The sequence below is a fragment of the Tuber melanosporum genome, assembly GCF_000151645.1.
Source record: "Tuber melanosporum whole genome shotgun sequence assembly, scaffold_84, strain Mel28".
Lineage (NCBI taxonomy): Eukaryota > Fungi > Ascomycota > Pezizomycetes > Pezizales > Tuberaceae > Tuber > Tuber melanosporum.
This window is the reverse complement of record NW_003299133.1, coordinates 408561-479154: the sequence shown is the minus strand read 5'-3', so window position 1 is coordinate 479154 and position 70594 is coordinate 408561. Positions and strand designations below refer to the sequence as shown.

At 46.4% G+C, this 70594-nt stretch overlaps 8 protein-coding genes; 3 read left to right on the top strand and 5 right to left on the bottom strand.

Moving 5' to 3' along the window:
• Positions 1 to 19654: 19654 nt before the first annotated feature.
• GSTUM_00011449001 (uncharacterized protein) lies at positions 19655 to 21414 on the bottom strand. XM_002841931.2 has 5 exons: positions 21070 to 21414; positions 20825 to 21014; positions 20732 to 20772; positions 20440 to 20656; positions 19655 to 20390 (listed from the first exon to the last, which is right to left on the bottom strand). The coding sequence occupies exons 1-5, from the start codon at positions 21348 to 21350 to the stop codon at positions 19917 to 19919; spliced, it is 1203 nt and encodes a 400-aa protein (XP_002841977.1). The 5' UTR covers positions 21351 to 21414; the 3' UTR covers positions 19655 to 19916.
• A 297-nt stretch (positions 21415 to 21711) lies between these two features.
• GSTUM_00011448001 (uncharacterized protein) lies at positions 21712 to 24961 on the top strand (the record flags this gene model as incomplete). XM_002841930.2 has 8 exons in its annotated part: positions 21712 to 22737; positions 22798 to 22984; positions 23046 to 23263; positions 23371 to 23594; positions 23649 to 23757; positions 23822 to 24000; positions 24064 to 24684; positions 24746 to 24961. Exons 1-8 carry the CDS (start codon positions 22452 to 22454, stop codon positions 24959 to 24961), a joined length of 2040 nt encoding a protein of 679 aa, XP_002841976.1. The 5' UTR covers positions 21712 to 22451.
• A 3434-nt stretch (positions 24962 to 28395) lies between these two features.
• GSTUM_00011447001 (uncharacterized protein) lies at positions 28396 to 29859 on the bottom strand. XM_002841929.2 has 2 exons: positions 29483 to 29859; positions 28396 to 29411 (listed from the first exon to the last, which is right to left on the bottom strand). The coding sequence occupies exons 1-2, from the start codon at positions 29552 to 29554 to the stop codon at positions 28557 to 28559; spliced, it is 927 nt and encodes a 308-aa protein (XP_002841975.1). The 5' UTR covers positions 29555 to 29859; the 3' UTR covers positions 28396 to 28556.
• Positions 29860 to 32020: 2161 nt separating this feature from the next.
• On the bottom strand, positions 32021 to 33901 carry GSTUM_00011446001 (uncharacterized protein; the record flags this gene model as incomplete). XM_002841928.2 has 7 exons in its annotated part: positions 32021 to 32733; positions 32786 to 33031; positions 33129 to 33184; positions 33237 to 33258; positions 33317 to 33380; positions 33506 to 33671; positions 33727 to 33901. 7 exons carry the CDS (start codon positions 33899 to 33901, stop codon positions 32308 to 32310), a joined length of 1155 nt encoding a protein of 384 aa, XP_002841974.1. The 3' UTR covers positions 32021 to 32307.
• A 4083-nt stretch (positions 33902 to 37984) lies between these two features.
• On the top strand, positions 37985 to 39701 carry GSTUM_00011444001 (uncharacterized protein). XM_002841927.2 has 1 exon: positions 37985 to 39701. The coding sequence occupies exon 1, from the start codon at positions 38662 to 38664 to the stop codon at positions 39349 to 39351; it is 690 nt and encodes a 229-aa protein (XP_002841973.1). The 5' UTR covers positions 37985 to 38661; the 3' UTR covers positions 39352 to 39701.
• Positions 39702 to 39707: 6 nt separating this feature from the next.
• On the top strand, positions 39708 to 41810 carry GSTUM_00011443001 (uncharacterized protein). XM_002841926.2 has 1 exon: positions 39708 to 41810. The coding sequence occupies exon 1, from the start codon at positions 40815 to 40817 to the stop codon at positions 41733 to 41735; it is 921 nt and encodes a 306-aa protein (XP_002841972.1). The 5' UTR covers positions 39708 to 40814; the 3' UTR covers positions 41736 to 41810.
• A 4091-nt stretch (positions 41811 to 45901) lies between these two features.
• Positions 45902 to 47068, bottom strand: GSTUM_00011441001 (uncharacterized protein). XM_002841925.2 has 4 exons: positions 46929 to 47068; positions 46775 to 46870; positions 46616 to 46707; positions 45902 to 46546 (listed from the first exon to the last, which is right to left on the bottom strand). Exons 1-4 carry the CDS (start codon positions 46954 to 46956, stop codon positions 46214 to 46216), a joined length of 549 nt encoding a protein of 182 aa, XP_002841971.1. The 5' UTR covers positions 46957 to 47068; the 3' UTR covers positions 45902 to 46213.
• Positions 47069 to 50428: 3360 nt separating this feature from the next.
• On the bottom strand, positions 50429 to 51125 carry GSTUM_00011440001 (uncharacterized protein; the record flags this gene model as incomplete). XM_002841924.2 has 1 exon in its annotated part: positions 50429 to 51125. The coding sequence occupies exon 1, from the start codon at positions 50669 to 50671 to the stop codon at positions 50429 to 50431; it is 243 nt and encodes an 80-aa protein (XP_002841970.1). The 5' UTR covers positions 50672 to 51125.
• Between the last annotated feature and the right edge of the window lie 19469 nt (positions 51126 to 70594).

The following is a 70594-nucleotide window of genomic DNA, read 5'->3' as shown; positions in this document are numbered from 1 at the left end:
ATCTACCTTGTCAGCTGCCCTGGTCTCTGAACGCGATACAGTTCGCGGTTTGGTCACAATTCTGGTGGCTAAAGCCCCTGCAGTTATCCCCTCTTCGCCTGTCCCCTCGGTCACTTCAGTTACTACAGTGGTCTCGGTTGAGGGGGGTGGGCTAGACCCTGAGAATTCTCAGTGTCCAGCCAAGGAGCTCCCTCGGTAGAATGTTGCACCACCGGTTATCCCAGCCCCTGCTGCATCTTCGGTTATGGATGGTGGTATTGGTGGACTGGTTTCTGATTCATCAAATCCAGTTGAGGCACTGGCTCCTGGTGTAGGTAAGGTGGATCCTGGTGTGGTGGCACCCATTGCGGTGGTATCACCCCCTTCGGCGGAGAAGGTGCCTGAGTCCTCTGTGGCTGAGCCCATGGCTGGTCGGGGTAATGCCTTTGGTGGTGTCCCCCCTGTGGCGGTGGGTAGTAATGAGTATGGCCCATCCACTCCTGTTGCTAGACCTGCGCCCAGAGGTGGGAAGAGGAAGAGAAACAAGAAGCGCCAGGTCAAACAAGACCAGGCCTCACCTGTGCCGCTTGTCCCCGACTGGGAAGGGTCATCGCCTTCGCCAGTACGCTACCCCGAACCGGCTACTACAGCGTCTGCAGCTGGTTCGCTGCCTGCGGAGCGAGCTGCGGAGTTGGCGGAAGAGTTGAATACCTGAGCATGTTCGGTCAAGTGCCGACAGCTTGGGGACTATATCGTCCTGGCTGCTTCCGTCGAAGTTTTTAGGCTACGCAGCCAGTGTGGTGCCCCCCTGATTCTCTACGATGATTCTTACCACCTTGGCCAGGGAGCTCTCACCCTGTAAGTCAGCTTTCCCTCGGGTCTACACGCTTAGGTATTGGGTGTTTTCTTTGTTTGGGAATCGGGATGGGTGCCGTGGGGGTCGGTAGAGTGTCCTGGGATCATTGAGTGGGGGTACTCGGGTGGGTTTCTACTGTGGAGGAGGATATTGTGAGGTCACATTTAGATGACAGTAGTGGATTTTTGTATTTTGTACAGGTAGCTTGACTGGTGGGTAGGCTGGGCTGAGGAGGATTTTTCTTTACCATTGATGACTTTGTATTTAGTGTTCATATTAGGGCATGGCAGGGGCATGTTTGAGGTACAGGGTTGGAGGTAGTCTGTAGTTAGTGGTATCTGGGATGTGACAACCTGGGGGCCTGCCCCTGGAGCTCGTTGTATGTCAGTGTTAGCGGTATGAGTTTAAATAAAATTAGATTGAATTCTAAGTACTTTTCCTAGTTATTACTTTAACAAATATAAAACACCTTTATGATCTTTATCTTTATTGCAACGTTATTGTTACGCCAAGGAGAGCTCTTCATGAAGAAGAGTTAGAGAAAGCTTATGATAGGCATTCCCGATAGAAGACAAAGGTCTTGTACTATCGGTAATGTAGGCAGAGGTATAGTGCTATCTTAAGACTAAGAAAAGAAACAGAAGAAGAGAAGTATTGTTCCCTGTTGCCAAGAACTAACTATCCAAAGAGGGATCGTTACAGCTATGGATATGGATTAAGGAAACACCAGTGGAGAGGAATACAAATAACAAGGAGCTTAGAAGAGAAAATGAAGAGAAAGAGTAGCGAATTTCTCAACAAAGGCTAAATACCACAATTCCAGGTACTGAAAAACATGGATAGCTGGAGGCACTAAACTGGAACATTACCTATCTCAACGCAAATCAACCATGCTCCTGATGAGCCATGACGTATACCACAATGCCCATACTGGTAATTTGATGAAGAGATAAGAGGTAGAAGTACTGGTAGAGACTTGGATTGGTTTTTATATCGAAAGCAGATTCCTCATGAATATTTTTATCCTTTTGTTCAACATATTCAAGCTGAAACTGGCCGGCACTATTGAGTAGTGGAGGACAATGCAGGCAATCACACTCTGGCAGCAAGGATGGATGGGAAGGAAGTGGCTGCTCAAGGCATATATTGAATTCCCAAGGAGCCTCCAAACTCACCAGACTTAAATGAGATCGAACCTTGTTGGAATTATATAAAAGATAGAATGATGGAGTATAACTTTACTGGTACTAGTGAAAGGACAAAACAAGAGGTGGGAAATACTCTTAAATATGAGTGGGATCATATGCCTCGGGAGTTAGTTGATTGCTTTTGTATGAATTTTCATTTAGATCTCTTACAGGTTCAGGCATGGAGAGGAGATAATAAGTTTAATGCATAATTTGGCCAGGCAGCTTGCACCACGTAGAGTAGTGAACTGTTATACACATATCATTCTCCAAATAGTTAGTACCTTTTACCCATTGCACACTATTAAGAAAACATACCTCTTTTGTAGAAAGGAACCCACGCCCATATCCATCCACTAGGACAAATGGGGTGCCAAATCTTGGCTGAGACTCACGAGTAGGTTACGGCGAAAACAGTTGCCATTGCGTCTTGCCTTTGCCATGACAATCAATAAGGCTCAGGGGCAGAGTCTAAGCCATATTGGTATTTCCCTTCAGCAAGAATGCTTTGCACATGGCCAATTGTATGTAGCATTATCACGAGTCACTAATCCTGCAAACCTAGGTATTCTACTCCATAACAATATTCGTGGTGAGCACAATCTCACCCCGAATCCTGTTTTCTACCCAGCTCTTCCCCACGTTCAGTAGTCTTTTTTTCTTTTTATTTGTTGATTTTTTTTGCTTTTGACTCTTTAATAAATATTTCAATTGATTTTCAATGAGAGGCCTTTGAATCCTGAAGTGAAGTTAAGCGCCATTTAAAGATAGTCCTAAATGTTCTACTTTATTGCATTGCAAAAAGCCAGCCTCCGACTCCCGAAGCGTAGCGAAGGGCCATTCGGAGCGCCCGCTGGTAAGTTATAATTTATATGAAGTAAAGCTCATATTATCATACTAGTTATATTATCTATACTAGTATTCAAGTAACGCAACTATGATAAGAAATCTCTCCAGTTTGCCCCCCTCCACATCCACTATTGCTCCGATGCAAGTATGCCATAGGTTCAATTGTGAAGATCGAGATGCCACTTGCCAGTATCATCGTTGGACACTAAAATTATTGTAAAATAGTTAGGGCTTAGGACTCCTAATCTGCCCTATGGTTGTAAATTACCTATGTAAATTATAAACTATATTCTGTAAATTACCGTAAAGTATAATAATTTACGTAAATTTCACAACCCTACACGGTACAATTGCTGACGACTGGTCTTCACTCCTAACCTGGTTTTCACCGATAGAGCCCAAGCTACGGTATCAAGACCCCCGAGAGTACCTATCGACAATTGGGGGAATTGCTTATGCAAACTGAAGCATTGAGAAGCTGGCATGGTTAGCTTGGTGAAGGTGGAGGTGATAAGAGTCCCGTTTGCTATGGAGATCCGGATTGCAGAAAGACATTTGGGAAAGTAGAGTCGGTACGGTACGGTAGTCTAATGTACTAGTACATTTTACAAGGCAACTGAGCGGAGCAACCCGAGCAGAACCATCACCACTACACCTCCACATACCAGCATAGCCAAGTCTTTGCACCAACTTCGAGTTCGAAAAAAAGCTCCCAGGAGACATACAGTTCCAAGTTTCTGCACTCGACAAGAGAATCAAAGCAGAGCTTCCTTCCCTAAAATCCAGGATTCTCCTGGAGCCAGCTCATATGAGGTGGAGACGAGACCGTCCAGAAAGGGTTGCGCCCCCGAGGGTGGAACAGAAGAGAGGAAGAACAGGTGTTCGGGTAATTATTAATCTCCTAAAAGATTCTAAAATTCAAGATTTTGGGTAGATAGCTTCAATTATCTGTAGGAATTATCCTGATAGATTTGTAAAGTTCCTGTCAAATGAGCCACATATAGTACACCCCCTCCCCCACCACCTTCTCTCGCCCAAAGAAAATCTCCTAACCCTCCTCTTCCCCAAAAACCCACCATTGCTATTGCGCTCAGCCTCACACTTCATACAATGAGCCTTATACCCCTCACAAATCCTCTCCCTCTCCTTATACCTCTTATTCCCTGTTGAGGGAGCCTTCCTATAGCAAGTATCCAACTGTGTCCAGCAATTAGCCAAACTACCATAAGAACTCAAATAATTGAACCTCAAAAATGGAGGTTAAATTAAGGTCAGTATAATCAGTATAAACAGAAATTGTGTAAATTCAGAAATCCCGCCAGATTAGTAGCATTTGAGGATTATCAAACAACACTCTGGTCTAAAGAAAGAGAATGTTGGACCATAGTGTAGTGTGATGATCTGTAAAGGCTTCTGCTTTTGGAACGATTTCTGGATTTACGCAATTTCTGTTTTTCCTCACCTTAATTTAACCTTCTTTTTTGAGGTTTAATTATTCGAGTTCTTATAGTATTGCAACACCTCGCCTCACGCCCACAGGATGTGAGCACTAGTTTGCGTTCGAGACTGGGCAGGACTTTGGTGGGTTTACAGAGCCTTGGCGAGGGTCACCGCCAGCAGATGTGGGGCACGTAATTCTCTAGGCAGGAGATGTGGTATGGGAGTGAGAGTGGCTGGGCCCACATGTCACAGAGCATGTCTGGGTGGTTAGGGGTTATGTGCGGGGATGGAAATGATTCGTGGGCAGGCGTCCCCTCCTCGGTAAAATAAACATGCAATTGGCCACAGGTGGTAATGCACCATTAGGCGCCGCTGACATTTTGCTTTGGAGTATATTAGCTTTATCCTCTAATTCATTGATGGCAATATATGCTGACGGCATGGTAGAGGGCGAGCATTTCACCACGGACCAAGTGCTCACTGCTACATGCTGTTAACTCTCTACAATTTCCATTATTCGCTCATGATCGGGAAGAGTTGACATATGTAGCGAGATCTTGTGGCACTCTTCTTCTCATAATTCCTCTATTCCTCCTCAATTGCTCAGCGTAAAGCAAAACATTCTCGTAACCCTCAAACCAAATCTTGAACTACACATCTCCTTCAAAGGTATTATCAAAAAAATTAATCCTCTTCAAGTTATTATAGTTCCGAAGTATACCTGTCTAATATAGTATACCAGGTAAGGGACTCATTTTTACTACATTCTTCCTTTATACTCCATTAGACATTCTCACAGGAGTCAGATAGAGGAGGTAACAGAAATTATTATTGTTAATCTATGAACAACTTGAATAAACACCTACTGCCAACTCTCCTGACATCTATCCTGCCCAAGCCCTACTTCAAGTTAACTAAAATACCTTAGCAAGACCAATTAGAATAAACAATGATAAATGCATCTCCTTACCTCAAATGCAACCTGTGCTGCCTTCTCAGAGTTCTGCGGGACGGTATCCATCACTCCTGAGGTTGGCTTCGACTATCCTGCACAGGCTGCTGAGCCCCAATGGGAGGATAGTAGAGGGGTGATTTGGAGGACATCGCCCTCTGAACAACTCTACAATAGTAAGAGTTGGATCCGGTTCAGGGTGTTTGGGTATTGGAAAGATATCCTAAAGTATTTTAGTAAATGACTGATCTGAAATGGGAGCAGTAAGTAATAAGCATACTCTGACAGCTATTTTGACTCTAGTATTGGGTGCAACATGGGATACCTGTAAGGTCACACACACTTGATTCCCTATCACTGGGGGAAAGAGTTTGACTAAAATTACCACCATAACCTTCCCCCCAGACCCCTCATGCCATTGGCACCGATCTCTTACCAGGCCAGCTTCAGTACTGGCCCAACCAGCCTCCAGAACAACCGAGGGGAAATCCCGACGCATCCCACCCGCATCTAATGGGACAAAAGCGAAGTCCGGTTCCTTGATACCACTGGCGTAACCTCCCACAAAATTTGTTACACCTGTATTTAGCAGTTAGTGCTCTCCTTTGAGACAGTGATGTTATCGTAGTCCACAGCAAACTATGAACACACTGATGTAAGAATGCCAATAGAATTCTCTCAAGATAGGGATTATTTGTATGGGCATTCTCGATATAAAGTGGGCTTGCTTTGGTATAGGATAGTGTATATACTTACTGGGTGATCCGGGCATAATTATAGAATGGGCAGCCGTAGTATTTATAAGTCCGCCCACACACCATTTGCTATATTGTTCCACAAGCCACGCATGTGCTGCCTCATGTAGATAACTGGGCATCACTACTCTGAGATAGAGATCCGGCGGTGAGAAGTGAATACTAATTTAGATCAGCAATTGGTCAAATTTTGTACAAAGGGGTATTACCGAAACCGATGTTCTTCTAAGTGGTTAGCGGGATGGAGTAGGCCTTTGATCACCTCCTGACAGTCCGCAGATGGAAGATGAAAAAACTCGAGTACTTCAGGTTTCCCGCACTTAATTGCGTCGCGGACTTTGTAAAAGACTTCTTTGGCCATAGTTTCAATTATGGGAAGAGAGGTGTCGAATGAGAAAGAGGAGTGACAATGTTTGTCCAAGGAAAACACGTAAGCTGGTATGGTTTGCTTGTGTTGTGAGGTGGGCCTGTGGGAGGTTTTATGCTTGAGTTCTCAGTAGTTTTACACCACGATTTCGGAGTGAGGTGTTCACTTTGTTCTGATGTGTAGGGCAACAGCAATACCGTAAAAACTTGTGAAATTGGCTATCTCCTAGCTATGACGAAAATCCCTACAAATGGCGACATCAGCACAGTATAGGTTTAGCTTGCAAGGTTAACAAGATCTAGCTAATCCAAATGGGTCAGGCCATACCATGTCGGGAAATTACTTATCCTTCTTAAGGGATGCTGACTTGGACTCCAGAGATTAGGAGTTGCCGGAAATAGGCAATTTCAGGAGTTTTTACGAGTACGGTACTGTGGTAGTCACAGAAGTCTTAGTGTTAACTTCTTCAATTTTAGTGTACCCTAACCAATATGAAAAAAGACAGAGGTAACACTAGAAAATCCAAACCAGTTTAGATGTTACTAATTAAAGCGTAGCTGGCAGGCTAGACTCTCCTGTTTTAGGGGTGTCTCCCTTTTCTATGAGTATTCTCAAGCTCACTGGCTCGGCAAGTGCTGATTAAATACAATAGATAGCTCCGAAAAAGAAAAAAAAGTAAACCAAGACTTGCAACCTTATTCGCGAGTTATTTCGCGACCTTTTAGGAAAACTGCTCAAGTACTGTAAAGTACAATATGGAGTGGTTGGAGTGGTGGTGGGTGCAGAACCAGTGCTTGTATGATCGCAGGTGAGGAGTATCCAGAGACAAGGGGTCGGGAGTTTGTATGGGGGCTCGGATATGCACAGGCTTTTTTCATAATCATGATTAATACCATAATATTTATTTCTCAAATAACTTATGATAACTGCTTTCGCCTTTGCACCTGCAGGTATATTATCTGGAATACGGCTATTTTCCCAACCACCTTACTAAAAAAAAAAAAAAAAAAAAAGCCAGTCTCATTTTCCCATATTTTATGCCGGAAACAAGTAACAACAATTTTTATGATTTCGATAAAAAAAATCTTTATCATACTTCAATGACTTTGTAGCACTGATGGGAACCCCCTGTGTGCGCTGTACAGTACTATACTCGAGCATGATACCGTATCATATCTGTCAGCATTTGTGTCCAATCTTTCATCGACCTACCGGTATCTCCATGGGCCGCACCCGTTATCTTACCACTCTTTCCGTGCATTGCTCAGGTCGCACGTGAGTCGCGATACGAGTACGATAACTGGGTTTTAGAGCTTGACTGAAAGTGGCTTGTCCAATAATCCGCGACACCGCGTTTCCGCTCGCATTATTACCAATGCTGATAATCCAACCCGCTCCCTGTTAAGGGGGTGATTGAGGAACCTGCCATCATCGCTAGTCACTCGCGTAGCCGACTGGTTGGCAGCCGGCTCTAGTTATCATAGCTGGGATTGTCGGTGAGAATGTCACCGTCTTGCATGAGTTTCACAGTGCCTTCGATGTGCGTTTTGCGCGACGTGGTAGAAAGCTGGGATCCTAACCTTCCGGATACGGCACGGCGAGCCCCCGAGCCGCCCGGGGGGATGGGGGCCGATGATGCAGAAGGGAGAAAAATTCCCATCGGTATCATAAGCAAAAAGGAGACTCGGGTTTGATAGGCGCTGAATCGGGCTCCATTGCTCGTACTGTGATCTCCAGCGCCCTGTGAGTCTGGGGCTCTGGAGTCTAGTTTGTATTTTCTGCATAATGGTCCCTTCCGTCGCATACTCCTTACTGCATCTGGGGGGAGCAACCCTGCTATTTTTGTGCTTGGTCGGCAGTTGCGAGATAAGAGACCTAATTCGAGGGATCTTATCTTCCGCCATGTGGGGATGGGAACATGAAAGGCGATGCCGTCCACGTTCGGGTTGCCGGGACCATAAATTAATCGCTGATCTGATGATCCGGGCAGACTTGACGTATAAGGGACCCAGGTTTTTCTCCCCGGGGCAGTTCCCGGTGATGGCTTCCCGGCTGGCAGAGATCAGAGAGCCTAGGAGTAACAAAGCGCCTCTTTGGCTTAGCGGTTTAGAGTGATCGGTGCCATTTCACCTTATGGTATGATATCCTGTGAACGTGCGATACCTAGAGGAATGTACTATTTAACCGATAGATAGGGTTTATGCTTTGGGAAATATTATCTTGGGCTCTTAGTATCCCAAGAGATTCCTATACCGGACTTTCTACCTTTGTAATTCCTGGAGAATGAGTGTTCTCCATGGTTCAGCTAGTACCCGGTGGATTTGGATATTTTTTTTCTTCCGATATCGGGTGCATTAGCGTTTCCAACATGAGCTAGGACTGTGCTCTACTTTGTAGCATATGTGACTATGTTTTGGAACTAAACTCAATACAATCTATGCAATCTGGATCTCTTTGATTCTTAGGAGAATACTAATTACGAGGCGTTTTGATTACTCTCCCTCCTTTCTTCACATTCCAAACTGGCATAAAATATAGAGTGAGAAGTTGTCATTATGGGAAGAAGTGTTGGTAGTGTCTGCATATTTGTTTGTATGGAATTTGTTTTTGCGTTTCTTCGTAGGTAAACTTTGCCGTTTAATTGGATATCCTTTGCCAACTATTATCTCCACGTTCCTTGAGCTGGTCGCAGGGTTAATTTAGGCTGTTGGAGAATACTGTGGGGTCATTGGTTGGTTTTATGGTTGGTCACAGGCTTCTAAAATCTCCTAGAATCACAGACTATCACTCCCAATACCGTAGTTAAGGAGGGGGAGTTACTAGTGTTCCAGATATCTTCTTCTTTGGCCAGGGTGAGCAAAGCGGTGCCCCCTACTAGACTATGATACTTATTCTCGCTTTCGAGCAAACCCCTTTTAAGCTTTAGGAAATAAGTTGTTTTCCAAAATATTGAGGTATTTCTTTTTTCGTTGGTCCATACCAAATGGGCCCTCAATACAGAAAACACCATGAAAAATAGCCTGCAAGGGTGGAAATACCGCTGTACTCGTGACGTGCAGGACAGGGCATTGATATGATCCTCGTTGTGAAAGGAGGTATCCAACTTAACTCTTGTTTTAACGTCAACCGACACACTTGCAAACGTGCCATAAATAATAAAAACCTTAGAGAAATACCAAAAGAAAAAAGCCAAAATATCCCAAGCAGTCCTAGGTAGTATCTACATTAGATCTATATAACTTAGTCAGCGGTTTCATATGGTACCCTCTCACCATTGCTTATAATTCGTCAGAGCCTATTGACCCCATAAATCCACCAAAAGTCCTCGACGGGTGTCCGTGGCTCGTTTTATGTCCACGCCTATCCTGACCAATCCTCGCAGTCCTCTACTATTCTCTGTGATCCTAATACTGGAACTGCGAAACGATTCATACAGTCGTCTAGCGAATAGCCTTTGCCAAAACCTGTCATACTCAACCCGCACGACGGGAAGGACTGTTAACTGTGGTCCTGTTCGGACCAGTATTCCCGGCAGTCGTGCGGTGGAGTAACTGGACCCCCAGAGGGCTGGAAACATTCAGGTAAAGTTCCGGAAATCACAAAGGTCTGAATGGTATTGAAGATTCTGGATGGATGTTACTTGGTCGGAGTAGATTGAGGAGGGTTTAGGAGTCTGATAGAGAGTTCTGAAGTTTGATGGATCGATATGGAGGTTTAGAGATTGACAGAGTGGATTCTCCGGATATGTCTTTCCTTCGATATCACGGGAGTGTACGGAGGAAAGGTGAGCATGTGTGGAGGGATTGAGATGGGTGTGGTGATAGATGGAAGGATCAGGATACATTGTTTATGTTTTACTTATACAGCTGTCTTCACCGTTAGTTTAGAGAAGAGACTAACGCAGTTATCTCTTTACCCCACCTCTCGCTCTCGTCCGCGTACCGCTACAATTTCCCACACAAGTTATCCGCCCAGTCTTCTATCCACCGCTGCACGGTCGGTCCACCACTGTTATCCACACTAAGAGGCACTAGGAATCTCTGTAATTGCCGCCAAGACAGCCCGTCACATTCCATGACTCGGTGGATTCCCCACAACCCACATCAAACTGATCGGAGACTGGTTGTTTTAAACGGCGATGATTCGAGCAACAGATCGGGAGGGGTTGGATTTTTGAGCAGTGGGGAAGTTCGATCATTCTAACTCCCACCTAGCTAGCTGACCAGTAGAGGGAGGAGCATATATGGATCGCAGCAAGGGCATCCTCCTATCTTTCCATTGATCACCACACGCATCCACATTCGTCCATGCAAGTTTCTCTTTCCACTGAGTGCTCCCATGCTAACAAAAAAAAGCCAAGCTTCATAAAGACTGCCACTGTTCGTAACCTCCGCTCCGCTCAATCCCTTTGACTCTCCCGTACTGCGTCCGACGGGTACACGATTTCCTCCCAGGAATCCAAACTGCATCTCGGAAACCTTTATTCGAACAAATGAGATAATACTCTGAGAGCATGTTGAGAAGCAACTATGGTTTCCAACAGGTTGTTGGTATTGCGAACTTCTAGTTGTCTAGATGGAAGCACCACAAATTCCTGCAGAATGCTTTCAGCACAAACTGATCTCTAGTCCGGGTTTCCCTATAATTAGATATTGTTTCCCGCACTTAGCGAGTTGATTAAGCTCGACTATAGTCTACCGATTTCCCACATAATCTTCTGCCAGCTTATCTATTAAGTTCTGCCTGTTGTATTGTACTCTGGTCTGAAATCAGCCTCGGCATGTCGAATGGGAGATGAGAGGAAGCCTCAAGATATGAGAACATATGGGGGGCAAGGGAAAGCACCGGGGGGGGGGGGCAAGGGGGGTAGTGATAGTGAAATTATGCCCACGGAACATTCTCTAGTGAATGTAACTGCTTAGTCTTTATAAAGATGAGCGAAGCACCGGCAGACTAAGGCAGCATCAGAAGAACGAATGTTTCACCCAAACGCTTATCCGGCATATCCTGGCTCAATATACCCGCCTTATAACACCACTAGCAAGGCCAGTGAGCCACCACTGATGACATTATAATAGCAACCGCAAACACATTTGCTGAGCCTAACCGGGTCAGGTCGCTCTGTCAAACCTTGCCGGGATAAAGAGATCATGAACCCTGTTCACGTACTACTCCAGTTGGCTCACCAAGTTGTGGTATTGGTTGTAGTGTCCTGCCAATCAGCATATCCTTGTGGTCTAAGCATTGTTCACTTTGTTAAAGACTATTGGCGGTCACATCGTTGCAAAAAAATCTCATTCGGATCATTAAGAGTTAACTTGTAACAGAAACACCACAAACGACATACAACCAACTCCACTGAATCCTAACATCCCGATACAGATACTATCCCCTTACCAAAATGAGTGTTAATAAGGGAGAACCTCATAGAAAATGCCAAAACCACAGTGGCCTGAAACCGGTAAACACATTGAAATAACGACGAACCTTCATCTAATAAGCTGCAACAGACGCTCAATCTATTCAATAGTTACTAAGAATCTAAGATAACTGAGTATTGTCCAAAGTTCTCGATATAAAATACTTACCAGTGGCTAGAGTGCCTCTTCTGGACAAGGGAGATATAGCCAGGCTAGGCGATGCGTGTGAGTCCGGTGGGTCCTGGATGCAAAACTTCCTGGAGGTTAATCACAGTGCGAAATGAGGGGAGGATAGTAAACTACAGCTACTCACAGGCTACAAGAACGGTTAACATATATGCAGTGCTAGAAACGGTTAGTAGTATGTTGCTCACTTCCTATGTTGCCCAAATGGGTATGGTGGTTGAATCGTATTAGTGGAAGAAGTAGGATGAGTGAACAAGATATTTACTAACGAGCTGTGGGGCGACAGTGAGTAAGTATTGATTAAACATCCAGGGGGGTAGAGGTTTGCATACAAACTGTAAGGCGCAAACATTAGGTGGATAGCGTTCTGAAGAGGTAGGACGTGGGGGTTCGCAATGCTTACGTCCTGTGAAGGAATGCAAAGATGAAGTCAGTGTAGAATCAGTAGTATTGACGAGCACTTGAGGAAATAAGGATAACATACGGCCTACAAGGAGGGGAAGGAACATATTAGCTCAACGCAAGCAAGAAATGAGAGGAAATGCAAGTCCTCCTACCAGCTTCAGCATTCAGCGATCCATAGGTCAGCAGTGTTGCTCATCCCGGAGCCGTGCTCGATCCTGCACACTTACTTCCTATGAAATACCGTGAGTTGGAAGCCAGCAATTGCCTCGTTCCAGAGCCGTGGTTGATCCAGAAATAACTTACTTTCTACAGCACTGGGTAAGCGAACTCTCTCACACAAGAATTGTGGTTGATCCTGTTCACTTACTTCCTACAACACTCAGCGAGCCAGAGATCAGCAATTGCCTCATCCGAGAACCGCGGTTGATCCTGTTCACTTACGAGCTACAACACTCAGCGAGCCAGAGATCAGCAATTTCCTCATCCGAGAACCGCGGTTGATCCTGTTCACTTACATCCTACAACACTCAGCGAGCCAGAGATCAGCAATCTTTCCGGTACCAGAACCGCGGTTGATCCTGTTCACTTACTCGCTACAACACTCAGCGAGCCAGAGATCAGCAATTGCCTCATCCGAGAACCGCGGTTGATCCTGTTCACTTACGAGCTACAACACTCAGCGAGCCAGAGATCAGCAATTGCCTCATCCGAGAACCGCAGTTGATCCTGTTCACTTACTTCCTACAACACTCAGCGAGCCAGAGATCAGCAATTTCCTCATCCCAGAACCGCGGTTGAGCTTGTTCACTTACTCGCTACAACACCCAGCGAACGAGAGATCAGCAATTGCCTCGTCCCAGAATCTTGGCTGATATTATTCACTTACTTGCTACAACAGCCGGCGAGCCAGAGGTCAGCAATTGCCTCGTCCTAGAGCCGAAGATGATTTTGCCTACTTTTTCCTATAACACACAGTGAGCAGAGGTCAGTAACTGCCTCGCCACAGGCTCGTGGTTAATCCAGCTCACTAACAAACTGCAAAACTCAGCGAGCCAGAGGTCAGCACTTTCTCTCGTCCCAGAACCATGGCCGATCTTGTTCACTCACTTTCTACAACACACAGCGAGTCAGAGGTCAGTAATTGCCTCGTCCCAAATAGTGATTGATCCTGTCCACTCACAACCTACACCATACGACGGACTTGTGTCAGCAACCACCGTAGGCCAGGAGCTTTCTTAACCAATTTACGTACAAGCTACCGTGTCCCACAAATCGGCTGTTAACCTTGACTCGCGCCATCCGAGCTGTCAACAATGCCACCTACCTCCTTCACCTCCCCTAAGTTTAGCAATCCTTATTCTGTTATCCACTGGTATTGGGCTGGGCCACTTACACTCTGCGCCCATGGTTAATCCAATGTTAGTTGTGATTGTTTCCCAACGTCTATAGTACAGTTCACTCACTCTCTATAGTTCCAGACCTCCGGTGTCAGCAATATGACCCTGTGGAGACGTTATGAAAGACATCTACTCGCCTCCTAAAACGCAAGCGTACTCTCAATCAGCTTCAGCTCCTTCTAATAACCAAAAATTCACATACCGCCTGTAGCACAAGGCAAATCCATTGTCAGTTATACACCAGTCAGTTCATGCCACAAGGTATCTTCACATGTAAGAGGTTACACTCCTTCCCACATAGATAGACATTGCCGCCACTCTCCACTAGTATCCTGATTATATCCTTGTCTCTTCGGAGAACAGCTACATTCAATGCGGTGCCATATTGTTCGGACCGCGCATTGATATCTTCCCCTTCCTCCAATAGTCGGTGAACTACAGTCCGCTGCCCAAGCCACGATGCAATCATCAAATGCGTAAGGTCATGGGGGAATTCATAAGACTCGCAATTATTTCTCCAGTAAATATTAAGCCATGTCGCAAATCTTTTGGATCCGCCTTTGCAAATTAGTCTCGCAAACTCGAATAACTTCATCCGCTGATCTAGTGAATCCCCGAAGTGGCCTGCCCAGTGGGTAGCTGCGTAATCGAGAAGGGCATATTTCTCCTTATAACTCGCCAATTCCCCCCTCCGCAGGTATTCCTTAGGATCTATCACAAACGGGTCGTTTTCAAAATCCCCCAGCGACAGATAGGATATACAAATGTCAGCCAATATATAGTTAGAATCCTCGAAAGACAGGGAATACCACCAGTTTCCCTGATCCAATGAAGGTCGCTTCATCAAAAACTCCCTCGCGGTCTGATGGACGAGGTAGACCTTCGAACCAATAATCCGCACAAAAAGCCCGCACAAGTTTTTCACTGTCTTTTCAAATGTAGGGTAAAGATCGCATGAGAGGTCTCCCATTGACTTGTGGTCCCGCCCGATAGTAAGCGCGATGTTCATCTCGACAATCGTAAGAGGCCTGGTAGCGGCTACCACAATGCCCAGAACTTTGCGGGCCCTATCGTAGTCTGTGCTCTTGGAAAGAATCTTGGTGTATAATTCATCAAGATTAGCAGGTGCAGTAGAGACAATGTCAACCAATGCCCGCCGGGAGCCGACCACGCTATCCCTTAAGATCTCAAGAATGAGAGAAACCCAAAGGAACGTCCGGTCAGCGGATGATTGGAGATCACGCAAATAGCCCAGTCCTCCGGGATTTTCCCAGACTAACTCGAGTTCCTTGACCCCATCATCTATGACTCGGTTAACGTCAGTAGTGATAGAACTGACTTCGTCCTCGCCTTTCAGCCGGATAGTCGTTGCCCGTGAGTCAAGTTCTCTCTCGATTCTGTGGTATGGGCGACCCGTAACAAAGAATTTCAAAGGCACATCGGAAGTTCGTGATTCAGGAAGCCGGGTTACATAACGAATAAGCGGGGCTATGGTCACTTCTTCGCACTCGTCCAGGGCGTCAACTACGCAAATCACATCGCCGCATCCACCCTCAGATACCGCCTTGACCAAAATCTCCCACAAGGTGTCCACCTCCTCCGCAAACCTCTTGCCCTTGACCGTAAACGCTTCCTTGGCATATATCCAGAGTGACTCCCTCTGCACAAAAAGCTGATGCAGTATGGCGCAAAGAGCAAATGTTGCGCTCCTCTGTTCCTTGCTGTCGTCCTTGAAAAAGAAATAGCAAACGATGGCGTCCGTTCGGCTTTTCAAATGCGTTACAAGGAATGAAGCGATGACCGATTTTCCGCAGCCTGGGTCTGCCGATAACCAGAGGAGGCCCGAAGTTTCCTTCCCCAACCAGTCCTTATACCTTGGATGTTCGGTAACCCAAGAGCATGTTCCCTCGACCGGTTCCCGAACGCGGCGCCAGTGTGCCTTGTACTCAGACGTGTATAAGTGTTGCAAAATTTCTCGATAGCTCGTTTCCCCGTGGCTGCAATAATTATTGTAGGTGGTGTTATTAGAATCAGTATTTCCGCTGTGATCGCCTTGAATATTGCTGTTGGACGTAGAGCTAGAGCCGTGGCTAATAATTAGAAACACCATATGTGCAAGCGACACCCCCAGAGCATACCCTTGCTGTGGTGCTCCGGAAGGGGAATTTGACGGTACATTGCCCATCTTATCGATTGATGCTTGAATTGCGGGAAAGCGTGTTATATCGATAGGGGAATTCGGCGTGTTCTCTAATATCCGCAAAGGTAATTCTCGACTAGGTGAGGAAGAATGAAAAGAAATAGAAAGGTTGGGGAGCGTGGTGACTAAATTACCCTTCTCTAGAGATGGTATCTATCATACATAAAATTGTCGGTTTAAAATTCCACTGTTCGATTAACCCCGCACGACCCAGCTGACCCGGCAAAACCCAATCTACTCGAGTATTGAGGTGCATGAGGACTGAAGAAAAACTTTGTGTAGCGATAATCGTGCCCCCGCTAGACTACCCCACAAAGAATTCTTCATGGGAAGAAGGAAACAAAAATAGTATCTTATTCACCAGCTGTAAATTATTGTTTTCAACCTTGAAAGCAATATCGCGGTCCACCGCATGAAGTGAATTATTGTCTCCTGCATTCGGAGAAACATTGGCCGTGACGATTTGAAGTAAATTGTCTTTTCCACCCCACTCATGTTGCCCGATGGAAGTGTGCCGCTTTTTGTGTTTCTCTACCTAAGAAAAAGCAAAAGAAGACACAACGCCAATCCGGCGGCATGAATAAATTTAGGATGTCAGCGCATGGAAAAGCAACTTGCTGTAACAACCATACCGTACATAGTCATACAGCGCCCGAACCAAACCCCTACAATAAAGGCAAAAAATGATTAAGGCCCCGCTCGGCACATGTCAACCCCCCAGACATTATGAGAAATACTTGAGTATGTAGGAAAACTGAAAAGAACCAGTAATCATGACCCGATTACCCACGATAGCTGACCGGAATCGAATGGAGTAAACTCGTCAAAGTATCGAAAAAATAGATTGGGTACAGCTTCGGGAATTTTGCTGATGTATACCGCCAGTGCGATCTATCCTCAGGAGTAAGCAAGAGTAGACGAAGCAGTTCCATGTGGGACCGACCGAACGGGCCGAGAAGGTTCCCCGGCCTATCTAGATTGCCTCGACACCAATGAAAGCAGGAAGAATTACCTCGTAGCATTTCTGACTATCGCGGCGAAACCCTTATGGGTAGGCTGGGTTGAAGACTTTTAGGATCGCATGGTCGAAGTGGACGAGATTCTGTATACAATTTTTTTTAGCATGGAGATACCGGTATAGTGAATCAAGGGTGATTCAGGGGTGCAACTTACATAGATACCGAAGCTGGTGCTGAAGGTCAGCTTTAGATATATGGGAGCAAGCCCGATGTGGGATAGTCGGACCAAGAACAGAACTGCGAAAATATGGAGCAAGACATTCCAAGAATTTGCCAGTCCGTTATCCGGCGGTGCAACTTTGATTCCTTGGATAGCTCCTGGGACCGATTTCTTTGGTGTGAGTACCGTACTTCGTCTAATAAATTCCCGGCTAGGATCTTGATATCACCAAGGCTGAGAAAAAAAACTTCACCAACAATAACCATGCAAACTCCGGGGAAAGCCTAGAACCTCATAAAATACCCTATCACCCAGTTTCCATCAAGCGCCGATCGAAGTCTCAAGCTCGGGCTCCCCATATAGCCCCCAGATTGCCTTCCCGGCTCCATCGTTTACAGCTCACTCGGATATCGTACCTCAGCATAGCTCAATCTCTAACTACATCCAACCACCTCCAGCCCGCAGTTTGTACCGTACACGTGCTGGTACCAATGCATATCACACCCATGGGTGGGTATGGCAGCCATGCAGATACTCAGACGGGAAAGGCCTATTCTTGCTTAAAGCTCTCGAAGAAAATCTGCGCTTCCACGCCCTTGGGTCCAGCAACTCTAGCACAAGCACTTGAAAATTCTGCCCCATCGCTATCCCACTCCATCATCATCTTGCAGCCGGTAGCAGTTGCCTGTGCTGGAACCGCACAGAATTGCCCATTATGACTAGGGCATCGGGTATCCAATGCCGAACAAATACTACCATGCGGTGGGCAAATTCGGGCTACCAAATGTGGTTCTGCGGCCATGTGCCTGGGCGGGGTGATGGAAAGCGCAAAAAGTGGCACACTGCACGGGTATCAAAAATAACGCTCTATGATACGTATCATAGCATCTCCGGGCCCAAATCCAAACCAAGGCACCAAAAACCCCAACATAAAGCGCACCCCCAAAAGGTGAATTAATTCTTAAGGATCCCGCGAGAGAGATACTGGGCTGCTCTCCTTAATTGCACAAGCCCCTCTCACCTTTTAGGAGCTCTTAGGAAGTTCAGATAACTAAACGGTGGAATATCTCCACAAAGATTTTCCATACCGGCTTTAATTTAACGCTTCACTTCCAGCGAGAAACAACCCCCAGTAAGTCTCTTCAGCCTCCATCTTCATTGAGACCAAATATATGTTCGTTCTTCTCCCATAAACCCCCCCAACATACCATGCAACCCCCCCCATATCTCCAGGCCAATCGTCATTATCCATACTAAAACATCTCAACTATCAAATCCCTCCAAAATTCAAAACCCACAGACAGTCACGGACAGGGTCTCGGCGTACTCCAGAGCGGGCTTGAAAACAAAGAGGGATATTAGCCCATCCACCAAGGTACGATAGACCAGGCTCAATCACGGAGCCCAAAGACCCCAGCGCCCTATGAAGGATTACTAGATGGGGAAATAGGAAGGCGGGCCCGGACTCTTATGGAGAGGGGGGAGGTACCATATGATATCCCAAAGTTAAGAAGGAGTGATGATCATAGACCGTCACTCGCAGTTTGGTGACACCAACGGCTGTTCAGCAAGTTACCGAGACTAGAGCGCACCAAATATCGTATCAGGTAAGAGGTGGAATACCCGAGATGTCTCTAGGCACTTCCAGCACGCACATCATGCGCCGAAAAGGTTAATGTCTCGTTCTAGGAGCGTCATACTCAGAATGAACTAATGAGGGAGAAAATGAAAAAATTTCAAGAAATAAACATCCGGGTAATCCGTTTATATACTCGACTTACCTTGCGCGAGAAAGTATTAATATATGGTGCCATCATACTCGAATAGAGTCACCATTAGGAGAAAGGACATCAACGTTGTGGGCCCGGGGCAGCCAAGCTGACATCGTTGACAAAAACGAACCAGACCGAATGCTGTATTTAGCGGGGGCGCTCAACATTCCTTCGTTACCACTATTCCCTCAGCAGATATGCGTTGCGGAAAACCTTATTCGCTAATAGCTTTAGGTGCAGTTATTATATTACTATAGTAGCTCGCGCCTCGACAGCAAATACTCGCTCGCGATGCTGCTAAACCTCTGGGGCTGCAATACAATACAATACAATACAATACAATACAACAAGACCACTTACCAACAAATCTGACGCAACAAAGAGAGGATATTAGACCTGCTCCTCTTGCGGTACCCGCAAAAAATTGGAAGAATCCAAGTACCGTATGTGCTACGTAGTCCAGGAATCCCCTACTTTGGAAAAGGGGAGAAAAACATTGCAAAAAAAAGTTACCCAGCCCCTCTATAAGACATACAAAACAAAAAAACACCAGACGTTGCCAGAGGAGGTTGGCAACGAACCGCCCAACAAACATCATCTCCATGCCTACCAATGAATTCGCGAAATCAACGTCACGGCGAGCAGACACCATTTTATCAAGACTGGAAAAGAATCCATAGGAGACTTGAAAGTAACAGGGCGAGGAGAGATCACATAATTGGGATTATTTTTTATTACCACCTTCATCATCCATCTATTTAATGCATTAAAGGGACTTGATTCCGTATCAGAAAGAGCAGAGATCTCATGCAAGCCCGAACAAATAAAGAGAGGAGCCAAATTAGTAAAACCAGCTCGGTGCCTACGCACCCCAAATCGCCCATCGCCTACTATCCCACCGGAGGATCAACGCCTATATATATCGAAAGCATCCAAGACCTCCTTTCCAACGTGAACTCCCTAAGAGCCGACCTAATTCCCACGACCGGCCTTTACTCCCTCTAGCTGCGCCCCAAGCATTTTCTGTTGACTCGCTTGAGTCTCAGCCACCTTACCATAAATTCCCATAGCTCCGGCGATCATACCACCGAGATCTCCGAGCTGAGCTGGCACAACAACTGTATTGCTCTGCTTTGCAAGTTGACCAAATGCTTCCACATATTTCTCAGCAACGCTCAGACTAACAGCCCCCTGCGCAGCTTCCTTGTTCTCCCTGATAGCTTTAGCAACAGCTTCAATACCGCGGGCTGTGGCGTCGGCTTTCATAAGGATCGCTTGAGCTTCTCCAGCTGCGAAATTTATTTGCTCAGCTTTTTTGGCTTCAGAGGCTAAGATGACGGATTGTTTCTTCCCCTCGGCTACGTTGATAGCGGACTGACGTTGACCTTCTGATTCGAGAATTTCGGCACGTTTGCTTCGCTCTGCCGATACCATGCGATGCATTGCCTAATGTCTGTTAGCATAGAAGTTAGCGATATTCCCGAGGGGTAAATACCTGGAGAACAGGGTTTGGGGCATGAATATCCCTGATCTCATAACGAAGGCATACAAGACCCCACTCGGCAGATGCTTCATTGATAGCGTGGGTAATGTTAATGTTTAAGGCAGCACGCTCCTTAAGGACGTGGTCAAGAGTAAGCTGACCGATTTCTGAACGCATAGTTGTCTGTGCAAGTTGTGAAATAGCAAATTCGGCATCTTCAACACCATAGCTTTTTTTAAAAAAAAAAAGTAGGGGAAAACTATTAGCCATGAAAGTTTAGATAGATAGTGAAGATAAGACTCACCTAGCTTTGTAGGCGTCGAATACTCGAATGTATAACACACCCTACATTTTCTCTTGTTAGCTGAGAAATAAGCTTGCAAAATTTTACACTCACATCCATCTCTAGTGTGACGTTATCGGCGGTAATAGCGCTTTGGCTCGGGATCTCGATAGCAGCTTCCTTCAAGCTCTTGACGTACTTGATTTTGTCAATAATTGGCCACAATATGGCCAGCCCAGGGTCGAGAATCCGATGAAACTTCCCCATTCGTTCTACAATCCATGCTGTCTGCTGTGGGACAAACCTTGCACTTTGTCAGCGAGTTTGGAGGGTAAAAACGAATGACGTAGGATGCTTACCGAATAATAGTGTTAGCGGGAAGACTTTCCTTCCTAAAAAATCCGCCGGAAGGACCGTGACCAGGAGGTGCACTAAATATTGGTTGATTTTGAGGTGGAGCTAGTGTGGCAGTTGAGGAGGATATGTTTTTCTTCTGCCCTAAGACTTGCGTGGTTTGCAAAGAACCGGGGGTGAGAGGTCGGGTTAGGATGGAAATGGATCGGTAGGCGATAGCCGTCGATGGCTGTCGGGCGATAATTTGAACCAATGGAGAAGACGAGCGAAATATTGCAGAAGACATCTTCAGATGAATTTTACGGAATGGCGGGGTGGTGAAGATCAAGGGGAAGCCTCAATTGTCGGAGGTGATTAATTTGTGTTTCTGACAAACTTTGTAGTTTCGCCGCAGAGCCTTAAATGAGTTACGAGTATCCACGTGATCTAGCGAAACACCCAACACGGTCACGGTCACATGCAAAACGGTTGCAGGACATTTAGGGCACAGATCAAATGCAATTTTAATTAAAAATGTGCTTAGTAATAATTGCTCGAGAATTGAGATAATAATTATTATCATAATAATATTATTTCATACATAAAGAATGCGGTCTGCTGGACACTTTTTTCCATCCTATACCAAAAATGCCTCCCCAAACCCTGATAATGGGCCCACAAGAACCTCTATTACTTGGAGAAAACTCTAGCTCTCTCTCGCTCTCTTTATCTCATAAAGGGGCTCTTTTTTTAGATATATATATTCTCTAGACAGCTCCACTCTCAGTTCAACCCCACTCAAAAGTGTCGTGCATGTTTTGGAGCGCAAAAAACTATACAACGAGTACTCTCTAGAGCATTATGGGACCGATCCCCATAGTCCCTGGGAGAATATTGCAGTCCGCTACCATCACTACCATCCTTGCAGGAGGACTACAAATAATGTCTTGCCATATCGACCCATAGTCCTTACCAAAACCTGCCGCCCTCAAAAGTCGCGCGACCAGAAAGACTGTCAATTGCGGTCCCGTCTAGTCTACTCTTCTCTGCATTCCCCCCGTTGGGCCGCCAGTTCCCCCAGACCTCCGTGAACACTACTGTAGTGAGTGTTCATAATCAACAAAACCCTACGCATGGCCCGGCCCTAACATAGGAACACGAACACCAGCATAGCGCCTCATCTGAGGTGATAAGATCATAAACCCTATTGCCCAAAGTCTTACAACCTTTTCTAAAACTCAGACCCATAGACAGCCATCACGCTTGGCCCTATTAATAGATGAGCCTTCTAGCTTCCCCCCCCCTCCTATTTATTCCCCCTCCTCCACGGTCCCCACTCACCACCCCACTCAACCCTTACCGGCAACACACTCAGCCCAGGCACACAAGAGAATATCTTGCTCTCATAATGTGGGCCAACGACACCCGTACTACTACGGGGACGAATTCAATCCCAATCGGGAGAAAACGTCGTCTTGCTGCCCTCATGAACACAGACGAAAACAAAACCTCCCTAGCCACTGTTAGCTCTGATCAAGAAACATCCGGGAGCTCACTCGATATTGGGAATGGTGTTGTGGAAGCTGCACCTACAAAAATGGCCAGAACTCTTAGTGATGCATCTTCTGCCAATCTGAAACAGGCAGATATTGATGACATTCCTAGGGGACGACAAAGACTACGTCACAGCTCTGGTAACTAACCCCCCCCCGCAATACGATGCCCTCATTGCCTAACCATCATATGAATCTCAGCCCGGACTCATCCCAAGTCTCGTTGGGGAAGCGAGTCAATCAAGAGCACTATTAGCGTTGACAACCTGCCTGCTTCAATTCCAGTGTGTATGAGTCTTGAGGATACCGAGATGTATGTACGTAAAGTACGCATCGAGGAGATCACTCAGAAGCTTACTACTAATATGATTGTGCCAAATGACAAACGGTTTGACCTACTGACTTTATATCAACATTCATTAACCTGCCACACTAACTCAAGTACCTAGATCTCTCTCTCCGGACCCTATTTATGACACGACCGGTCGTCGCATAAATGTTAGAGAGACCAGATACCGAGAGCGTCTAGAAGCTGAGCGTCATGACTTGGTGGCAAAGGTTTCACAAATGGATCCGCAATACAAGCCTCCTAGTCAATATAGAAGACCTGTCAACAAGCATGAAAAGGTCTATGTACCTGTCGATGACTATCCAGAGATTAACTTTAGTAACTATTTTCTAACCCCTACTAATCAAGCGAATTCCGTATTTAAGACGTACAGAAAACAGCACAAACTAACATCTTGAGCACGCCTGTGCTCGTGATTCTGCTAGTTGGCTTGCTCATTGGTCCCCGTGGACATACTCTCAAGCGTATCGAGAGAGAGTCCGGGGCTAAAGTTGCCATTCGCGGCAAAGGCTCTATCAAAGAGGGGAAAGCAAGGAGTGATCTCGCCGTGACATCTGACCAGGACGAAAACTTGCATTGTCTCATCATATCACCCAACCCGGCCTCTACCGTCAAAGCCAGGGAAATGATTAACGAGATTATCGAGACTGTGAGTAGCTCCTCTCCCTCACAATCCTTGTATTGTTCTTGACAATGTTTTCAGGCTGCGTCGACACCCGAAACCATGAACGCACTCAAGCGTAACCAGCTCAGGGAATTGGCTACCTTGAACGGGACCTTACGCGATGATGAAGGAAAGACGTGCTCAAATTGTAAGTTCTAATTAGTCGTAATTCTCACCTCAATCTGCAAACTCTGGCTGAGAGAATTTTCTAGGCGGTGAGGTTGGTCACCGAAGATACGACTGTCCCAAAGAGACCAACTACACAGCAGGGATAATTTGCAGGGTCTGTGGTAACGGGGGGCATTTCGGCCGAGACTGCTTAGACCGCCCGAAAGGTCAAGGTTGGCAGGGGAAACCTTCCAATTCCAATCCTCGAGACCAAGAATATGATGTTTTTCTCCACCACCCCATTGTTGATACCCTTTAACAGCGCAGGCACTAAACATTCCAACAGGAATTTATACGAGATGTCCTAGGAGATGCAGAACCTGCTGCTGGGGAAATTGCAACCGCTCCTACTGAGGCAAACCTTCATCAAGCTGGTGGTGATAACAGCCAAGGGAGGGAATTGGGGTCTGCCCAAGCCCCGTGGAAACAGGCAGGCGGGACCCTAGTCAAGTCATCGGAGCCTAGTTCAACCGCTGCCGAACCCCCGTGGCGACGGCCAAGTACATCTTTCATCAAACCTCATGAGATCAGAGAGAATCCCATCCCTAAAAGCTATCAAGCCCCTTGGGGCCAAGCTCGCCCATGGACACAAGTAGGAAGTGCAAACGGGGGCTCGGGAGGCATGGGTCAATTCCAAAATAGCGGAAACAGTAACTCGCGTAACCCGCTCGCATCCAATGGTCCCCCCGATAATATCGGATCCAGAGAGAGAGGCACCGGCGCTGAGATGGAATTTGGGGCCAGCAGCAATATCTCTCTACAGAAATACCCCAGCGAATATGGCAGCTTTGGGGATTCTCAGGGCTATGAGGGAGACAGACAGGTGACTCATAGTAACCCACACGGTTTCCAGAATCATATCCCTTCAAAAAACCACGCGGCCTATCATGGTGGGCCACAATCTCAGGTAAGGATATCATACCAGTCCACCGAAATTTATAATCTAACCTAACACCCACCTTGCGCAGCAACTCTCGAATAGCTCTCACCCCCTTCACCCCCAGGTTTATCCCCCTATCCCGGGTCATCCAGGGTTTCACCAGACTATAAAGGAGCGTCTTGACAACGGATTGCATTCTCAGTTTCGTCCTCCGCCACCCCCCCTGGAGGCCCCTCCGCCATCTCCCCCTCCCCCTCCCCCTCCTTCCTTTCCACCTTCCAGTAGCTCTATCTCTCCCAAATAGATTTAGCTCTCCCGCACATCTCGGGGTTATTAACCTAGTAAGCCAGAAGCGAAATTACCCCCGCCTAAAAAAACTAAAGTCTAAAACTGATTAATTAAAAAAACATCTCTCAACGCACCCAAAGTACCATACGAGCTCTGGGGGGTGCTTCATTTATTTGCCATTACCCATTGTTGAAATAACCTGCGCGTCTAGTTATTTGTATGGTAGTTTATATCAATGGAATTTTGTTGAAAACTACTTGGAACCTGAGCTACCTGAGAAAACCACGGGTTGAGCCGTCAGCCCTAGTAAATCATAGTAAGCTAGAAAGCTCCCCCCAACCTACAAACCCGAAGTGGTAGCAGCAAGATAGCTGCAGACGTATAAGGCTATCCGCACACCCATTCACAAATCAGAATCCAGAAGCTATACCAGCCATCGCACCCCGCTCAAGGACGACACAGTGCACACCCAGTCACTCGCGCAAATGTTGTCCACGAGTGATAACGGTGATGGGTCTGGCACTCCCATCCCCACCACAACCCGCTTCAACATCCCCCAGAGAGACGATAGCAGCTAGGATATAAGTCAACAACCACTCGAAAAAGATCAGACCGGAAGAAAACAAGAGCCACCAAAAAGCAAACAAAAAAATCCCCCCTCCACCCAGCCTAATTCCTGGTTCCAAATCTGTCAAGGTACTGAGGCATTATCACCAACCCCTCGCAAGTCGTATGATATACACACACCCAAGCCCAAAGAAGAAGAAAAACACCCCGTACACACCTGGTATAATTCTCTCAACGGCAGCAGAAGCCGCGTGCGCTGTCACCCACTCAGTCAGTCAGTCAGTCAGTCAGTCAGACTACCGGAGAAATTTCCCCCATTTGTGACATCCAAAATGCAAAATGCGAAGCGGCCCCAGGGCTGGCTGGAGCATCGCGTATGATACGGTTGAAGCGGTAACTGGGCCTGTTTGTGAGCTGTCGACTGTGTGAACACGCGATGATGCGATTGTGTTTCTAGAAAAAAATAATTTGTTTGGTGGGGAGGGGGGGACTTTATATTTGTCAGGTTGTGTGGTGGGGGAGGTTGTTGATGTATGTAATATCGCACGTAGCGCGACCTGTGCACCTTCGAGGGCAGAAAGGGAAATCGGGGTCGGTAATCGGGAAGTTTGCGTACAGTACATGCACTTCGGGAAAGCCCCGGGTGATTACTCTTATGACGACTCTCGGTGACAAAGTGCCGTGAGAGTGCGCGGTGTTCGCACCGGTTCGTTCCGGTGGTACGGGGGATGTCATGGCTGATTGGATAGGAAGCAGAAATCGTGCACGATATCGGGACCCATTTACTTTTGCGGTGTGTCGAGCAGATCATTCTGTGCGCTCGAGCACGCTCTCCCTAGCACAAGCGTTTTCGTGCAGAATTTTTTTAGGTTTTGAGCATATTGCGGTCCAAGTTCTCATATTGCACCCTCGCCGGAACACCTGATAGAGACTGCTGGAAGTCCGAGAACTCCGACGCCGGTGGAAAATGTATGATAATATGATACCGCGGAAAATGCAAACCCTGTGAGGTTGTACAACTAGTTTTTTGTGACTATCGGAATGTTTCGAGTGTTCAAACAGCGCACCGCTTTGCCATTACGCCCCACCAACCTGATCCCCACCAAGGTGTATGCCCCCGCACCAGGTATAACAGTGAACATATAGTACTACAAGTACACCGAACTCACCTCCCGCAGCCTGGTGCACAGTTCCTACATCGACACTTTCTCCCTAAATACCGTATCATAATCCTGAAAAATTAAGGTTCACGTCACCTCATTCACCCGCTACCCGCTATTCCCGCGCCTTCTTCCCCTTTCGGCAACTTTCAGCCAAGGCTTTCTAGGCGCAAAGCAAAACCCACAGAACCTTGCCGTAAAGATCTGTCCAAAAAGTGTAGTATAATAAGGCGTTTGTAATGGTGACGACTTAGAACAAAGCACCGCTGGATCTGGCGGGGTGCACGAGCACTTTCCATCCATTGGCCGCAAGAGGCGGAGCGGGCAAGTAATTTTTCTCAGGCGCGTCAAGGCCTACCGTTAGGCCAGCAGAAATGCCGGATAGGAAGGGGGGGTATCCGGAGAAGGGCTACCGGGCACCATAGATCTTCACCACTTGGAGGACGAAATATGACAACCGCAGATCCTGAGACCGCCCCTTCCCAGTAGATCATCACGGGATGTGAACAAATCATCACTTTCTTTCTGCCTGGGGCAGGCAAGTGCCCGCGTGCTCAGTGCCCTCCGATCGCGAGTGCTTCGAACGAAACCTCGAAATGTAACCATCCTATCATATCTCTGCTCTACACCGCCCAACCAAAAGCAGACCTAGTAGTATACCCGCACCAACCAATAGAAGCCAAGACTTCATCAGGCTACACAAACTCCCAGTCAGAGCCTAGCTCTACTCACGTAGCGCTTCCAACCTAGTGCATCACCACCAAAACGAGAGACTCCACAACATGAGTACTTACAGCTCACCCGAGCATGCATGCTCATATCCCCAATCCTACAGCTACCTCTAAGCTTGATAACTCACTCCTCCCTCCTTCTGCCGGCGCCGGCATAGCAAGCTGGTGCGGTCAAGTGTGGTCCCCAAGAGAGCCAAGGTACAGCAGAGGAGTAACCCAAAGCCTCATCCTTCTTTCTTTTTCTCCTTTCCCCCCTTCAGGGTGTGGAACAAGTGGGGTATCATCCCTCCCCCCCTTCGTGGCGACAGAATGTAGTGTTGTCAATGATAAGGCTATTGGGGCTCAACTGCTTCAGCTTAGCTCAACATATCCATCAGTGGTGGTAGAGGAGTGAAAGGAAACGGAGCTGGCTCATTTGCCATCCACTTAAACCAGGCCGGCAGCATGGATAAAATAGCTGTTAAGTCAGTTATGCACCCCTCTTCTCTGGGCCCACATACAGTAAAAGAAGGGGAGGGGGAGGGGAAGAAGGACGGAATACTTCCGTAGCCTTGTTAGAACGTTGTTTTTTATCATAGGTCATCACTCGTAGCTAGTGCAATGAAGATAAGGCTGACAATCCACCCTATTGCACTACGCGCTCCTACTCGAGTATTGCGACACGACAGGGCAGGTTACTATAACTTGTAATAATAACCGGTGTCCCCGAAGGCGGGTTCAACATCCTGCATAACATACCGGTAAAAGAAGGCAAACTGCACTTTCATAAACGAACAAGTGATGATCTTTTTTTGCATTTAACTTAACTTAAGTTGTTGTTTTTGTTGTCCATGCATCCATCGATTTTGGTAATCGTGATTGGTTTTGTGCATGGTTGTAACTTGAACGGTGATTTAAGGTGGGAAAAAGCAAAACAAACAAAATAACCCATTTGTGTACGGTAATCCCGAGTCCGTTTCCCCCGGCTCGTACATGAGATTTAAGAAGTCTGAGGAAAAAAAAGAGGTAAGATCCAGGAGATAGAGGAGATACAAAGAAAGCACCCATAAGAGGAAGGAAAAGAAAATTTAAATCAATTGGAAGGAAAGGAAAGGGCCCACATTAAGATAATCAAGAGGAAAAGAAAAAAGAAAGGAAAGAAAACTGCAGTTTTTCATTGTCCCCAAGTATTTCCTGGAACAAACTCTTTAACATCCCGAGCTCGTCCTCTTCCTTTAAATCCCTTTCCACCATCCGTATCCGGCCCTCTAGGCGCGCGGAGTACGCCTGGGCGTTTATCCTGTGCCAGGACCGCCGGTGGTGGAGGAGTTGGTCCCTGATTATTATTGTACTGGGGAACCACGGATGGATCATCGCATGGACGCCAACCACCCCTCTCGAAAGAATCCCATTCAAAAAGGCGTTCCTCCACCCCCTCCCCATCTTTAACCATAGTAGCTGCCGCAGCCATAGACTCACTCATGATCGCCAACTGTGACTCCAGCATCTTCTCGTCAATCTCCCAAATTTTCGGTGGTGGAGGCGCCATGGTAAAATCTCCGCCGTTAAGGGAGAGTGAGGTGATAGCCCCACCTCCCCCATCTCCACCTTTTCCCCCGGTTTTATTCGATTTCCGATTACCTCTACTCGTCGGTGCCGGCGCATTCCTGGCAGGCGCAGTCCTGGAGGGAGACGGGAATCTACGCCTGGGCTTTGCTACAGGCGCTGGTGAAGCAAAGATCTTATCGCGGGTCTCCTGATACCGGCGCTCCCGCTCCTTGAGCTCCCGTTCCCTACGTTCTTGCTCTGTCTCTTGCTCTTGCGATCGGGGTTTCTCCATCAATACTTTCGGCGCATCGGCCATCGCGGTAGAAGAGTTTGGTGAAGATGCGCGCTTGAGGATTTTCAGGTCCGGTTTAAAGAACGTTTTTGGCTGTGAGGAAGCGGGGATGTAGAGGGGTTGAGTCGGGGCGAATTCCACTGCATCGGACCGGAGGATTCCGGTCACAACTGTTGATGGGTTATTTGTCTTCCGCGAGGAATCTATTAGCTGGGTTTCTCGCGCGCATACGTAATTCGAAAGGGAGGGAACGAGGATACCATAGGTAACTTGGTCGGTTGATTCTCCCATTCATCATCCCATGAATTTGGCACTGGCACTTTCGCGGCCATAGAAATTGTGGAGGGGAGAGAGCAAAAGGTAGGACCGGGATGCTCTGTTAGAATGTCTGAAGATGAAAAGCTGGATACCTCGACGAGAGAGGCTACCCTCAGTATTTATGACCGTCGTTGTTATCGTCGTCTTTCCTTTTTTCCCTCGTCGATGCCTCCAGGCTTTTAACACGTAGAATTTTGTCCGCAAGGTGGGGTGAAGCGGGGAAGACAGAGTTGGATGGGAAAGAGAGGTGCGAAGAATGAATGAGAGAGGCTGAAACTCCAGATCTGTTTTTTTTTTCCTTCCTCCGCTTGGAGTCGAGTGCGGACCTGGGTCCCCGACCGAGTGCGCGCAGCAAGAACTCTACAAATTACCCTCTTTTGTTTCATGCCTGTTTTAGACTCAAATGTGACCCCGGGCCTGGCTGTTGTCTTGGCATGCCTGAAAGGCTCCAAGGTATACAGCCGGTTGCAGCCAGACTTCGGGGGTTCGAATGCTAGAACCATCTTGTGTCAAAGAGTCTCAAACTCCCCGTTCCCTAGTATTCATATAGTATGATATATGTTTTGTTTTTTTGCATTCTTTTGTTAATTCCGGGAGGTTCACTTAGATACAGGATCAGAGCTCACCTGTTGTGTGCAATCTAAGTTATGATATAAAGACATAAAGGCATAAAGTATATGTCTAAACGCTTGTCTAATGTCCCCAAAACATACAGTCCTCCAAGTACGCAACAAATCCGATATACCCCAGAAACAAAAACAGTAACTTAGGTATAACAGAAAAGAAGAAGAAAGAAGAAAGCAAAAACAAAAAATTGCGCTAACAACGAATGCCAACTTCTTCATCAAAACCAATCGTAAAAGTGGAACTTAAGGACTTAGGGAGCAATATTTATTCTTCTCTAAAAAATAGAATAAAGAAAGATTTGAAACAGTAATGCATTTATCTCCTAAATGTAATATTATTTGTAAGAAACATTACTTCCACTCAAGTAGGAAAAGAATGAGAAATAAGGGATAGCAGTAGAAGGGTAGTAATAGTATTTTTATTTTTCATCTTATAATGACAGTGAAATCCATTAAGTAAACATATAAAACTCCTAATTTAGTGTTTTTTATTGCCTGTTTTATCCTATAACTGTATTGGTAAATGAGAGACCGAATAGCAGAGTCATCAATAGCTAGCAGTCTCATTTAACTCTTCTAAGGGTTTCAACTTCTTCTGTAAGTAGCAAGTATTTTTTTTCTGTTATATTTTTATCCTTTTTGTTGCATTTTCTTTAATTGGCGGTTTTGGTCCTGAGTGGAACAGGTATCTTCAAGAATATTTTGTATTCTTCCTACTAGTGAGCAACAAGGTATCATCATGTCCTTGTTTATGACTAACAAAATTTAACACCATTGTCTTGGTCTCTTCTTAACCAACTCTGTCCCTGAATAAAGATACTCCAACACGAATTTTATAATTTGGAACATGCCCTTCATATATTCCATAAAGTATAAAACTCTGAGCACAAAGTATCTGATAATGCCAGCTGTCACTGGCATTATAGTAATATGTTAGGTAAATAGTAAAATTATTGCCAAAGAAAACCCCCCTATATCTTAACTTGGTCTCTCTTTTCAAGTTCCTTTTTCTCTTTCCCCTACTAGTTTGGCTCCAGTTTTATATCAAAAACCTCTGGGTCTCCCTTTGCCCAGATTGTTTGAGGAACAGCCAGTTTATCATGGGGCAGAAGGTACAGGACACGGTTCCACAGTGTAACAGTGACCGTTGCAAGTTGAACACCTGATTTGATCAATCTGTTTCTATGCTGATGTGGATCTTCATCTAGTGAATCCTACTGGCCTGAAACTTTAGGAAAAGGATAATGAAATTTCACCATTCTCATTATGGTAATCTATACTATAGTAATCTATACTTAATAGAGCAGGTACTCCCATTCTGCCCGTTCATTGTGTCTTTCTTTGCAGACCCGCTTCCTCGCTTCCCTGTAGGCCTACCGTACCACACTCATTTATACTCTGCTCGGCCTTTGTGCTATTCTGTCGCATAGTAAAGTATCATACCTTTTTTTAATTTTTTAATTTTTTAGCGAATTTAGAATTTAGATCTTGATTATAGATTCAAGTAGCACATACCGTACTGCACCTTCAAGCCGTGTTCATACAAAGAAACTCGCTCTAAGAGAGTTATCGCACAGGGCTCCTAAGTTATTGTATCATTGGCATTGGTGGTGATAATATTGCGGTGATAATATTGGAGTAGCAGGTTACTACACTCCAGCATCTCCCAGACGTTCCCCTCCGGGCAATCCATACAGTATTCTCCACCTCCACCTCGCATTATAAAAGCATGACAATCAGTGGGAAAGATGCCAGGTTAAATCCCAGCCTACCATTAGTGTATTTCACCCTGACACAATACTTTAAGGCTTCACTGGCTCATTCGCTACAAGGTTGGAACGTCATCTGCGGATGTGTCTGGTAATTTGTGTCATGGTATTGATAAGCCCTTTATAGCCGGCGAAAGAATCTAGCAAGCCTTAAAATGATACAATCGTACCCTGGACGTAATACGCCGGTATCTGAAAGTGTTTAGTAGACGAATGATATGAACCCAAAGAAACGCCCCCCAACATACAGGACCCACGGAAGCAAGCAGTTGAAAATTGAAAAACGCAACTAGCTAACACCTTTCCCCAACGAATGGGCAATGCCTCTTTCCATCGATAACACTATAACTCCATCCACGCTTCTAGATCGAGTTATGCCTCCGCCACCTCTTCATCCTCGTCCTCGTCCTCCTCCCCATCAACCCTCCTCACCTCAACCCCAGCCTTCTCAAGTCGAGCGTCCTGAGCTTCTCGCTCCCCTTCCTGCCACCTGCTTAAAGCAGCTTGAGCATGCGTTTTGAACCCAAAACACCTTGGTGTATAACGCTCATTGCTCTTGGGAGGGATTAATCCTGGGTAAACTTGGAAAAGGATATGTGGAAATGATGCTCCAAAATAGGCACCATCAATCGCTCCGTGACGAGAGGACTTTGGAGAGTATACGTCCTCGCATTTCGCACAATAAAGTTTGACGGGCTTTTGGTGGGGCAAGTCTGAGAGGCCCAATGGCAGCAGAGGGTGTGAGCGACAGAGAACTCTGGGGCAACGGCCAAAATCGCACTTTTTGTACTTCTCCAACTATAATCATCAGTCAGAAATGCACAAAATCTGGATATGAGTGTTTTACTACCATCTTGGCGAGTCCACGCGTTGTGATGATATATCTCGCATGAACCAAGCCATAAAGGTGTCTAGCTGACTTCTCAATCTGCTCTCTCATATCGTCTTCACACTCAAAATCGAATTGGTCAGTGACCAGGTCCAATGCATACTGATAGTATTGCACTTCTGATTGCAGTCCAGTCAAGTTGAAGCGATCAGTCAGGTATTCCTCGTCGATTTCGCAAAAATATTCATGGCCGCGCGTAGAGATGAACTATCGGTCTAGTCAATGTTTGTTCCGAAAAAGAGCGTCCCATAAGGGACTCATTCATAAGGTAATAGCACGGGAGGGAGGGAAGAGAGAGGGATACCCAATCTCGCCAGTAGCTGGCATAGTCACTATCCGTTTCCGAATTAAAATCTTCCACTTTAGACACGTCAGTGCTATGCTCCGGTGAATATAGAGAGGGGAAGCCGACTGATGATAGTTTCTTTAGCCTTCTAGACCCCTCGGAGAGATCCTTTTCTAAGTCGGGGAAGATCGTTGAGCTTGTCGGACTAGACTCCTGTTGCTTCCCAAAAGAGATGCTCCGGTGCGGGACCGTTGGATTTCGTAAAAACACCTTACCGTCGAAAAACGTCAGCAAACAACCCACCCCCAGAAACAGGTTGGAAGACCAGGCTTGCCCCCCTCACACCCTAGGGAAACAGAGCCGCAAGATGGTCTGACGAGGATAGATAAACAAACCCACAAGGCTTGACTATGTACAGGACGGGTTCTGTCAACCGTACCAGGACAAAGTTGAGTGAGGTTGGTTGGTTGGAGACGATGGTGATAAAGGACAGAGGTGACGCGAACAGTGTTAAGGGTCGTGTTGTTTTCTGTTGGTGAAAAGATATGTAACGAATCTGGACTTAGGCTTTTGCCAGAACTCCCTGATACCCTACAACCAAGTTATGAAATCTTACTAGAAGAGTTGAGGTCATTCGTGTATATCTCAGCGTAAGTAGAACCGGGTGAGTGGGGTTGATTCATCAACCCTGGCTGATCTGCCCGGCTCTGGCAGGGTTGGTTCGGCTGATGGAGCCTCAGCGAACGTGCAGTACCGGCACTGCGCACTCGTGCAGCGCCTGTCAAATCCATTGTGGCTATGTACCAGCAAACACATCCGCCACAGAACCTGTTATATCATAATCCATCCATAACATCTGTATATAGTAATACCGGTATGCCAGAGTAGGCTATTGCCTTCAAAAGCAATCCTCCCCCTCCCCCCTCCCCATGCTCTCCGTTTTCTCTCTATTCGAACTCAATCCTTTAAGTCCCCTAAATTCCAGAAAAAAATGCCCTTGCAAAATGGTGGAAATGCGATCTCTACTATCAAACAGCGAATGATGTTTCAACCCGACCGGTATCCCCATTTATTTAATAATGTTTTCCTTCTCCCCAGCTCATAAAATCTAGTGTGTGTGCAGTAGCTAACAAATCTAGATGTTAGGCTTCCCTCCCTCCAAAAAACGCTAGATGCTTCCATCTGTTCGTCACTGTCCCAGACTTGTACTAGTACTGTACGAGTACAGCAGTGGCATTCACTGAGCATAAAGATCCCAACCCAATTTATTACATGCTCTCTAGGGTCACAGCCTTATTGCAACCCACATCGTCCTTAACAATTGCTACCTACTAAGGCAGTGAGCCGCGCCAAATTTCTCGTTCGAAAGGAACTGAATGGCACCCGCTCTCAACATATATAATGTGTTACAAATTACGCCACTTATTCCTCCTTGCTCCTATGGAGGGGACAATCCGTGAACACCTTCGTACTGGCCAAACTCCCATAGATACCCCTTCTAGAAAATAATAAATCGAAAATCATTTACGGACCCTCCCCTCTTTTGCAATCGATGCGCTTTGCTGCATACCAGAAGCAGCCATTCGTTTGGGAATAATTATGGGCTACCCTACTGGAGTACAGTCACCCTGGTACCAGCATCCAAGTTCATACGAAACATGTTTGCATTGAGGACCTCTCTCGTTAGTATGGTGTCTTGTGAATACCGGTATTGAATTAATGGACTCAGTGACTAACGCCTTTCCTTTCCCCCTTTTATTCATTTTTACTTTATTAGATACTCTGGAATTTGAATTTTTTTTTTAAAAAAAAAAATTCTTTGGCCAGTGATGCTGCCTATAGCTGCGTGAAGATCATTCAGGTTTAGGGCGTAAAGTTCGGGAGTCAAGCGTGACACAATGCATAGCGTTTGCACACTTTTTATGGAAATGAGCAGTCAAACCAGGCCGTTCTCTAAAGGTATGATATCGCAATGATCACCAAAAGCAAGACGAGGTACTACTATTTAGATTTGTTAAAACGACGGCCCTACTTTCATATCGCAGCAGCCCGACTGCTGGTGCATAGGATTGGCAGCGTTGTTCATACATCGAGCCCCTAATGCTGGACGAAATATTTCAAGGTCGCGCCTTATGGTCACTTCCCCATGTGCTTATCACAAACGCAACTTCTTAACCGGGCATCTTGATTCAATTGGGGGGAGATATATTAGCTCAAACCACATCGAAGTACTGTACGCAGGGACTACTCGAGTACAGTATGTGTGACGATGGTGGAGGATTGACATCCTGGGAGCCTTGTACTGGCTTATCGAGGAATTCCCTCGCCTAACAATGGATGGATCTGGTCACTAGTGCTCGGGTAGTTGCGACCTCTCGCAAGGTGCAACTACTCGAGCACGCTCCCGTGGCAGTTCCGCAGAACGGATCTCAAGTTCCCGAGCATAAGGTGTGAGTGAGCAGTTCTCAGTCCGCAGCCGCTAGAACCCACTACCGGTAGTTTAAGACTTTGGACACGAGCTCATCAGACTCCGAGAATTTATTAGAAGAAAAGAATGCCTGGATCCCTGTTGTTCGTTAACATGGGAAAATAGTCTCCGACCCTCTCTACTGTAGAAGGCTACAAGGAATACAGTGCCAATACTTCACCTCCAGTCTCCAGAGGTAGGAGCTAATTTCATAGGCCAGCCTCCCCCCTTTTTTCCCCTCTTCAACACCAGCTTGCGCACGACGCAGAAATGAGCCCAACCAAAACATCCCTCTCACTCTGAGCACTGTCCTCTCCCCTGCCACAGGGCCCAGCAATTCATAGGTTTAGGGAGGTCTGCTGCCCGCGTTGCCGAGGAAGCTTTGGATCATCTACAAGTACTGTACTATACTTCGTATCAGCACCCCGCGGATAGCCAGGCATTTTGTTGAACAAGTGAAGTAACACGGACCCCTTTAATCCCCAAAATGGAGCGAGAATAGGAGTCTTAGAGGGCAAGATGCCTTGCTGGTAAGGCTAGATGGTGGTAAAACAAGTGTTCGCCTCACGGCTGCAGCCATATTACAGGATCTGATGTAAAATTTTCATCCCTCCAGTCATAGAAACGCCTCCAAGCGAGCGTGAACAAAACCGGCGGTGGAAGCTCCATGAAAATCTGTAGAAGACACGCGCGGGCTTTTGGTGTATTGGAGTCCTAGGAATTCAAATGGGCCATCTTACGCAGCCTCAGGGTGTCCATGGTGAACCCTGCAATGTATGACACTACTGTACAGTGTAGGAGCAAGGGTCTGGTAAGCTATTCCCACAATGCAGAAACCGGTACGATACTGACATAGTAACTGGTAGCCCTGAAAGGATCAATTATCCTCGTTTCTGGCGAGGTAATTTACAGCCACGCCAACATTCACAAATCCTATATCACACTACCACACCCGACTGCAAGACGCTCCTGACAAGTTCGCTGACCTGTCGAATCGCATCAAGCCCAGTAAAACATGAGGGGAGTGCAAACCTGGCCGATGATCGAGTTTTCAAACCCCGCCCAATAATAGGCGAGGGGACAACGAACAGGGGGGCGGCGAACAATACTCAAGCACACTAAAAATCTGGTGGCGAGACCTCAAATTTGGTAGGGCTGTTCGTTGTCTCTGCTCGATTGATGGTACTCGGGGGGCGTCCTTCAAAATCGGAAACTAGCAGGTGGCGATCTAGTCCAGCTATTATCTGACAGGATGACCATAGTTGTTTGGAGAGAGGCAATGTTACGGGAGTCAAAAACCCGGACCGGCTACTTTGAAGTTACACCCAAAACCCAATCGAACAGGTGAGAATCAAGGTTTAGAGGGAATCTCCACTATCTCAATGAACTTGTACGGTACAAGATTGGGCTATTTCTGATTCTGGTATACACTTTCTATTTGTTACTACCATGCTGCTCTTGGGATATCATATCACAGTTGCTATTGTCTCCAAATGACGCCCAGCTTCCAAGTTAGCTATAGTTTTGGAGCCTGGCCACCAGAGCAAGGCTCTCACTAGTTTCCAATTTTCAACGACCTTCCCGAGTGCGGGTGCCGTGGGAACTCAAGTAATCGGACCATGTGCTACTTGTAGGACGTGAGAGTTGTTCTTTTATTTTTATCTGTCTCGGAAAGCAGATTTTTGGTGTGCTTTTCACCCCCCTTCTAGAGGAGGAAATTTTGGACTACATATCACATGGTCTATTTATTCGAGTTCATACGGTACCGCGCTATCAATAATATGATCGAGTTCGTGATACGATGAGAATTATCGATCCATCCAACGCAGAACAAAATTTGTTTTTCAACTCCCTTCACTATCACCATAGATCAACTTGATTGGTGTTCCTCACGAATTCTCGTTCCATTGGGCCCGAACCCCGATCCATGGACATGGGAACGGCCGGGAGTGGCGTTTTCCTCGCTTCGATCTAGCTAAGATATAAGTTCCCTGCTTGAATATACTGTATTAACGCATAAACTGCCATCTCTGGTCTGCGCCGTATCGAATCCCCTACCGGTATCGAAAAAGAAAGTCGGAACGCATAGTACCCAGGCAGCTCCGGGGATACTCGTGATGTCGAGCCCTTTTAAAAAGGACTGAGATCGCATAACCCGTCATCAAAATTAGGTCTTTTTTCTTTGATCTGAGTGGTATGCGATATCAGTTCTTTTTGGAACTCTTCGACACTACGAGTGGGATCCTCGCAAGACCTGTGGGGAGGAGAGGGTTGTGAGCAATAAGAGATGGATGCTCTTATGCCCGAGCGAGAGAAAGCTAAGCAAAGGTCTGGTTTTCGCTTACAGAATGCAAGCTCGATGGAAAAGATTTATCAATCACGAGCAGTGAAACCCACTGTTGTACAGTACGCAGTATGATAACTACTGCACTTGGGATTGGTTAACCCCTATCCTACAGCCGCCTTCATCCCAATTTGAGAAACCTGTAAGGATATCTACATCTCTATACACCTCTTTTTATAGAATGGCCCAATCTTCTGTGAAACCGCGGGATTTGGTTGTTCACGAAAAAAAAACCCGAAGCAACGGCGTATCACCGACTAGAAGTGGGTTAAAATTTCCAGGGTTATATGCGGCCTTCCTATAACAGCAGAAATACTTGTGGGCCTTCTTTAATAGAACAAAAGAAGTATCTGATAAGCTGTAGTTATAATTAATGCAAAAAGACAAATTTGGGACTGTGACATGTCTGGTCACTCGAGCTAATGAATGAAGAATCTTGGCGTGAGCTTAAAAAGACATAATATTCCTGAGCCTGCTACAATATTCTTGAAAATCTTTGGACCGTCCTTTAATAAAACCACCAGGTGCAAATTTCTACTAAAGGAACATTTATTTTGTATGGACAACTCCCTTTACTGGCCCGAGAGGGACTGTTCACAACAACACTACAAATTCTATCCTCCTGCATCTTCACATACATCTTCATCTTCCCCCTAATCTCAACCTCAAGGCCAGTGCACGAAAAGCACCCAACAATTTTCCAGTCTCCAGTTTCATATTCCTAAGCCGGCGAATTCTCTATGATGTATGTCCCCCCACCACTCTCTGTCCCCATCAGATCAGAAAACTATCCAACACCCCCAGCTCCTCCATTCCCCACCCCGAAACCCCGTCCTGGAGCGGTTAACTCCGGAAATCACACCACACATAATGAAAACCCCCCAGCCTTCTCCCTGAATGCGCTCATCCGCACAAGTAAGCCCTATCACGACATATGGCTCGAAAACGAATACGGCATCAGCGAAGGCATCGCAATGAACGAATTCGGAGAGTTCCGGGCCGAGGCAGTAAAGTTCCTTCGACTCCAGGCGGAGTTGAGGCACCCTTCAGGAACGCATGAGGGGAGAATGAGGGTTTTCGGAAAGAAGATCGAGGAGGGGAAGTTAAAGGGGGGGATTAGGCCTGTTATCTCAAAAGTTGGGATGGGGTTTGTGCTGCGGGGGCAGGGTGAGGTGACGGTGAAGAGGTCGCCGCCAGCTGGGAGTTTGGACAGGATGGGTATTCTCAATGGCGGGGTGAAAATTGGGAAAGAGGAGGATGCTCAGTTACTCTGCTACAAGCGGAGGGTAACCGATACCAGGAACGTCTCTATAAAAACTGTCCTGCGCCCGCGATCCTACGGCACTGCTCTCCGCCTTCTTAGATTTAACACTTTCCCTCCGTCAGCTAATGTAGTCCGCCGTGTTGACCGCGCGATATACAACAACTAGCTCGTCCTCCTAGCCTGCACTCCAGACTTTATTACTTGCCTGGCTACATTCGAATATCATAACCTCAACGACTCCCTCAACGCCTTCTTAGATTCCCAAGACACCCTCAGTGATGAGGAATGGGAGGCCAGTATTGATCGCGAGTATGAACATGTTAAAGCTTATTTGGATTTTGAAGGGAGAAAGGGGGAGCTGGAGGAGCTATGTGAGGTTACTTACTTTACCCATTGCCTTGTGGAGTTGTCGGGGCCTGGAGGGGAGGCATTATTTTTAGGAGTGGAGGAAGGAGGAGGATGAAGAGTTGCAGGATTGGGCCTAGGGCCAGGTTCGGAGGGCGGCGGGGGAGGGGGGCGTCGATCTTGGGGGGTGTGGCATTGCGGGGTAGACTGGGCTTGGGGGGCTTGCATTGGGGAGAGTTAAAAGCGTGAGATATGAGCGTCAGGATCGTGTGACGGCTCGCCTGAAGAAAGTGGCAAATGGTGGTCTACGGGGCTCCGGCCCGTGCAGTGACTTGGAGTAAAAGACGTTGGCAGATTAAATTTATACTGGCTACTGTACCTCAGCCGGCATAAACCCGATGGCCTCCTCTCAAATACTGTATAAACTTGGGAAGCTGGGCTAGCCACCCTAGATAGCCCGTTGTAAAAAGTTTGGTGGCGTTTAGAGTTCATTTCACACTCCACTAACCTGGACATGTGGAATATGCTATCGTACAAGGAGTAGGGAAGATAGCGCCAGGTTGGACTAGATGCAGCCATCAGAACCTACCATCGATCGGGTTAGGTTGGTAGGAGCGTCTGCTTCAATCGATGGCCCTATCTCCGATGAGAAAAACAAAGATTTCCCTGGTTTATCGCGGAGTCTCCCATTGTTGGGCAGCACGGAGGCCCCAATCCCACTCCATTCCTGGCGAGTACGTGCAGAAAAGGCGTCCAAGGATACTCACCTCTCCAGATCACAGCCACGTAGCGCAGCTACAATCTACCTAAGAGTAGGTGATATGTGACATGCCCTTTGCCCATCGCCTCGGCCCGGGGGTGGTTCTGGTGCAAGTACATGATAAAAATCACACTTTAATCCCATGAGAGAGGGAGAACATTGGCCAAGTATGATTTGATTACCACAGCCTTCGGAACTTCTTATAAATCGTCCCGCCTTTTCCCCACCCCAATCATTGCCCTGGGTTAGGGTTTTTAGTCAATTCATTCCTTGAGCAAAAGGTGTTAAATCATAGCTCTTGATTATGTACAAAATATGAAGATCCGACTGTCCAAGGGCACTTTCTAGCTTCGAGTACGACACAGAAGCTCTCAGGTAACTTATCACATGACTTGATACATTTTTACCCCTCACCTGTCTAACCCCCGATTACTCGGGATTAAGGAAAGTTTCAACTCTGAAAATTCCCGACATCCCGCCACCCCCACCTTCAACACAACCACCATTTTCGCAATCTCTCTACAATGGCCCTCCGACCACTCCCCTTTCTCAGGCTCACCCGCACATACGCCAGTATCGCCTCCCCCTCCCCCTCCACTTCAATACTCACCGATAAACCCCTACCACCCCCAACCCTCCCAGGTTTATCACCGACGCAACCACGAACCGTCAAATCGCCGTACACCCGAAAAACCCAACTCCACAGAACATACCTCTCCCTCCTCCGTTCAACGGGCCTAATGATCTTCTTCCAGCACAACAACCTCCGCGCGATGGAATGGGTAGCGCTCCGTCGGGAACTCCTCTTCGGCCTACGAAAGCTCGACCCGACATCTACGCTGGCGGAAGGGACCCGTATCATGGTGCTAAAGCCAGCCCTTTTCGCCGCGTCATTGCGTGTGGCGGAGGGGTACGATCCGCAGCACAAGCGCAGCTCGGAACCCGGCGGCAGTAAAATAATCGCGAAGGAGGTCGAAAAGCTCAAGGAGACGCACCCCCTCTCGCCCGTGCTCACGGGTCCGGTTGCCGCGTTGAGCTTTCCGAGCGTGGAGCCGGCGCACTTGAAGGTTGCGCTTGATATTCTGTTTCCGCTGAAGAATCCAAAGAAGGGGTTAGATCCGTTGGCCATCAGCGGACTACAGAAGCTTGTGCTGCTGGCTGGGAGGGTCGATGGACATATTTATGGGGGCCGGTATGGGGAAGGGAGGGTGATGGATGTCGACCTAATCCGCGTGTTGGCGCTGTTGCCGGATATTGACACCCTCCGTGGGGAGTTGCTGGCTATGTTGAGGGGCGCTGGCGGCGCGGACCTGATTATGAATTTGGGTAATATTGGGGTTGGCTTGACGAGGACTGTGGATACGTATAGGAAGATGCTGAGCGGGGAGTTAGACTCGGACGGGAAGCCGGTTGAGACTAAGGCTGATGGCGAGCAGGAGAAGTAGCTGATATGTCAGTCTTTGTTCTTATACATTCTATAGATTTTGTAAATATCCATATTAGATGGAATCTTAACTAGAGGAGGTCGTACCGTTCAATTCTAGTGCGCCGATCATGGGCTCAAACCCAGGCACAATTCTTACAACCCACCACTACAACCAATCACTCGACCGAGAAGCAGTGCCATTGGGTAAAAAGACAATAGAGGACTCTGGGTAAACCAGCATACACCTCAGGATACCTATTCACAGCTTACGAGGTCGATCAGCGCGGCAATCAATCGAAGGAAATATCGAAAGACCATAAGTTCAAGTTATCAATTTTCCTCCCAATCGTCAACAGAAATACAAGACCACCGCCCAAACCCCCACATGGCCAATACCTCACAAACACCACCTACGGGAAATTCACAGACCTAACTATCCCTACCCTCAATCTGATCTCTAAAGGAATGCCCCCCCCCCCCCCAACGAACTTGATTCAAACAACCAACCCAATGCCCAGCACACGGAGAATATGGCCACCAAGGCTTCAGAAACCATACCTACCCCACCTGCAGCTTTGAAGCGTACTGGAATGACGTATCGTCCGCAGAGACGAGGTTCATCCTAACTTTTACGTGTATATTACTGAGACGCCCGGTATGAGTATTGAACCGCAAACAGATATCCCCATTCGAGGGTAAGGTATCATAGCTGGGAATGACGAGACGAGTATTAATAATGAACTGTAAGTTATGTCGCAATCTCGAGGTTCCGTTCCGAAAGGACTTGTGCGATTCCGGGTGTCCGTCTGTCTGTATTAGCACAGTACAGTACAGTACAGAGAGATAGAGTGAACCTGGGGCACTGTACTTGTATTCTGTACGTATAGTCGAACCAAATCCTTCCCCTCTCTTCCAATATATGAGCCCCTCACAGGGAACCACCCAGCCCATCCCGCGCGCGCACGCACGCACGGCTACCGGATAGATGGATAGATGGATGGATGGATGGATGGATGGATGGATAAGTATACTTTGGCTCGGGGTTTGCACACGGACATGTTCGGCATGGAAGGACTGCGGGGATTTTTCGCATCCCGTCTGCTCCGCGATAATATGCAATCTTATCATAGTAAGTGATACAGTGATTATGATACTCTCTCTCCAGCATCCCGGGTAAATCATACCAAACGCAAGCGGAGCACGGAATATAGATAGCGCTATGATATCATACCACACATGGCCAGAAGCGGTCCTCCTAATGGGAAAGATTTGTCTAGGGTAAAAATTAGATGAATCGTGCAAGTGATATGAGAACGGGATCGATTGTATCTCAAGACCTGAGAAATATTACCAACAAAATGGTTCCGAAGAAGGCACTCCCGCCCACGTCGACAAAATTCTCCCCCCGTTCTGCTTGAAAAAAAAAAAAAAAAAGTCATATCACGTCCAATATCTCCAATCGTACCCGCAGGAAACAAACGAGATCCGTACCGCCGCCGCCACGAAAAAGTCCTCTCAGCAGGATGAATCCCCAACCCATTCTAAAACTCTACAAAAAAAAAAAAAAAAAAAAAAAACAGCATATATTTCCCAAACGTGTCACACCCAATAGAGCATTGAGTTATTTTTTAAAAAATAAAGCACCGCCCCGCCAGACTATCATATTTCCCCCTCGGGCCAGGGGGTTCACGGTTCATGAAGCAAGTGACGGGGACGAGAGGGTATGCGTATGGTATGGAGGAATTGTTTGATGGATGTGTCAAGCGTGATGTGTGGGACGAATTCCACCCCCTCCACCCCGTTCAATGATGACTCAGTGAGAGCGTCCAGAACTCGGTCAATAGGTAATGCCTATTCGCGCGGGCTGGTTGTGTTGTGAATGTACCGTGGAGTGCGCATTCGAGGGTTGCAAGTGATATCGCGTGATTGGATGGTTTATGGTTCATGTGAAGAGGTTAAGAAAAAGCTCGCAGTCTGGGTAGGTATGATAGGCAGCGTCTAGGATTGTTAATGCGGGTATTATTATTATTATTATTATTAGTAGTATTATTCGGAAATATTTGAGCATTGCTATTCAGATATAAGCAGATGTCGGTGCAACCGTGGACAGGAAATGCAAAGTTACAAAATCTCAGCCAAGTTATCATCATCTCCAATGATTCTCCCTTCCCACGGGGAAAAAGAGGACAAGAGAAGAAGTAGATAATCTAGGATATCTAGTCCTCGCATCCTTAGATGTATGCCGCACCGCATAAGGAAGGATATATCATACCAGTAACTTTTCCATCTGATTCAACCAATCCAAACCAACCTAAATCTATCTATACCCTCCGAGATCCATCCGGATGAGTAGACTTACCAGCATACCATTATATATATGTACCACACACCTCACCTACATATAATACCTGTACAGAACATGTAAGCACCGGCTCATAAGGACATATAGTAACAGCCAGCGGGTACATTAGCGCCAGACGAAGAGGAAAAGGAAAAAAAAAAATACAACCAAGAGTGTACTCGTACAAGACAAGCAAGTCCCATGCAAGGCTTTTCTCGAAGTGGGCGTCAAACACACATCTGTGCAAGGCTCAATCGAGGCCCAGCCGATATGACCTTTGGTTATCGGGAACATTATACGGTCACATCATACGGGGTTCTCACAGCCTACTCGAGCTTCTCGTCACGGTGGGTGAGGTGACCCCGTTCACTTTGTGGAAAGGATTGTCGCTCGATCACTTGCCCAGTCCACCCTCGCGGACTCGAGCGAGGTGGGCCCCGCTGTGCCCAGATCGCTGGGTCCCAAGTTTCACTAGGACGGCATATGGTTGGGCCTTTTGGCTGCTCCTCGCTCCGCATTTCGCACGATACGAGCACCGACAGTGTTGTCTGTTATATCATACCCGCAATATGTGGGCGAAAGGCTCTGGTGAGGTTGAGGAAGCACTCCCCTAGGTACACGCCCTCTCCCCGACTAGGACGCAAAGCCTCCCAATACCTGTAACTCCCTCGATAGTATACTTCTAGCTTCCATACTTGTAAAAGATGACGGAAAAAATAATACTATTGTGACCCAACATGCTGTCAGCACGCCGACAAAACTCAATTGGAGGTTAAAACTTGCTGACAAGCATTCGACCTGCAGCCTATGTAATCGCACAGACCGTGATGATGGATCCGGAAGTTGAGTCAAAACTCCAGGACACTTACCCAAGGACCAAGGTACATACCACCCACAAGCCTTACCGAACCAACAAACAAAAACAAACAAACAGTAGCAAGCCTTATGATACCACCTCAGAATCTCATTAACCGAAACCCGCGCAGACCAGCCCAAAACCTCCTTTTCTAGGAAAGGGGCGAAAAGCGCAAAAAGGTATCATTCAGCCCCCCCCCCCCGAAAAAAATTAAAAAAACCCCCCAAAAAATGAAATATCATACCAGACCTTGCCAAAGGAGGCGACTCGAGCAATAGTACAGCTCAACCATTTGATTCCACAGCAACTGGAACCACTTGCATGAAACATTCCGCGAGTGCCAATCCGTGAAGCGGTTTCTGAAACCGCCACCGAGGAAGGAAGGAAGGAAGGGAGGGGGGGATAAGGCGGTCGTGGGTGGCTACAAGTGTTGGAAACCACCTCATGCGGGTAGGATACATGGCGTACAGTACCGATTTGGCAGGTGAGCATAATAACGTCCCATGATAACTAAATTTACGTGTGTTAGTCAGCTTCCGTTTTTGAATTTTGTAGCTACTAACATACGATGCTCGTGCAGTATATAAAGTGCCCAGCGGCAGGTAAAATGAGGGGTGATACAAAGTGAGTCGGTAGTTACTCCCTCACTCACCGACCCACCCGCCTGGAAAGTTAAGCTCGCGCGCGTAGAGCAGAAGATTTCGCCTAGCTGATGAGGCTGGGTATCACGTATCGATAAGAGCGACCGCAATCACGATTGCCTTGCCAATAAAAAAGATTGGGGATGAAGGGGATTGCGTTAATGCTTGGCCTTTTCTACGCGAAGGGTGTGATAATGTATGCATGCATGCACGCATGCATCGTATAATTATGTATGTAGCGATCGGGTAGTAGCCGTTCATGGGATATCGCTCGAGTATGGTTGCGGTCAAGGGTGGTGATGTGAGAAGACATGAACAATGAGAGAAACAATATTTATTGCTCGGCGATGATATTGCGATTGCGTTTGCATAAAAACCAACCCTTTAACCTCGATCAATGCTCTGAAGACGGACCAAGTGACTTGCAATGACATGGAAAAGGAAAAAATGGTGGGTAGGAAAGGGATGGGAGATGAATGTGCATGGCGGAGTTTAACGTTAGAGGAGGTGGTACAAGTGCCTTCCGGAATGAAAAAAAGGGGAGGAAATGATTTCCATAGAAAAGAAAAGAAAACCCCCTGAACGAGTCAATTTGAAACCCCGAAATGATGGCTTGGCTTCCAATTTCGTTTACCCCTTATGCTTCTCTTGATTCTGACTCACAATTTTTTACCCAACTTCTCCTTTTTCCCATCCATATTTGTCATCGGAAAGCTACTAGATTTGTCATCTGCGCCCGTCTTCCGATAGATATGCCCGTTGGAACTAGCAAACATCATGACCCAGACTCCCATGGCCGCAAGGAAGCCGTGAGCGATCATGCCAATGGCATAAGTGGCGGACCGTCCGAGCGCCCATTGCTGGTAGCAATAGAACCCGACGGCAATGTGATAGGTGAGTGTCACGGATAGCGAGGGGACAGCGTATGGGGCTGTTGGGTCTTCCAAGTCTGTCGACGTACCCTTCACCGTTGCCGTCGCTGCAAACGAGGACTAGGGAAAGGGCACACATCCTTAGCGTTTCGCTCCCGATGGCCCTCACGTGTGGGGTGGAGTCCTTACCACAAGAGGGATACTTCCCGTTAGTAACAAATTAAGGGTCGCGAAGGCGATGAGTGCAAGCCCTAAGGATCGCGATAGGTAGGATTCCAATTCTATGATATTATACGTCCAAAATTAGCCGTGATTAGGTTTGAGCGATAAGGCTGGTTTTTGGCTTACGCGTTGGTTCCCGGACCTCAGACGAGAGCATGGAAATTATAATTGTGGGAGTCGTAATCAGCGGAAGTGCCTCGAGCAACATCCACGCCGATGAGACTATCGATCGAGTCAGTTAGTGGAGAGATTCAAAACGCTCAGGACGGAGACAACTGACGGTAATTAAAGCAGTAGTAAACGTCCATTGTGTGTCAAGAGTGTCTCGGGCGCCGAGAATGGGTGTGAGGCGGAATCGTGGTAATTGTAATAGCTATAGGTGGGAGATTGTGAAGGTTGCGAGGAAGCTCTGGAGTATGATGCTTGTACAGTACAGTACTCGAGTAGACATATCCCGCCAAAAACAGGTAGATAAGGCTTGGCCTTTTGTTATGACGTCAAAAAACTCCCCAGGATGCTCGGCAATTAGAGATGCCATATGGAACTCGGAGATAAAACAAGCAGGAACAAGAGCAAATGGTAAAGCAGTGATAAAGCAGCGAATAATAATGATATAGCACAAGTACGAGTAGGCTACCGGTAGATATCTTTCGGGACCAGACCTCGAGCAAAAGTCCCACCGCACATTTCGCACAAAGGGTTTGTTGCGAAACATCACCATTGTTGTGGTGGTGAGGAAATGTGGCTCCTTCCGCCTCATTTCTAGCCACGCTTCAACGTCACTCATCAGTGATCGGAGCTCATCATCATCCTCGGGCAATGGTGGGCAACACCGAATCCTCGCTTCGAACGAGCCCAAGGGTGCGGGTAAGCGTCGGCCCAAGAGAGGAGGAGAAATGAAAAGGAAGAAAAGGAAAAAGGAAAAAAAAAAGTCCAACACCCTTCCATCCAGAAATCATCACGAATCACGATGTGATGTGATTCGTGACCTCACTTACCTCACCTAGAGTAATGGTATGATACGAGTACTACTACCACCCGAGTATGATACCGGGACAGCAGGATCCAGGGCGGAAGAAGTCAGAAACGCCCCTCTGATTGCTTTTGCCGTGCTCAAGCCATCGCGATATCAGCAACAACCATCCATCCCAGCCAGGAACGCCCCGGCGCAAAATGAAATACGAGCAACTTGCCTTTTTTCCCGTCAAAGTACAAGTACCTGTACCGTTACCGGTAGATACATGTTATCAGTGCACAAACACATACATCACATTACATAGCAGTAATGCACATTACACAACCTTAGTCGCCTTCGCTGACCACGAGAAGGTTCGTGACCCTCTCTTACCTCACCGTCGGCCATACATGCCATAGCATAACTCACCATAGACACCCTCATCATCCTCAACCATCTTAATCTATCTCTACCGCGCACACTATGCCATTCTAATGAGCATCAAGCATAGATATCCGCAGAGGTTAGGTAGCCATCTTCCGCCTCACTCTTCCAAAAAAGCAACCGGTTACGACTTCCCTTCAAGTTTATTCTTCTTCCTAATTAGCTCACCGTTTTCCCTCACTCACCCTCCTCAAATGCACGCTAGCAATGTGTTCGAGTTATGTAGCCGAGAATGCGCCATAGCCAAGAATGCGGGGTTGTGCCAAACCGAACCAAAAGAAATCGTGGAAGGAAGGGGTGCGGGGGAGGGGGAGCACTACTCGAGTACTCGTACTTGTATAATGAGCCCTGATCCTTGCAAATTCCCCCGGAAGAAAAAGGGTAGAAGGGGGTCAGAGGAGGAAAGAAAAAGAAACGACAGGCAATTCCAATAAATTAATGCGGTGCGGATACGGCAGCCTGATACAAGAGAAAGAGATGGGAAATTTGGTACAGCAGAGTACTCGTACTCGGGTGTGTCTGTGAGAATCGGAAGGCCATTTCTGCTGACCCATACTCGAGCACCTACTCGAGTACCTGTACGAGTACAGGTCTCCGGGAGACAAGGGTTATTACTTGTATCATTGCTTTCCGATTCTTGTGGACACACACACCCGGGTACTTCGAGTACGAGTACTCGTACGGTGGTACACTACGTATTCCACGGCAAAGCGAGTCCACAATAAACGAGAATGTCCACATCATATCACACAAACAATTCCTGCCCCATAATAATCCCTCTTATGATCAGCTAGGATAAATCAAGTAATTATCATCACTCGAGCAATAGGTGCTCTCCCTCCATAAACTATCGTCACTAATAATAAACCACTGCACCTGCAGAAGATATTTAGACGATAACCTATCCCTCACCCCTCGAACGATCCGAAAAAGAAAGAAAAGAAAAGAAAGAAAGAAAAAAAAACATTCCAAATTATGATAGCATGGTAATCCAGACGCGTTAAAAATCGCATTTCCCAGAACAAAAAAAAAATGTCCCAGCATCGCCCAAGGAGATCACTCTCCCGGTTGCGAGAAAGGAAGGAAAAAAAATTTAAAAAAAAATAATTTTGTCCGTCAAGCGCGGGGTGCAACGCATACGTACCATCCATCCATCCATCCATCCATCCATCCATCCAAAACCTGCACGAAGCGTTCGTTAAAATTTAATGATTATTATCATCATCATCATCATCTCCAATGAATAAATATTTTAACACGGTACGATACTGTACAGTACAATCGATTTGGAAAAAAAGGTCGCATATGGGTAACTTGTATGTTTTTTTTCGGACGGCGGTAAAGGATCTTGGAGCAAAATTTTGCTCGTCCTGGTTATTTCACACACCGTCGGAATGAATGAATTCGAATCTGCCAAAATTACTCCAGACCCCGACTAAACTCGACCCACCCAGCACCCGGTAAACCTGCCCCCCAGAAAAAAAAAAAAAAAAAAAAAAAATCTAACGAAATAAAAATTAATAAAAATGCATCCATGTCAAAATAGCTTCCACCATTCACAAGTATGATACTTACGTATTTACTCTACTGACAAGGTATCGGTATCATACTGTACTAGTACAGTACTCGTACTATATAACCGCTCATAATCTGTTCGAGATGATATCCAAAGAACAAAGGATTAGAAAGTTATTTCCAATAATATTAGGATTTGGAAGAAGAAATATTCAATAGCTAAAAAGGATGATCCGGTCGTTGTACAGTACAGTACAGTACAGTACAGTACGAATCTCACTTCTGACCCATTATACTGACCAAAACGTCGGTAAGATTTATATTTGCTTTTCTCGAACCTTTCCAAAAACGCCCTCCCGAAAGGTCCACGAATCTCGCTGCGGGTGTTATGATACATTTTTTTGGTTAACCGGTAGTTCCTTATTTGCACCGTTCCGGCGTCCGGGGGGTTTTTTTTTTATTATTCTTTTATTTTTCGTTTCGTTTTTCAGCCCCGGCTGTACTGTACTCGTACAGTGTACTGTATCATACTTGTATGCTGCATAATTATAATATTTATTTTTTGCAAAAAATAAAATAGAATAGAATAGAATAAGCATGCGAGCAAAATTTAGGACGGATTATTTAGGACGGATTATCGATGTTTTTTTTTTTTTTTTTTTTTTTTTTTTTTTTAAAAAAAAAAGGGGGGGGGTGGAAAGTGAAAAATAAAAATAAAAAACTTGAAAGCACTCTATTCTAGACCAGTAACGCATGGTCATCAAGTTTTACCGGTTCATTCCTTGATTATCTGGCCCTTTTCTCTTGCCCCCCTCCCCTTTTCCGGGTCACAGTGAATAGGGTACGAGTATGATACAAACGAAGCACTATCGCTTGACGCTGACATAACTAACTAAACTACCGGTACCGGTAAACCCCCCCCCCACCCGTTCGCTCGCTCCATCCTTTGTTTTTTTTCGGAAGAACCTTTTCCCCTTGCCTGCTCCATCTATCTGCATGGGAAGGATTTGTCGCGTAACCGTGCGGGGGCCTAGACTGGACTTGATGGTCCAATATTTTTCAGCACTGCCATCGTTCGGGTGAATAACCCTTCCTTCCTTACTTCCCATCCTTCGAATCCTCCAGCGAGTACAGTAAGCGTTTGGAATTTCCAGTTATCATAGTTAGTATACAATACTGTGATCAGGGCTTCCTCCTCCATACATTACGTTATGATACATGACAATGCCCCCTCCCTTCCCTCCGGTGAATCTCGCCCAACCCTTCACCCACCATCACCGAGGAAAGGAAAGACGACGACCGGGAAAAGGATGGGGGAGAGGGGAGTAAGCAAAGAAGGTAGAAGTGGGCCATCTGAAAAAAATTGCGCGAATAGGCACTTCACGCGCACACTCACTCACTCACTCGCCCGCAGCACACCCGCATGCGTTGGGCCAGCACTGCTATGCTAAGTAGGCCGGTGATTGAAATCACAATTATTATTATTGCATCGCCAGATCTCGGTAGGGCCCAAAATGACCTGCGGCGTTGGTGCGCGCGGCATGGGTTGCTGTTGCTGTCAAGGCCAGGTTTAATTAATATTACACCACCCAGTCCATCTCCGAGTGATGGCTAGTGCAAATCGTTATTTGGCTTCGTTTGAAGCGTGACACCGAAAAGTGACCATGGCTCCGGAGACGAGGCGATGGAGGAAGGGGTATGTCTAGCATTGTCAATGTGCCTTTTTTACCCTCCCTCCCTCCCTCTTTTCTTCTCTCGACGGGGGAGGGATGTTGAGATGTGTGCTGTACAGTACTATATTCGTGTGATACCGCACTGTACGAGTAGAATGCTGCAAGTTGCTATTCCCCGGCTAGATTGACAACTCGGAGCTAATGCATCATATCAGGTGCTCGACAAGTTGGGTGAGTGGGTTCGGTGCGGGACGGTGGAATCGAACCGGCCACTCTGGCTCAACGTAGAGTAAAAGCCTAGCGGGTCGTTCAGTCTCAATAACGCTTGGGCAAAAGAAAAAGAAAAAGAAAAAGATGTCTGATGCCGAATCTCCGCTCTGGTGCATGATTAGCTGATCAAGCCTGAGGGTTGGGGATATGTACTGTGCTGTATCATACTTGTCAGCACAGTGCAAGCAAAGCATGGTATACCGCGGTTCCCAATATGGTTGTCGTCGTGGAGTGGGAAATTTTTTCGAGATTTTTTGTTTCCTTTTAGCGTTTACTAGCTTGAAACCCCCCAAAGCAATGTTTCGGGGTTTTGACCGCCTCCCCCCCCAGCTCTTGAAGACTTGATCTCGGGCCTGACTTCGTATGATATCATAATATGGAAGGAGGCAAGTTGATGGAAGATACCTGGGGGTGTCAACGTTGTGTGGGGCCGTCAAAACCACCGAACGCCTACCGGAACCGCAGTTTTCGATCAAATACGCCGGGGAAAAAAAATATAAAATATTATTATTGAATTTGCATATGCGACAGCCGTGCTAAGGGTCGCAATAAGTTGCTGTAAGGCCAATTAACTAATCAACGGACGAAAAGAGAGCAGCACCCAGATCAAACCATGGGGGTAATATCTGCCCCGAAGACACCTTACCTTTAACGAGCGCGCAAAGCCATTTAGTCGCCAGAAGAACACGCCATGATCATAAGACACCTCACCCGACCCTCCTTCCAACCACCTAAGCAACAAAGAAGGAAGGAACCAGGTGGAAGCAAAGAATGACAGGGGGGAAAGCCCTTAATCTATGTTATCAAGTTGATGGGGTAATATGATTTAGACTTAAATGCGCCGTAAGGCCGCATAGATATCAATAGCAAAGCCACTTATGCTTTGAAAAAGTGGTACAGCACACGTCCGAGGCTACAGGCACCCGAACCTAGGACCAAAAATTCGTATGGCAGATTGTCTATGGACATGTGAGCGCCCATGCTAAGTTCAGATGCCAACGTTCAGGTACTTCTTGCCAGGGACGAGAAGTTTGTCCGAGGCACAGCACAGCCGAAACAACAGAATAAGGGACGCAGCTCGGAATCCGGAAAGCTTTGCGAAATATAGTTGTCGTTGAAGCCTTGTTGTACAGTACTGTACTACAAGTAGTATTACGGCATCGTGCCGACTTGCCAGATCAACCGATGTCCACTATACACACGCGAGCCAGTCAAGTTAGTGCTAAAGAAAGGTATCATGGAAAAGCGAAAGAAAAAATCCACAGTGAAGGGAAATAAATAGAAGACACAGTAACAGTAATTCTCACCCGGAACTGTACTAGTACAGTACTGTGCTGTACGGGTATCTCGCTAACAGATTGGGGTCCGCCAAATTTCCCCCACCGAGCTGCACTATCGGCCAACTCCTCAAACGCGCCCCTTGAAATAACATCACCCCCACCCTAGGGAGGAGGGGAAAAGGCTCACCGGTCACCGGTACCAGCCACAATCCTATCGTCGTTGGCAAGCTTAGGGCAGCCGGTGTGGCATTTGGCGAATTTGCATGAGGACAGAACGTATCCGCCGATTGATCTCCTGCGAGGTATTACAACCCGGCATGACAGGATAAGCATGATGTAAACGAGATGAGTTCGTGCTGAACTGTGTTGCTCCTAACAATAGGTAAATTGGGTACGGTACTGAAGTCACCTCAAGTTGCCCGCCCTGACCACCATCATCATCAAGTCACAAAAAATCAGCAAGGCTTCAGATGGTGAGGGCACTAAGTTTACCAGGTAAAACGCAAGGCGGATTAGCGAGGTCTTGTATGATATTGCTTCTGCTTCAGTCAGTCCGGTCAGTACGGTAGCCAGCAACTGCAAACAAAAAGAAAAAAAGGAAAACACCCACATTCCAGTGATGGCTTCGGTGCCTACAGTAAGTGGGCTTTGACAGCTGAGGTGCAGAACCCGTGTACGAGTACCGTACCAGTATCATACTGTACGCGGGTGCCCGTATATCCGATGACATACCTAACCCTTGTCTCTGGGGGCGATCATGGGATCGGGAGAAATGGTTTTCCGGCTTTTACTGACACCCAAGCACTGTGTTGCACTCGAGTATTAGCTGGGGCTCAGGAGGATTGTGATCTGCAAGGGACTGCGGCCCTCGGTTTGTCCGTATTACATATGATACAACTCTTGATGCCTGAGGCAGGCTCCAATGTGAGAGAGTAATAAATGAGTAAAACATGTGCCCGTACCAGCCGTATCATAAGGAATATCATATTAAACATAAATACCTGCAGCCGTACGGTCTGTAAGAGAAGGTACAAGTACTGCACAGTAAGCGAGGGGGGGGGGATGAGATAATAATAAAAAAAGTAAAATAAGGTTCTCTCATTCAGACATTCTTTCTGGTTGGGATTTACCTATTTTCTTTTTTCCGTTCTAGCCCTTGGCGAGAAAGACAGTCCCGGTGATACGAGTAGAACCTTCGCTACCAACCTTTTCGCTTGATCCGCGAATAGAGCCGTGCCACAATCGGTGTGCATCGCACAAAAAAAACAATAAAGTGAACCATTGGAGAATTTTGGCCCCCGCCGTTACAATGAGACTTGCTGTTGAAAATTTTTGACCTATCATACCGTCTCAAAAGGGAAGTGGCTTTAAGAACCCGTCCTTAGTACTGTACGAGTACTCGTACAAGTATGATAGAACAATATTTTCCACTCAAGAGCCAATGAAAGTCTGAGTCGAGTAGAGGGAGTTAATAACTGCGAAGATGTCATCCATCCAAGCATCTCTCTTGGATGAGCAGACCCGATCCTACTTGTAAGAATCTAAATGTAAAATTTCCACATACCGTAACTCACTACTATACCCGAGCGTAACCCGCAATCCATACTCGCAAATTAGAGAGGGGTCTCTCCTCCCAGCGTCTGTACGAGTACAGTCGGTCAATCACGATTGATAGTGACGGATACCTGCGCAATCCCAACTCCCGCCAACCACACTAGCAATCCATTTCCTATCACTCGGACGTTCATTCCGCATGACTTCGGTACCACCGAGATCACCACGACCACCTGCAAAAACTAGAGTAATCGAACCGTGCACTACCCTAAGTAGTCGAGAATTGCCCACTTTCGGAAAGGGGTGAGAAAAGCGCTTCCCTCCGAGAGAGACATGAAAAAAAAAAAAAAAAAAAAAAAATCAGACGTTACCGAAGGAGGCAACTCCAACGACATGGAGACATGCCGTAGATACTTGGTTCGTTCATTCGAGTTTGTACTCGTACTTGTTCTATACGTAGATCCATACTCCTTACCCGAGTAACAACGGCCGGCTGGCGATCCAGCCTAACTAGAAGCAAATCTCAAACTTGACAACTACCGTAGACGTGCAGCGATTATTGGACACGGGTGGCTGGTAAAATGTTATACCGAGAGCGTAGCACAAGAACCCAGCTCATGCACTACGGTATCTCCCCATTCCGCCATATAACTCACAAGAGCGCTGGTTATGAGTGCCACAGCCATTAACTAGCGTGCAGCACTCACACAAACCCTCGAGCACCCCCATAAGAGTCAGCGAACACTTACGGTAGTTAATCATGTCAACCCGCAAAATAATCCCTACCCTGCGCGAAAACACCTTCCTCTCGGGCACTAGCACCGCAAAAGCAACATCCGTCATGTCACGCAACATGAAACCCACCCTTGATATCGAGATCAAAAGGTAAATCACCAACCTCGTTAATCGTAACTTTCCTTCCTCCTTCCCCCTTAGCACTTGCATGCATTGCGCATCCCCCCTCCCAAGATCGAAAACAAAAATGGCAACCCCAGAATAGGCTCAAGTTGCATCAAATGGTAAAATCATAACAACAAATAATTAAATCCCCGTCATATTGCGGGTATCGAGCTGCCGCAATGAAATTCCTCCTCCACGAGCGAGCTCGGTCGTTTCAATCCCACCCCATGGTGAAACCCGCATTTTCATGATCCTATGATGGCTCCGTACTGCAGGTTTCTCCCACAGCCATGGGAGGGATTGGTAGTAGGTGCTAGATGCGGCGACATCTGTGATGATTGCACCGTTCTCAAGTACGGTGGCTTGCTAGATTGCCCGCCGGTTCGGTGTGATTGTCCTTGGCACGTTTACTTGCTTGCCTGTCCCCCCTGCTAGCAGGATTGAGACAACAGTGCTATACCTTAATTGTTTGATTCTTGATATATCGACTCCGGGAATAGTATCGGCACTATATCACATATTTCGATAAACCTGGAATTATAGCATGAGGAAGCCCCTTATCCTCCGCCGGCCGGAACGCAATGCGAAGATAGATATCAAACCAACGAATGAACGCTGCATTAAGCTCAAGTTGAACAAACGGGAAATCTCTCAAAATGGCCGGATAGGGGCAAGGATCTAATATTCCCTAACACAATCGAAATGCCATCTAAGGCCAGGATAGATCGGTTCTTTTTTCCGTAACAAGACTCGCTTGTTGACTGCTCCCCGTGCATCGGGTGATCCCCGAGGCTATTTTGTTCCGGTGGCAGGCGGGCATTGAGGGAGGTTATAATTCCTCCGAGAGGTATGGGGAGAGGCGGGTGTTTTGAATAGTATTAGGAGATGATGTAAAATTAGGTGCGGCCCCTCCCGGAGAGGCATGATCATGGCTGTTGCTTGGGCGTTGGTCAGGAGAGGTCTGGGACAGACTGCTGGCATTGGACTTTGGCTGGCAGTGGTGTTACTCGATTACTCCTCCAGAGCTACCTATTCTCTCACAAACTCGGATGGGTACTTGAGAGTAAGTGGTGGGACGATTGCCCCGTTATCCATCATGTACTCTTACAAACAGGCAAAAGACAGCATTCCAAAGTCTGATACAGTATCGTGTATATCCTACCCTTCCACCTGCCAAAACCCACCCAACACACACACACACACCGCACCAGAAAAACCCCAAAACAGACGAACGCGAACGCAAAAAAAAAAAAAAAAAAAAAAAAATTACAAATTTAATCAACCCCTTGGAAATAAACCCCCCCCGTGCCACGTGGCTGACTCATTAGTCAATCCTTACTCCATCAATTTCTAATGTAGCCAGCTCTCACCGATTTTACCGGCTAGCGTATTCGCCTCGTGTGACGTAACCTGGAAATGATCCGGGTTACCTCCCTTGCGTCTGAACTTCCACCGGAAAAATATAGTACAACATTGTGCAACATTCCAATCTACTACATCCTGACGAACCCTACTACTATAGCGGTCAGGAAGAGTTTGGGGGGTGTCGGGGGGGGTTCTAGATTTGCTGTTGCTGAGTAAGGTGCCTACCGTCGGGGAGAGAGGTCACGTATCATATTAGGGGAAGCTTAAGTGGACCGAGGCAGGATGTGAAGCAAATCTGCCTTTCGTTCTTGTTTCGCCTATATCCAAGACGACAACGATCAGTCATGGCGGTGAGGAGGGGGGAGATGTGTTCTCTCTTGGGGGCCCCCAAGTTTCCCATCTATCAAGACACCCCATAGTGCATCTCCACACTTCGTTTCATTTACACCCTGCAGCGCAAGATAATGATCCCAATGCGGGAACTCGACAAGAACCGGCCGACACTACCAAGGGTGCTCATGATAGTGATATTGATGGAAGGGGATCTAAAGTGTGGTGGAAAAGTATGGTAAGTTGGACCAAGGCAAGGTCACGAAGCGGGCATACACGTGCACGGACCTTGTGATCCGAGGAAGTCTGTTGATAGAGTGATGGTATGTGTGATATCGTGTCGATTGCTTCACACTATGTTTCCACCGCGGACAATCAACACATGTCTCGTATGCACCCCCTCCCCCGCCCGCCTTGAAGAGGGGAAGCGGATACATATAGTATATACAGATAAAAATAGTTCCGCATTGAAAGCGAATTCAGGAGAAACGAGGATTTCTGAAGTCTGGAGATATTGAGTCAGGAATGTACAGTACCGGTAACGCGAAAAACTAGAGACAAGAGAGAGATGTAGAGATATTTCTGGTAGTCGATGTCATAAGGAACTTGAAACCAGCCACAGAATCATGTTTCACCCATCTGCAGAAAGCGAGAAAGAGGCTTTCAAACTAATGCTCAACCTTGCTATTTGCTCATATGTTTATACTTATTTTTATCCTTCATGTTATCGTCCCCGGCCCCGTTCCGTTATGGAGGCCCTAGAAGCTGTCCAACAATCGTGTGATTTATAAACCACGTTTGTTTCGCACCCACAAAAGCAATGTGAGTACTAGTAGTAGTAGTGTCCCAAAAGTATGCATAAAAGCATTGCAAATTTGATACCCCATTCAAGAACACGCGCCTAGACGAAGACGCAGCCTCAGGAAGCTTAAAACTCTTGAATGACCTAGGCAAGTGAGAGGAGCTATGCAGTTGACAAACTGATTACCTGATAATCAACGGTCTAGCTTAGCTGCTATAGCCACAGCCAAAGCTGCGAAGGTATCATAATCCGCATGGGCTATGCAATATTTTAGGAACATCTCAAACCGGTCAACCAATGCCCAGAATGAAAGATAGAAAACTTGTTGATGCATCCTATCTACCCACCTTCCTTAAAAATTCATGGACAAAGCCCCCCTCTGCTTACCGCATTGAAAAACCCCTAACCTTCCAGAAAGATTCCGAAACGGAATGTTTTCCCAAACCGCACATTTTCTTTTGTTGTCCCCCCCTCCCCCTCCCCCTCGCCCCTTGACAAAAAGTTGATTATCGATAAGCAGCGAGGTAGGGAAAGAAGTCGCTTGCATTTTCCTGCATTCCCGCTTGGTTGCCTGGTTGGTAAGTACTGCACTGCATAGCGCAGGAGCAGAACATGCCCAGACTCGTCAATTAGTCTGGCGGTTACGGCTGTAATTATCAGAATGAAAAAGGAAAGAAAAAAAACCACCGTTGCTAAACGCGGGAATTTATCGGAATGTCCGATACTGCGCTCATTGTCTGTCTATCTGTCTCTCTGTCTGCCTCTGCAGATCAAGCGGGCGGGCGGGCGAAGAAGGTTAAGTGAATGATAGCTTGTTTGTAAGCCACCTCCTTCTCTCCATCTAATTCCCCCATCCACGGATGCAAGTAATTTAATGCTCGACAACCACTTCAGCACACCCATCATATCATACATACTCGTACCAAGGTTCTGCCAATCTTGACCAGCATGATTTCCCCCTTCATCATTGGCACCGGGAAAAAAAAAAAAAAAGAAAAAAGATTTCTTCTCGATTCGCATGGCTATCTATGGGGTAGCTTGCAGTTAAAACTTGGGAGAGTAGCGGGAAGGGGAGTTGGTAGAAAGAGAGCGAGAGGCGGGGAAGGAAGGACGATACCGGTACTGCACAGTACTCCATCCATGTGGGTTGTTTATTGTGTGGGCAATTGCATATAGCATAGCATAGCATACACGCATGCAATGCATGTATGTTCATCCGTTGATACGGTAACCTTGCGCTGGGCACGTAAACTCTACTCGTACATACAGTACATTCCAGAAGCACTGGCAATTTCTTGTACAGTACATACAGCGAAGAGTACATACAAGACGTACTGTAAAGGTAATTTCAGCAGGGGGTAACACGAGAACGCTTACTAGCGTGTGCACGGTAGAGTACAGTACAGGTATCAGAACTTTGAGTTTATTTGTTCATCGGTTTCGAAAGACTTCCAGGTAGTTGGCGGTTGTGGGGGGGGGGGAAGAGGTGTAAGTATCCACTATCAACCCATGGTTGATAGATTAATACTGTGCTCCTGACTCTTACGTGGTGGAGCCGATACGATGCGTACCAGTGGTAAATGAGTGCAGAGCGCGCAGAATTCCAATTCGGCCGGCCCTTGGCACAATTAGGGAAGTGTGATAATCCCAGACCACATAACTTATACCAGTGTTGGAATTGATAGCACTCAGCTTGGTTCCAGAATCTTTCCCCTCCTCTCTCTCTCTCTCCTGTGATCCCTACCGGTACTCGAGCACTTGGCAGCGATGGCTTAACTAACCCCTTGGGATGAAAGTCGTTTCGTAGGGGAAGGAGTACGGTATGATATCTTCATTTGCTCCTCCCTCCCAGGCAAGTACCATATCCAGAAAAGAAAGACAGGGAATCCCAAGATATATGGGCAAAAAAAAATTAAAAAAAATCCGTGCGTAATCTAAGCGCCCATGAAAACTCATGACTTCTTGCCCGGGATGAGTGTCCAGCTACCGTACCTTAGCTATCATAGCCATCCAGGTGGCCGGAGCAGAGCAGAGTAGAGTACAGTTGTTCAGAACGCCAAACCTTGACTCCAGGACCAAATGCACCCGTATCCCTCACATGCTGCTCTCTTCTCTTCCCAATCCGAAGAAAGAAAGATCGTCAATGCCCCGTTGGGAAGTTCAAATTTCAAGTCTAGCCTTACCGGTAATTACTGCCACAGATATTTCCTAAAAAAATAAAAAATAAAAAATACAGTGGCCATCCCGCCCATACCGGTGTTATTATACTGAACTGATACCGGTATGTTCACCAGCCTCCCCCCTGACCGATAGGAATCAGGCAGTGCGTCCTTTATTATCACCTGGGCATACGATACTGGAGCCGTGAGTACTCGGTGCTTTCTCAAAAATCAGATGCAAAATACCCGAGTCCTCTTTCCTTTTTTTTTTTTGCAATTCAGTGGTTCTAGGCTCCGCTTGGAGACTAGCGAAACGATAGATTATCGCACAGGTTTGTCAAACTTTAGGACATGACGACGGTGGCCGAACTGGAGATTATATCTGTCGGGGATTAAAGAGATATCATAGAAACCAACGACCAAAACTCGAAAAGCAATCCCATTTCCCGCCACTACTTCTGCATAGTTATCCCAGACTGCCGGTGCAGAACAGCAAGAGGTATCATAGCCGGAACCCCACCCCACCAATACCGAAGGCTAAATCCCCGAGGAAACACCTCGGGCCTACTTAACTTGATTAAACTGGAGTCAAAAAAAAAAAAAAAAAAAAAAACCTCACATTTGGAATCGCATACTAAAAGCATTCGTCACCCGTAGTCCACTGTATCTACTTTCTCATCCGGAATGTACTCGAGTACAAGTGTAAGATACCGATACCATACATGGGACAGAAGAGAGAACCAGAAAAGAAAGAAGAAAAGGTATGAAAGTAAACACGAGACAATATAACACGTGGAGTTGTTGAACTTACAAGTACTAGTACCTCCCTCGTCTCGACTTGTCCCTTACAGTACTAGCGCAGCACTTGCCGAGATACCGTGTATTCCCGAATATCATAATTTAAATAATCGACCCCGTCAAAACAGATCCACAGATTCACGGGTGTCAGGAAGGAAGCAAGGAAGCAAGCCCATACAGTACTATAATCCTTCACTTTTTTTCTTCTTTTCTCCCTTCCTTCCATTCTCCCACTTTACCATTTCCCTTGACCCCGCTGCAGCTCACAAGCACAATCTACGGTATGCGTGATTGGTCAACAACAACCCCAAGCTCAAGATGGGGTCCTTTATGGAAGCGTGAAGCGCGCTTCTTATCCCATTTCTCATTCCTCCTCCTCCCCTTCTACTGTACGGTGTGATACTTCCCCCGCACCCCCTGCCAGGAACCCAACCCATTGCTCCTTACGCAAGTGGCAGTACTCTATTCGCTGTGAAAGCTACATCGTCATCATAAATAAGACCCTGAAAAAAAAAAGAATGAAAGATGAAAAAAACCTGAAATCCAAGTCGAAGTCTGCCATTATTATTGCCCGGTCTTTTGTCACCGGGAAAAAAAAAAAAAAGATAGAGTATGGTAGGTACGGTAGCAAGTAAGAAAGGACAAAAAGTCATGTCTGTTGTGAGTTGGGTTGAGCTTTGAGGGAGACTGTGAGCGGCGACCGAGGGAACCACGCGCAGCATAGTACCGTACTCGTACAGTACCGGCAGTACGCAGACAACTAGGGTATTGAAACGCCCGTTCCGCCGAATATCCACGGAGCTCACAATGTCATTGTAAGTAGAGTCAGCTTGATGCGTTGATTACTGTACACTACCGGTACCGTACCGTACTGCCCGTGCTGGTACTCGAGTATGCTGGTGCGGTGTTCGTTCATCACACTCGCCGGTAGTCATTAAATGTGCTTTATTACATTTGTCGTTACATCAACTTCACGCCTAGAGGGTTCTATAAGGACTCGTTTTTCCCTTGAAGTTGTTGCCTAGCGAGTTAATGAGGGCACGATAGTAGTACAGTATAGTACTGTAACAGTCGCAGTGGGTTGGCTCATGTGAATATTCCCCGGCTATGCTCGTCACCCGGTGCATTACCCCGCTGGAGGGAAACGCTAGCACGAATGTTGGGCTATGGGAGAATGATGGTGGAGCCCAGATTAACCCCCCCTTCGCCCCGGACTCGATTCCGCAAATTTTTTTAAAAAAATTTGTAAACCAAGTGCAAGTGCAAGTGCTATGCGCGGTCGAAGGCCTTGCACTCGTACCACTCTTGTAGAGACAGCACGCGCCCCTTCGGGCATTGGTTCCTATCTCTAGGCCCGGGACTGAGAACCAAGCCCCAGCCGAACGGGCACCCGATCAACCGAAGATCTCGGAAACGGAATAACTTTCCCACTCCCTGCCCTCCGCTTCTTCCTTTTCCTTTCCTCCTCTTTTTTCTTTTTCCTCTTATCCACGATTTCGCGCTAATGATTCTCTCCAGATCATCTCGCTGGGTAAGGAATGGTGGGAACGCTTGTGGCCCCGATCTAAATGTGTCGTCCCTGTGGCGCTATGATAGGACAGTGAAAGACCCGATCACGAGGGGTCCGTCCGTCACCTGAAATTCTGGAAAAAACCGATCCCAGATCTGCCCCCTCCCTCCTCCATCATGCTGTAAAACCTCAGGAACGGAACACAAGAAGTCGAATAACCTCAATTAGAGGCTTTTTCTGACATTCTCTTTTTTGAACTCGAGTATATTATTTATTCCATGCCAAGGAGAGCCCCGCGCAATATCGCTTACACGTTTCGGAGCTCGCCTGGGTTCCAGCGGAGGTACTGTACAGTAGAGTCTTGTTTCTTTGTTCTTTTTGGCTTGTGAAGGGTTTCGATAAGACAGCCACAAATTCCTCCCCCGTTTGCATCAGAAAGCACCGAGCCAAAAAGAAAAGAAAAAGGAAGAAGAGGAGAAAGTACGAGTACTCGAGTACTGTATGGTGCATGACATTTCCGGGCGCGCGGGGATTCCCCCCAGCAGACTCGGGATCCGCTGGACTGAATTGCCTCCCGGGGGAAAAAAGGGAAAGGAAAAAGAAAAAGAGGGATTGAATGACTGCGGCTCCACTTGCTTTTTCTAGCACAGCGAGAGGCTGATCCTGAAAGTCCTCGCTAAACTAGCGGATACCAGGGCTTGATTGGGCTTGAAAAAATATTGGCGTTGATTTCTATCATGCGCCCAGGAAGTAGCTACATTAGATCAGGGAAGAGCGGGGGGGGGGAACAATAGCAATGGTAAAGAAGGAAGCATGAAACGGAAGCTGAATTGCTCTGGAGTAGGGAGTAGTACGGCATGGTACCGGTATCCAGTAGAAGCGTTCATCTGAATCTAGCCGCCATTTTCGAGAGCCCATCGAGCGGCTGAAGAAAAGAGAAGGAAAAAAATGATGAAGAAAGCTCATTTTCTCGTACGAGGAGTCGTATCATATGTGTAGCACTCGAGTCCGAAATACTGGAAAGAGCCCATGGACGAAAAGGCAATCCCAGCCTTGCGCATACGAGTACTGTTTCTCAATATAATTAAGGCCTTTTCTATTTTATTTCGAGGGCATCCCACCGCTACCGTACTGTACTCGACTCGTCGTACATGTGAGCATAGTTGTGCGCTGGTCGGAGGAATAATGACGTAACTTACAGGTGAGCTGGCGTTCGACTCGCGAACGCCAGCGAGTAGCGAGCAGGAAGGCCTTCTTTTCCTCCCAGAGCCTGAGAAAACCCGATGTTTCACTCTCAGCCTTTATGTTGAACCGGAATACAGTAATAATGAATGGTAAAAGCAATCGTACTTGTAAATACCTTCAGATGCGCTCATGGGCATGTGAACCCCACCAAAAACACATAATATAACAATATCATAATATCATAAAAATAAGGAACTCAAAATTGGGGTACCAGAAACGCCACTAATTCTTTTTTTTTTTAATGTGAGAGGACAATTTTATACTTGCTTATAGCTTGTGTCGCTTAAAATTTGTCAGTGAATCTCTTTTTTAGGAAACTGCTTGTAGGCATTCTCGGTCCGGCGGTTCGCCTTGTAGTTAGTTAGCTGAAATAAAATTAGCTCTCAAAATATGCTGATTGTTTTTCATACAAATTACATTTTCTCCGACTAATGTATCTCATTGAATATATAATATTCATGGATTGGAACTATTTCCAACAAAATATGAACGTGTTTTTGTTAGAACCTACACATGGGCTTTTTTTGCCAAGACAAGAAAAATGCATTTGAAGTCTGGCAACCAGAAAAAAGTAATTTCTGGTAAACCACATTTTAGTTTTCCTCCATGTTTGACATGCTACTTCATCATGAAAAAAATATTTAAAAATATTTTAATTACATAGAAAATATCAGAAAGAAATAGAAAATGTTATAATGTAAAAATAAAACTGTAAATACAACACTATAAAATGTTTTTAGGTGTTTTATTTTTAGAACCAGGTGGTTGACCATGTTTTCAGAGTTGACCGACAGTACTTGTACTAGATTCCTCTTGTAGACTTCTCTGCTCATTACAGTCATTAGCTGGCCTTGTATTCCCATTATTTACTTACCTTGATGGAGGTTCTATTTTGTAAACTGTATACTATCAGTATTTCTTATAACCTACAGCAAAGCTTACTTATTTTAAGTGTTATACATGCTGAGTATAGAGTCTTGCCTTTATGTTTAAAGAGAAAACTTTTTTTATTTATTATTAAAACTTAACTTGTAGTGATATTTGAGTATAGCAATGATGCTCTAAGACTCACTCAAGAATATTGTACTACATCTATAAAGCATTGTTATTGTAACCGGTACGGGTACTCGGTTATTGGTTTTGTTTTATGTTTTGTTTTAAGTATTGCTTTAAAACTTGGTTTGTTTTAAGTATCCTTTGATACTTGGTTTTGTTTTATATTTTGTTTTAAGTATTGTCATGAACGTGGCTTGGCATGGAAAAGGTTTCACATGACTCATAGTTATGAGTCATGGGTATGTTATAGTTTCATGCATATGACTCATTTAGATCATATGACTTATTATGTAACCGGTACGGGTACTCGGTTACTTGGTTTGTTTTAAGTATCGTTTGATACTTAGTTTTGTTTTATGTTTTGTTTTAAGTATCGCTTTGATACTTGGTTTGTTTTTAAGTATCGTTTGATACTTAGTTTTGTTTTATGTTTTGTTTTAAGTATCGCTTTGATACTTGGTTTGTTTTAAGTATCGTTTGATACTTAGTTTTGTTTTATGTTTTGTTTTAAGTATCGCTTTGATACTTGGTTTGTTTTTAAGTATCGTTTGATACTTAGTTTTGTTTTATGTTTTGTTTTTAAGTATCGCTTTGATACTTGGTTTGTTTTAAGTATCGTTTGATACTTAGTTTTGTTTTATGTTTTGTTTTAAGTATCGCTTTGATACTTGGTTTGTTTTAAGTATCGTTTGATACTTAGTCTTGTTTTATGTTTTGTTTTAAGTATCGCTTTGATACTTAAAGAGTTTTACCAAAGTGTATCGATTGATACCTTTGATTAGTTTCGTTCATGCTAGACATGAACAGATTTGTGTATTTAAAAGACCGCCTGTTTCTATGATGGAAAAGGCAGACTTCGACAGACAGTATTTCAATATACTTGGTTGAACGGTTACTTCTTTATTCCCCAGTACACCCTCGAAGCCTCCTTTAGTTCCCAGCTCTCGCCTCCTCTCTGGAAGAGCAGGCCACCTGCCAACTATCGTATCTATTACCGATAACGTGATTAGCACCTTGCGAACACGTTACATTTTTTTAACCTCAGCAAGTGGTTAAGAACCTTTCCCCGGATTTAGGCCTGATCAACCTATCGATATCCACCTCAGAACGCTAGCGGAGAGAAGCGGCAGAATCACAGCACATTCGGCTTCATCTCAAACCCAAGATAGAGTCTTTGACGACCAGGAGTGGGAAGCAAATCCCACGGCAAGATCTTACAAGAAAGAAACAACCCCGGAGCTCTGCCAAAGAGCCGGGCGATTCTGTAAACACGGAAGACACACAGCCCCCTGGAGAATTCCCTTCTACTCCAGCAAAGAAGCCTTCCTTTGAACCTCCAAACGACCCAGAATCTAGTAGCGAATCAGATATGGCTAGCACAGGAGGAGGGCCTTCTGGAGGAGGGAAATCTCGGGCAAGGCCTGAAGAAGAGGAGGTAACCGCAGCATTTGAACCTCCTAAGTTTAAACTTCACCTCCCAGCGAAGTTCACAGGCGAAGGGAAAGACCTCAAACCTGAAGCCTTTGAACGATGGGCCACAGAACTCTCACACTTCCTACTCTTACAAGGAAAAGATGTAGAAGACCCTACAACAGGACTTATCATTGGATCATTCTGTGAAGGAAAGGCAACCGACGCATACCACCAATGCTATAAGGACTTCGGTGGGAATGTAAGATTAAGAGGATCTACAGTTCTCGATTACCTGAAAGGACGATTCCAATCCTCTATAACCAACGACCTCCTATACAACAAATTCAACCAGCTCCAGCAAGTTAACGGAACGCATGTCAAGCGAATCACCGACGTGGCTACGGACTTGATAATGTATAAGGACCGAATGGAGAGAGGAAGCATCTCCAAATACATCCTGAAGCGACGATTCTACGACACCATGCACCCTACCCTCCGGCGAGAAGTAGAACCACTCGAGGAAGACGGCGATGATATTGCAGTAATAATTGCTAGAGCAGAACGAAAGGACGCCATTCTCCATGAGACCAAGGCCTACAAAACACAGACATCCTCTAGTAGGAACAGCCAGCCACGACACAAAGCCTCCAGCAACTCTGAAGACGATATCCCACGAGTTTTCAAGAAGAAAACAAAATCCTCCAAAGAATCGAGACGGCAAAAGGGAGAATGCTTTGAATGTGGAAAAACAGGGCACATGGCAAAGAACTGTCCTATGAAGAAAGGAAAAGGAAAGGCTATAAAAAAAGAAGCGTCGGCCAACAATATTGAAAGCGATTACGCTCCATCCAGTGAATATGAAGAGATCCACATTGGATACATCGATGTGGAATGCAACAGTGTCCGACCTCCGGCTACATTCAAAACACACACCGCTCTAGAAGGCACTATCCTGATCAATGGCAAAAAGGCTCGAGTCCTATTCGACACTGGTGCAATCGGAAGAGATATGATCAGTAATGCCTTTGTCTCTGTCCATAGACTCCCTACCCAAGACCTTAACCAACCCATACCAGTCAATATGGCAGTAAAAGGATCACGATCCACAAGCCATAAAACCTGTAGTGCGACCATTCGACTTGGTTCTGCAGTCCTACCCCCCCAGGAAATGCTGGTTGGAAATTTAGCCAAATACGATGCCCTAATAGGCATGCCATTCCTGAATCGTCACAAAGCTATAATCAGGTGTGGGGAATCAACTATCGATTTCCCTGATCAGAAGGTCAGAGTCTCATGCAAGCCAACAAGCGGAGAATACCGAGCCGCAGTCTGTGAAACAACTGCACTACGACTATTGGATGAGTATTCTGATGTTTTCCCTGACCAAATACCCGAAGAACTACCACCTATGAGAGAAGTGAATCACCACATCCGCCTCCGAGACCCTTCCAATCTCAAGAACCAACCCACCTACTCTATTCCTGACGCATAACAAAGCCCACTTTGTGATTGGATCAACCAACAACAAAGAAGAGGAGTCATCTACCGGGCAGAAGCCCCTGGTGCCGCTCCTATGTTTGTTCAACCCAAAGCAGATGGCAAAAGAATCCGCCCCTTGGTTGATCTCAAACTACGGAATGAAAATACGGTTATGGACAGCTCCGCTATCCCAAACCAAACCCAGATCCTAAATGCAGTTGGACGGGCTAGATTCCGAAGTAAGATTGACCTAAGCGATGCCTACTTCCAAACAAGGTTAGACCCAGAAAGCGAACGATACAACAGTTTCAAAACACCCTTCGGAAGTTTCATTAGCCGAGTTATGTTACAAGGTGATATGAATGCGCCCGCCACCTTTATGCGAATTATGGAAAACCTCCTAAGCGAATACCTCCACCATTTTGTTTGGGTCTACATTGATGATATTCTCATTTTCTCGAACACCATAACAGAACACGCCTACCATATAGGTTTGGTTTGTACCAAACTTAGGGAAGCTAAATTTTATGCTAGCAGAAACAAATCAATCCTATTTGCCGATAAACTCGATATCCTAGGACATGTTATAGATGTTGAAGGAATACACGGAGCCCCAGGAAAAATAGCCTGTTTAACGGAATGGTCAACACCCCAGAATCAAAAGGAACTCATGCGATTCCTAGGACTAGTCAACTACATTTCCCAGTTCCTCCCACATCACGCCACTGTGACAGCGCCGCTCACAGACCTTACCGGCAACGCAGAATTTGCCTGGACCCACACTCATGACCAAGCCTTTACCAACATCAAGGATTTGATTAAAAACGCCAACGTTATTCAACCAATCGACTATAGTAAAACAGAACCGATATGGTTGATTACTGATGCATCGGATGTTGGAGTTGGAGCATGGGTTGGGCAAGGGGCCTCCCATGAAACGGCAAGGCCGGCGGCATTACACAGCAGAAAGTTCACTAACTCACAGATGAACTATGGAACAACAGACAAGGAAGCCCTTGCTGTGATTGATGCTCTCGCCGCTTTCAATCACATCCTGATGGGCAATACCTTCACTATTGTTACCGACCACCAACCGCTCAATAATCTTAAATCAGAAAAGATACCGGGAAGAAGAAGAACAAGATGGATAGGCGAGATCAGCAAATACGATGCAAAAATCATCTATACCCCTGGAGAGAAAGATACGAACTATTTAGCTGATGCTCTCTCCCGCCTATACGAGAATCAAAACCTTGCAAACCCTCCTCTTGTTCACGACCACACAAGACAAAGCGAGGACACCCCTGACGACACCTCCTATGAACAAGAACCGTCAATGGCTACCACCAGCTCTGCCGCTCCCTCCAATCCTTTCTCCTACACCATGTACAGTGCTGCCGGAACAGAACGAGGAAAGGACATTAATGAAGAATGGAAAGACAATTGCACGCTCCGCAGCACACCTCCTCACGAACTTGAACAAAGCAGAACCCACTGGTCCCACTGTTATCACGACACCTGCCCTTTTCACCAAACTGAGATCAAGTTCGGCAACAGATACCAGCGACCGTACTATATGCCTACTGATGATTCCAAAGACACCAGCTTCGATACCGCAGAAGGAGAAGAAGAAAGAATCGATGGAAATGGGCCAACCCAACACACTCATGTCCTTAACCCTGCTCCAACGCGATACCAAGGCCTTGAAGAACTCGAACAAGCAGCAGCCTATGTGGATGCAATGTCGTACTTACAACCCCCACAGTCAGCCCCGCCATCCTCTCCTCCCATGATCGATTCACGACCACTATATGGTGGACCCTTACGAGTATACAACAATGAAACCATTGTCTCGGTCATACCCCCTACTATTCCCGAGCATCGGCGTCAACTCTACGAAACCTTTGAGGAACAGGAAGCCCCTATCGAACCAACAAGAGGATCCCTAATCGAGGATGAACGAGATGTCAGATCAACCACAGAAGAATTAACCTCCTCTTTCCGAAGCCAAATGATAGCAGGATACCGCCATGACCCGATCTACTTCAAAGCCATGGATGCCTCCAGGCATGGAGACCTCGCCCCCTACAACATATCCAATGGAATGGTCTTTACCAGCACCCGTTATGGAGAACATTGCCTATACGTACCAAAAGGCCATATGTTCAACGGAATGACGATTAGAGAATATGTCATATCCGAGATTCACAACAAAGGACACCATAGTGCAGACCGCAACCTCCAATATGCCTCAGAATATGTCTACTGGCCTGAAATGCGAAAGGACTTCCGCGATTTTGTCAGGCAATGCGAACTCTGCCAGGCAAATAAGGAGCGAACACAACTTCCTGAAGGGAAAGCTCAGACCCTCCAACTACCATGTGAAATATTTGAATCCTATGCCATCGATTTCGCAGGACCATTCAACAAGTCCGCCGGATATGACACCATATTGGTAGCTGTGGATCGATTCTCTAGATACACCTGGTTAATACCAATGAAGGTTACCGACTCCTCCAAAGACACCTGGAATAACCTACAACGACACTTATTTACCCTCCACGGGTTCCCCTTATCTATTGTCAGTGATGCTGATCCCCGCTTTACCGCCAGATTCTGGAAGCAAACCTTAACCTCTCTCGGAATAAACCACATTATGGCTGCCCCAGGACACTATGAGACTAATGGCCAAGCAGAACGAAAAATCCGCGAGGTCAAGACCGGGATTAGGAACATGATCAATGAACGACAAACCAACTGGGAACCAGCCCTATTTGAACTAGCCGCATACATCAATGCCGGATTTTCAGATACCCTGGGAATGTCACCATATAAGGCAGTCTTTGGCCGCCAATACCCTCTCCTACCTACAACTCTATTCAAGAACTCCTCAGTCCCTGCCTCCGATGACCATCTAAACCGCCACCAAGCAATTCGGAACGATGCCTTCCAAGCTGTTAAGGCTGCCCGATTCTGAAGCACCACTACTGCCCAGAAACGACGTCGCAAACATGTTCCCATCTCACCAGGAGACATGCTCATGGTACACGGTAACATGTTTATTACCAATGTCGGACGTAGCAAGAAACTACAACCCCGATGGCGAGGACCCTTCAAAGTCATATCCTTTGACGAGCATACAGAGAATTACACTGTCCAGATGGATGGACGCATGTACCGCCGCAATACTGCAGTCTT

Excerpts from the sequence above, each read along its gene's own strand:
- GSTUM_00011449001 (XM_002841931.2), bottom strand. The coding sequence starts at position 21,350 with ATGTCTTCTGCAATATTTCGCTCGTCTTCTCCATTGGTTCAAATTATC. Across the intron at positions 20,657-20,731 it reads TTCGACGCCTACAAAGCTAG|CTATGGTGTTGAAGATGCCG; the intron begins GTGAGTCTTATC and ends TTTTAAAAAAAG. Across the intron at positions 20,391-20,439 it reads CCCCAAACCCTGTTCTCCAG|GCAATGCATCGCATGGTATC; the intron begins GTATTTACCCCT and ends AACAGACATTAG.
- GSTUM_00011447001 (XM_002841929.2), bottom strand. The coding sequence starts at position 29,554 with ATGGCCGCGAAAGTGCCAGTGCCAAATTCATGGGATGATGAATGGGAG. Across the intron at positions 29,412-29,482 it reads AACCGACCAAGTTACCTATG|ACAAATAACCCATCAACAGT; the intron begins GTATCCTCGTTC and ends TCCTCGCGGAAG.
- GSTUM_00011444001 (XM_002841927.2), top strand. The coding sequence starts at position 38,662 with ATGATGTATGTCCCCCCACCACTCTCTGTCCCCATCAGATCAGAAAAC.
- GSTUM_00011443001 (XM_002841926.2), top strand. The coding sequence starts at position 40,815 with ATGGCCCTCCGACCACTCCCCTTTCTCAGGCTCACCCGCACATACGCC.
- GSTUM_00011441001 (XM_002841925.2), bottom strand. The coding sequence starts at position 46,956 with ATGGACGTTTACTACTGCTTTAATTACC. Across the intron at positions 46,871-46,928 it reads TTACTACTGCTTTAATTACC|TCTCATCGGCGTGGATGTTG; the intron begins GTCAGTTGTCTC and ends CTCGATCGATAG. Across the intron at positions 46,708-46,774 it reads TGAGGTCCGGGAACCAACGC|AATTGGAATCCTACCTATCG; the intron begins GTAAGCCAAAAA and ends ATAATATCATAG.